General features: G+C 46.0%; 5 protein-coding genes across 25 annotated transcripts; 3 read left to right on the forward strand and 2 right to left on the reverse strand.

The window, feature by feature from the left end:
• Window positions 1-15215: 15215 nt before the first annotated feature.
• Window positions 15216-22397, forward strand: LOC103654458 (uncharacterized). Of its 2 annotated transcripts, none has more exons than XM_008681289.2 (4): window positions 15216-16128; window positions 18852-18996; window positions 19070-20707; window positions 20966-22397. In XM_008681289.2, exons 1-4 carry the CDS (start codon window positions 15434-15436, stop codon window positions 21854-21856), a joined length of 3369 nt encoding a protein of 1122 aa, XP_008679511.1. In that variant the 5' UTR covers window positions 15216-15433; the 3' UTR covers window positions 21857-22397. The 2 variants fall into 2 exon arrangements, with proteins under 2 accessions (XP_008679511.1, XP_020408390.1); XM_020552801.3 differs by having other exon boundaries at window positions 15218-16128; window positions 20996-22397.
• A 1913-nt stretch (window positions 22398-24310) lies between these two features.
• LOC100381708 (uncharacterized) lies at window positions 24311-33550 on the forward strand. The gene is made up of 17 exons (NM_001361524.1): window positions 24311-24759; window positions 25218-25271; window positions 25386-25539; window positions 26133-26207; window positions 26508-26785; window positions 26977-27207; window positions 27474-27572; window positions 27668-27817; window positions 28374-28520; window positions 29033-29083; window positions 29168-29340; window positions 29639-29771; window positions 30094-30191; window positions 30380-30617; window positions 32108-32311; window positions 32474-32554; window positions 33150-33550. Exons 1-17 carry the CDS (start codon window positions 24355-24357, stop codon window positions 33363-33365), a joined length of 2787 nt encoding a protein of 928 aa, NP_001348453.1. The 5' UTR covers window positions 24311-24354; the 3' UTR covers window positions 33366-33550.
• Window positions 33551-34347: 797 nt separating this feature from the next.
• On the reverse strand, window positions 34348-43267 carry LOC100272438 (uncharacterized). 20 transcript variants are annotated; one of them, XR_004857528.1, is made up of 9 exons: window positions 42507-43267; window positions 42317-42395; window positions 42160-42239; window positions 41995-42061; window positions 36128-36199; window positions 35449-35670; window positions 35205-35367; window positions 34991-35117; window positions 34348-34808 (listed from the first exon to the last, which is right to left on the reverse strand). XR_004857528.1 is itself a non-coding variant. In XM_035966733.1 (9 exons), exons 1-8 carry the CDS (start codon window positions 42580-42582, stop codon window positions 35032-35034), a joined length of 813 nt encoding a protein of 270 aa, XP_035822626.1. In that variant the 5' UTR covers window positions 42583-43267; the 3' UTR covers window positions 34348-34808; window positions 34991-35031. The 20 variants fall into 20 exon arrangements, 10 of the variants coding, with proteins under 10 accessions (XP_035822626.1, XP_035822628.1, XP_035822627.1 ...); XR_004857526.1 differs by having other exon boundaries at window positions 34348-34771; window positions 34991-35131; XR_004857527.1 differs by having other exon boundaries at window positions 34348-34771; window positions 35449-35676.
• Window positions 43268-44084: 817 nt separating this feature from the next.
• On the reverse strand, window positions 44085-45232 carry LOC103654460 (uncharacterized). The gene is made up of 2 exons (NM_001320939.1): window positions 45058-45232; window positions 44085-44951 (listed from the first exon to the last, which is right to left on the reverse strand). Exons 1-2 carry the CDS (start codon window positions 45188-45190, stop codon window positions 44272-44274), a joined length of 813 nt encoding a protein of 270 aa, NP_001307868.1. The 5' UTR covers window positions 45191-45232; the 3' UTR covers window positions 44085-44271.
• An 8710-nt stretch (window positions 45233-53942) lies between these two features.
• LOC100279423 (uncharacterized) lies at window positions 53943-54965 on the forward strand. Its single transcript, NM_001152433.1, is given in 1 exon segment — window positions 53943-54965. A coding segment is annotated over 1 exon segment (627 nt). The 5' UTR covers window positions 53943-54317; the 3' UTR covers window positions 54945-54965.
• The last annotated feature ends 15373 nt before the right edge of the window (window positions 54966-70338 follow it).

Raw genomic sequence — 70338 nt, forward strand, 5'->3', positions numbered from 1 at the left:
AGACTGTTTTGGTACCTAAGAACAAGGCCTAAACTTGTTTTGTAGGTTTATGCATCTGGGGGCTCAAGTTGGATCATTGATAGTGGATGCACAAACCACATGACAAGGGAGAAAAGGATGTTCTCCTCCTACGAGAAAAATGATGATCCCCAATGGGCTATCACATTCGGGGATGGAAATCAAGGTTTGGTCAAAAGACTTGGTAGAATTGCTATATCTCATGACCATTCCATTTCCAATGTTTTTCTTGTAGATTCTTTAGATTATAACTTGCTTTCAGTTTCTCAACTATGTAAAATGGGCTATAACTGTCTTTTCACGGATATAGGTGTTACTGTCTTTAGAAAAAATGATGATCCAGTAGCATTTAAGGGAGTATTAGAGGGTCAGTTATACTTAGTTGATTTTAATAGAGTTGAACTTGATACTTGCTTAATTGCTAAGACTAATATGGGTTGGCTCTGACATCGCCGACTAGCCCATGTTAGGATGAAGAATCTTCACAAGCTTCTAAAGGGAGAACACATTTTGGGACTAACCAATGTTCATTTTGAGAAAGACAGGGTTTGTAGCGCATGTCAAGCAGGGAAGCAAGTTGGTACCCATCATCCACACAAGAATATCATGACGACCAACAGGCCGCTTGAGCTACTCCACATGGATTTATTTGGCCCGATCGCTTACATAAGCATCAGCGGGAGTAAGTATTGTCTTGTAATTGTGGATGATTATTCTCGCTTCACTTGGGTATTATTTTTGCAGGAAAAATCTCAAACTGAGAGCACCTAGAGGGGGGGTGAATAGGTGATCCTGTAAAACTTAAACTTAAGGCCACAAAAACTTGATTAACGTTAGCACAATAATTGCCAAGTGGCTAGAGAGTAGTCTCAACAAAACACAATAACCACAAGATATCAATCACAGAGATGGCACAGTGGTTTATCCCGTGGTTCGGCCAAGACCAACGCTTGCCTACTCCACGTTGTGGCGTCCCAACGGACGAGGGTTGCAATCAACCCCTCTCAAGCGGTCCAAAGACCCACTTGAATATCACGGTGTTTTGCTTTGCTTTTCTTAATCCTAGAGAGTAGTCTCAACAAAACACAATAACCACAAGATATCAATCACAGAGATGGCACAGTGGTTTATCCCGTGGTTCGGCCAAGACCAACGCTTGCCTACTCCACGTTGTGGCGTCCCAACGGACGAGGGTTGCAATCAACCCCTCTCAAGCGGTCCAAAGACCCACTTGAATACCACAGTGTTTTGCTTTGCTTTTCTTAATCCCGTTTGCGAGGAATCTCCACAACTTGGAGTCTCTCGCCCTTACAAATATGTTCACCAAGAAGCACGGAGTAAGGGAGGGATTAGCAACTCACACAAGTCACAAAGATCACAACAAGTACGCACACACAAGACCCAGACTTAAGCTCAAAAGACTAGCACACTAGAACGGAGCTCAAATCACTAGAATGTCGAACAAGTGCGTAAGAATGAAGTGTGAGTGATCAAGAGTGCTCAAGGAATGCTTGGTATACTCCTCCATGCGCCTAGGGGTCCCTTTTATAGCCTCAAGGCAGCTAGGAGCCGTTGAGAGCAATCTGGGAAGGCAAATCTTGCCTTCTGTCGTCTGGCGCACCGGACAGTCCGGTGCACACCGGACACTGTCCGGTGCCCGATTTCTTTCCTTCTATGGCGAAGCCGACCGTTGGCAGCCTTGGAGCCGTTGGTGCACCGGACATGTCCGGTGCACACCGGACAGTCCGGTGCCTCCTTCTAGCCGTTGGCTCGGCCACGTGTCCCGCGCAGATCGCGCGGCCGACCGTTGGCTCACCGGACAGTCCGGTGCACACCGGACAGTCCGGTGAATTATAGCCGTACGTCGCCGGTGAATTCCCGAGAGCGGCCATTTCGCTCGAGCCAGCCTGGCGCACCGGACACTGTCCGGTGCTCGCAGACCGAGCAGAGTCTTGGCTGCTCGAGCCAAGACATTTTCAATTGGATTTTTCCTGTTTCCAGCACTTAGACACAATACATTAGTCCATAACACAATGTACTAAGTCTGAGAAACATACCTTTATCCTTGGTTTGTACTTTGTCCACCATTTTACACTTAGACTCTTGTATTGGACACTAAATCACCAAAATACTTAGAAATGGCCCAAGGGTACATTTCCCTTTCAATCTCCCCCTTTTTGGTGATTTATGCCAACACAATATAAAGCAAGTAGAACAAGTGCAAAATCAATTCAAATTAGAACTGAAATGTACTTTGGATCAAATTTGGCACATATGGATCATTCTTTGCCACCACCTGGTTTGTTTTTGCAAATCAAACTCAAATTTCTATCTCTAAGTCAAAACACACTTGTTAAAACATAAAGAGAGTCATTACAAGAGAAATTGATTCAAGATTTCAAAAACTCCCCCTTTTTCCCATAATCAACATTTCTCCCCACAAGAAACCAACTTTTGATACGAGAGACAATAAAAGAGTTTTGACAACCAAAAGCTCTATTCTACTATTTTCAAAATCTCTCAAGTGATAGCTGATCCATTTATCGCTTTGGCCTTTATTTTCTCCCCCTTTGGCATCAAGCACTAAAGCGGGATCAATCTTGGCCCTAGAATCTCATTGCCTCACCAAAATCTTCACTAAGAATACAAAGGCAATAAGAGTACATGAGATGAACTTGGAATAAGTTACCCTCTCATCGGAGTGCAGTGGAAGTCTTTCATGGTCCAAGTCCACCTTTTCCCTTTCAATCCTCCTTTGAGACTAAATCAAGCAAACTCAAGCACATGGTTAGTCTCAAAGGGTCAAGTTGTAACACATCTCCCCCTAAACATGTGCATCACTTTGCAACGGACTTGTGAGGTCCAGAGAGTGCTTGTACAACTTGAGCACCATTATTAAGCAACAAAATGCATAAGGAACATGATCAAGGGCATAAACACATGTATGCTATAAATCAATCCAAGTTCCGCGAATCTAAGACATTTAGCTCACTACGCAACCTGCAAAAGGTCTTCTCATCTAGAGGCTTGGTAAAGATATCGGCTAGCTGGTTCTCGGTGCTAACATGAAACACTTCGATATCTCCCTTTTGCTGGTGGTCTCTCAAAAAGTGATGCCGGAAGTCTATGTGCTTTGTTCGGCTGTGTTCAACAGGATTATCCGCCATGCGGATAGCACTCTCATTATCACATAGGAGTGGGACTTTGCTCAAATTGTAGCCAAAGTCCCAGAGGGTTTGCCTCATCCAAAGTAGTTGCGCGCAACACTGTCCTGCGGCAACATACTCGGCCTCAGCGGTGGATAGGGCAATAGAGGTTTGTTTCTTAGAATTCCATGACACCAGGGACCTTCCTAAGAATTGGCACGTCCCCGATGTACTCTTCCTATCGACCTTACATCGAGCATAGTCGAAATCTGAATATCCAATTAAGTCAAAGGTAGACCCTTTTGGATACCAGAGCCCGAAGCAAGGCGTAGCAACTAAATATCTAAGGATTCGCTTCACCGCCACTAAGTGACATTCTTTAGGATCGGATTGAAATCTAGCACACATGCAAACGCTAAGCATAATATCCGGTCTACTAGCACATAAATAAAGTAAAGACCCTATCATTGACCGGTATGCCTTTTGATCAACGGACTTACCTCCTTTGTTGAGGTCGGTGTGTCTGTCGGTCCCCATCGGAGTCTTTGCGGGTTTGGCGTCCTTCATCCCAAACCGCTTCAGCAAGTCTTGCGTGTACTTCGCTTGAGAGATGAAGGTGCCATCCTTGAGTTGCTTCACTTGGAACCCAAGGAAGTAGTTCAACTCGCCCATCATCGACATCTCGAATTTCCGCGTCATTACCCTGCTAAACTCTTCACAAGACTTCTTATTAGTAGAACCAAATATTATGTCATCGACATAAATTTGGCATACAAAAAGATCACCATCACAAGTCTTAGTAAAAAGAGTTGGATCGGCTTTCCCAACCTTGAAAGCATTAGCAATTAAAAAGTCTCTAAGGCATTCATACCATGCTCTTGGGGCTTGCTTAAGTCCATAGAGCGCCTTAGAGAGCTTACACACGTGGTCGGGGTACCGTTCATCCTCGAAGCCAGGGGGTTGCTCCACGTACACTTCCTCCTTGTTTGGCCCGTTGAGGAAAGCGCTCTTCACATCCATTTGGAACAACCTGAAAGAATGGTGAGCGGCATATGCTAGCAAGATACGAATGGACTCTAGCCTAGCCACAGGAGCAAAAGTCTCCTCAAAGTCCAAACCTGCGACTTGGGCATAACCTTTTGCCACAAGTCGAGCCTTGTTCCTTGTCACCACCTCGTGCTCGTCTTGTTTGTTGCGGAACACCCACTTGGTTCCCACAACATTTTGCTTAGGACGAGGCACCAGCGTCCAAACTTCATTCCTCTTGAAGTTGTTGAGCTCCTCTTGCATGGCCAACACCCAGTCCGGATCTAGCAAGGCCTCTTCTACCCTGAAAGGCTCAATAGAAGAGACAAAGGAGTAATGCTCACAAAAATTAACTAATCGAGATCGAGTAGTTACTCCCTTGCTAATATCACCCAGAATTTGGTCGACGGGATGATCCCTTTGAATCATCGCTCGAACTTGGGTTGGAGGTGCCGGTTGCGCTTCTTCCTCCATCACATGATCATCTTGTGCTCCCCCTTAATCACACGCCTCCTGTTGATGAACCTGTTCATCGTCTTGAGTTGGGGGATGCACCATAGTTGAGGAAGAAGGTTGATCTCGCTCATTTTGTTCCTGTGGCCGCACCTCTCCAATCGCCATGGTGCGTATTGCGGCCGTTGGAGCGTCTTCTTCATCTACATCATCAAAATCAACAACTTGCTCTCTTGGAGAGCCATTAGTCTCATCAAATACAACGTCGCTAGAGACTTCAACCAAACCCGATGATTTGTTGAAGACTCTATACGCCTTTGTATTTGAGTCATAACCTAACAAAAACCCTTCTATGGCTTTGGGAGCAAATTTGGAATTCCTACCCTTCTTCACTAGAATGTAGCATTTACTCCCAAATACACGAAAGTACGATACATTGGGTTTGTTACCGGTTAGCAGCTCATACGACGTCTTCCTGAGGAGGCGATGAAGGTAGACCCTGTTGATGGCGTGGCAAGCCGTGTTCACAGCTTCCGACCAAAAGCACTCGGGGGTCTTGAACTCTCCAAGCATCGTCCTCGCCATATCGATGAGCGTCCTGTTCTTCCTCTCTACCACACCATTTTGTTGTGGTGTGTAGGGAGCGAAGAACTCGTGCTTGATCCCTTCCTCCTCAAGGAACTCCTCCACTTGAAGGTTCTTGAACTCGGACCCGTTGTCGCTCCTTATCTTCTTCACCTTGAGCTCAAACTCATTTTGAGCTCTCCTTAGGAAGCGCTTGAGGGTCCCTTGGGTTTCAGACTTATCCTGCAAAAATAATACCCTAGTGAAGCGGGAAAAGTCATCAACAATAACTAGACCATACTTACTTCCTCCTATACTTAGATAGGCGACGGGTCCGAAGAGGTCCATATGTAGCAGCTCCAGGGGTCTTGATGTGGTCATCACATTCTTGTTGTGATGCGCTCCTCCCACTTGTTTACCTGCTTGACAAGCTGCACAAGGTCTATCTTTTTCGAAAGTAACATTGGTTAGACCTATCACGTGTTCTCCCTTTAGAAGCTTGTGAAGGTTCTTCATCCCTACATGTGCTAAGCGGCGATGCCACAGCCAGCCCAGGCTAGTCTTAGCTATTAAGCATGCATCTAGACCGGCCTCCTCTTTTGCAAAATCAACTAAATAAAGTTTGCCATCTAATACACCCTTAAAAGCTAATGAACCATCACTTCTTCTAAAGATAGACACATCTACATTAGTAAATAGACAATTATATCCTATATTACATAGTTGACTAACAGATAGCAAATTATATCCAAGGGACTCAACTAAAAACACATTAGAGATAGAGTGCTCATTTGAAATTGCAATCTTGCCTAAACCTTTCACCTTGCCTTGGTTCCCATCACCAAATATGATTGAATCTTGGGAATCCTTATTCTTGACGTAGGAGGTGAACATCTTCTTCTCCCCCGTCATATGGTTTGTGCATCCGCTGTCGATAATCCAGCTTGAACCCCCGGATGCATAAACCTGCAAGGCAAATTTAGGCTTGGGACTTAGGTACCCAACTCTTGTTGGGTCCTACAAGGTTAGTCACAATTGTCTTAGGGACCCAAATGCAAGTTTTATCACCCTTGCATTTTGCCCCTAATTTCCTAGCAACTATCTTCCTATCCTTTCTACAAATAGCAAAGGAAGCATTTAAAGCATGATATATTGTAGAAGGACCATCCATAACTTTTCTAGAAACATGAACAATATTCTTTCTAGGCACATGATGAACATAACTCCTAGACATATCTCTATCATGCATATAAGAAGAACTAGAAGCAAACATAGCATGTGAATCATAAGCATGTGAATCATAACTTCTATAGTCATTTCTAGCATGTCTCCTATTATGATACATAAAAGCATGGTTCTTTTTAGTACTACTTGCCATAGGAGCCTTCCCTTTCTCCTTGGCGGGGATGGGAACCTTATGGCTTGTTAAGTTCTTGGCTTCCCTCTTGAAGCCAAGTCCATCCTTGATTGAGGGGTGTCTACCAATCGTGTAGGCATCCCTCGCAAATTTTAGCTTATCAAATTCGCTCTTGCTAGTCTTAAGTTGAGCATTAAGACTAGCCAATTCATCATTAAGTTTGGAAATTGAAACTAGGTGTTTACTACAAGCATCAATGTCAAAATCTTTACACCTATTACAAGTTGCAACAATTTCTACACAAGATGTTGATTTACTAGCTATTTCTAACTTAGCATTCAAATCATCATTAATGCTCCTTAAGTTAGAAATTGTCTCATGGCAAGAAGATAATTCACAAGAAAGCATTTCATTTCTTTTAACTTCTAGAGCATGAGATTTTTGTGCTTCTACAAATTTGTCATGTTCTTCATACAACAAATCCTCTTGCTTTTCTAAAAGCCTATTCTTATCATTCAAGGCATCAATCAATTCATTAATTTTATCTACCTTGGTTCTATCTAGGCCCTTAAATAAACATGAATAATCTATTTCATCCTCATCACTAGATTCGTCCTCACTTGAAGAAGCATAAGTAGAGTTTCGAGTACATACCTTCTTCTCCCTTGCCATAAGGCATGTGTGACGCTCGTTGGGGAAGAGGGATGACTTGTTGAAGGCGGTGGCGGCGAGTCCTTCATTGTCGGAGTCGGAAGAGGAGCAATCCGAATCCCACTCCTTGCCTAGATGCGCCTCGCCCTTTGCCTTCTTATAGTTCTTCTTCTTCTCCCTCTTATTCCCTTGATCCTGATCACTATCATTGTCGGGATAGTTAGCAATAAAATGACCAAGCTTACCACATTTGAAGCATGAGCGCTTCCCCTTTGTCTTGGTCTTGCTTGGCTGCCCCTTGCGACCTTTTAGCGTCGTCTTGAATCTCTTGATGATGAGAGCCATCTCTTCATCATTAAGTCCGACCGCCTCAATTTGTGCCACCTTGCTAGGTAGCGTCTCCTTGCTTCTTGTTGCCTTAAGAGCAAGAGGTTGAGGCTCATTAATTGGATCATTCAATGCGTCGTCCACGTATCTTGCTTCCTTGATCATCATTCGCCCGCTCACGAACTTTCCAAGTATCTCCTCGGGCGTCATCTTGGTGTACCTAGGATTCTCACGAATATTGTTTACAAGATGAGGATCAAGGACAGTAAAAGACCTTAGCATTAGGCGAACGACGTCGTGGTCCGTCCATCGTGTGCTTCCATAGCTTCTTATCTTGTTGACAAGGGTCTTGAGCCGGTTGTACGTTTGGATTGGCTCTTCTCCCCTTATCATAGCGAATCTCCCGAGTTCGCCCTCCACCAACTCCATCTTGGTGAGCATTGTGACGTCATTCCCCTCATGAGAGATCTTGAGGGTGTCCCAAATTTGCTTGGCGTTATCCAAGCCGCTCACTTTGTGGTATTCATCCCTGCACAATGAAGCTAGAAGAACAGTAGTAGCTTGTGCATTTTTATGAATTTGCTCATTAATGAACATGGGACTATCCGTACTATCAAAGTGCATTCCACTCTCTACAATCTCCCATATACTAGGATGGAGAGAGAACAAGTGACTACGCATTTTGTGACTCCAAAATCCGTAGTCCTCTCCATCAAAATGAGGAGGTTTACCAAGTGGAATAGATAATAAATGAGCATTTGTACTTTGAGGAATACGAGAGTAATCAAAAGAAAAGTTCGAATTGACCGTTTTCTTTTTCTCGTAGTCGTCGTCGTCCTTTTGGGAAGAAGAAGATTCGTCGCTGTCGTAGTAGACTATCTCCTTGATGCGCCTTGTCTTCTTCTTCCTCCCATCTTTTCTTTTGTGGCCCGAGCCCGAGTCGGTGGGCTTGTCATCCTTCGATTCATTGAAGATAGACTCCTTCTCGTTGTTGACCACCATCCCCTTTCCCTTAGGATCCATCTCTTCGGGCTATTAGTCCCTTCTTGAAGAGAACGGCTCTGATACCAATTGAGAGCACCTAGAGGGGGGGTGAATAGGTGATCCTGTAAAACTTAAACTTAAGGCCACAAAAACTTGATTAACGTTAGCACAATAATTGCCAAGTGGCTAGAGAGTAGTCTCAACAAAACACAATAACCACAAGATATCAATCACAGAGATGGCACAGTGGTTTATCCCGTGGTTCGGCCAAGACCAACGCTTGCCTACTCCACGTTGTGGCGTCCCAACGGACGAGGGTTGCAATCAACCCCTCTCAAACGGTCCAAAGACCCACTTGAATACCACGGTGTTTTGCTTTGCTTTTCTTAATCCCGTTTGCGAGGAATCTCCACAACTTGGAGTCTCTCGCCCTTACAAATATGTTCACCAAGAAGCACAGAGTAAGGGAGGGATTAGCAACTCACACAAGTCACAAAGATCAGAGCAAATACGCACACACAAGAACCAGACTTAAGCTCAAAAGACTAGCACACTAGAACGGAGCTCAAATCACTAGAATGTCGAACAAGTGCGCAAGAATGAAGTGTGAGTGATCAAGAGGGCTCAAGGAATGCTTGGTATACTCCTCCATGCGCTTAGGGGTCCCTTTTATAGCCCCAAGGCAGCTAGGAGCCGTTGAGAGCAATCTGGGAAGGCAAATCTTGCCTTCTGTCGTCTGGCGCACCGGACAGTCCGGTGCACACCGGACACTGTCCGGTGCCCGATTTCTTTCCTTCTATGGCGAAGCCGACCGTTGGCAGCCTTGGAGCCGTTGGTGCACCGGACATGTCCGGTGCACACCGGACATGTCCGGTGCACACCGGACAGTCCGGTGCCTCCTTCTAGCCGTTGGCTCGGCCACGTGTCCCGCACAGATCGCGCGGCCGACCGTTGGCTCACCGGACAGTCCGGTGAATTATAGCCGTACGTCGCCGGTGAATTCCCGAGAGCGGCCATTTCGCTCGAGCCAGCCTGGCGCACCGGACACTGTCCGGTGCACCACCGGACAGTCCGGTGCTCGCAGACCGAGCAGAGTCTTGGCTGCTCGAGCCAAGACATTTCCAATTGGATTTTTCCTGTTTCCAGCACTTAGACACAATACATTAGTCCATAACACAATGTACTAAGTCTGAGAAACATACCTTTATCCTTGGTTTGTACTTTGTCCACCATTTTACACTTAGACTCTTGTATTAGACACTAAATCACCAAAATACTTAGAAATGGCCCAAGGGCACATTTCCCTTTCACAAACCCAAGAGACTTTAAAGGGATTCTTGAGACGGGCTCAAAATGAGTTCAGATTGAGAATAAAAAAGATAAGAAGCGACAACGGGACGGAGTTCAAAAACTATCAAATTGAAGGCTTTCTTGAGGACGAGGGCATCAAGCATGAGTTCTCTTCTCCCTACACACCACAACAAAATGGTGTAGTGGAGAGAAAAAATAGAACTCTACTTGACATGGCGAGGACCATGCCTGATGAGTACAAGACTCCGGACCGGTTTTGGGCGTAAGCAATCAACACTTCTTGCTACTCCATCAACCGGTTCTACCTTCACCGAATCCTCAAGAAGACATCATATGAACTCCTCACCGGTAAAAAGCTCAATGTTTCATATTTTAGAGTCTTTGGTAGCAAATGATTTATTCTTGTTAAAAGAGGTAGAAAATCTAAATTTGCTCCTAAGGTTGTAGAAGGCTTTTTACTTGGCTATGACTCAAACACAAGGGCATATAGAGTCTTCAACAAATCCATGGATTAGTTGAGGTTTCTTGTGACATTGTGTTTGCTGAGGCTAATGGCTCTCAAGTAGAGCAAGTTAATCTTGATGAACTAGATGATGAAGAGGCTCCATGCGTCACGCTAAGGAACATGTCCATTGGGGATGTGTGTCCTAAGGAATCCGAAGAGCCTTCACAAGCATAGGATCAACCATCATCTTCAAATCAAGCATCTCCACCAACTCAAGATGAGATCAGGCTCAAGACAATGGAGAAGAAGATCAAGATGATAAGCCACCTCAAGAGGAAAGCAATGATCAAGGGGGAGATGACCATGACAAAGATAAGGAAGATGATCAAGAAGAACAAGGTCAAAGACCACCACACCCAAGAGTCCACCAAGTGATACAACAAGATCACCCCGTGAACTCAATCCTCGACGATATTCATAAGGGGTAACCACTCGATCTTGTGTCGCACATTTTTTGTGAACATTACTCTTTTGTGTCTTCTATTGAGCCATACAGGGTGGAAGATGCATTAAGAGATTCGGGTTGAGTGTTGTCAATGCAAGAGGAGCTCAACAACTTCACGAGGAATGAGGTATGGCATCTTGTTCCACGTCCTAACCAAAATGTTGTAGGAACCAAGTGGGTATTCCGCAACAAGCAAGATGAGCATGGTGTGGTGACAAGGAACAAAGCCCGACTTGTAGTCATGGGATACTCACAAGTCGAAGGTTTGGATTTCGGTGAAACCTATGCACCCGTAGCTAGGCTTGAGTCAATTCGTATATTACTTGTGTGGGGGACATATATCCCCCGGGTCCATTGGAAGGATAAAAGACCTCACGAAAGGCCCAAGGGCCCAATAAATCGTAAGGTCATCCCTTCGTGGGCCTGGGGAGGAACGACCAGTGAAGCAGATTGACATAAGGCCGGATCGGTGCAAGCCCAGACGACCCAATGACTTCGAGCAAGTAATCACAACAGTAACCCGACCTTCCCGTGCTAGAACCTCGTACAACGGAACCAAGCGAGGATGGGTCGGCGGAACTACAGGAAGATAGACTCAATTGGTTCACTATCATTTAGGCGCATACTGTTATCATATCTGCATGTAATGCCCCACGGTCGAGTATATAAGGCCTAGGGGGCACCCCTTCAGAACAATCGAACTCACTACTCAGCCATCCACCTCAACTCTCTACGCTTCCCGCACTAGAGAGCTCCCTTGTAACCAGTCACATAAAGCATTCTCGCCAGGACGTATGGTATTACGCATTTCAAAGCGGCCCGAACCTGTAAACCATTTTCTTCTGTTTCTCGTGCATCCGGCACGAACCATTGAGCTACAGTCGGTAACACCGTCCTACTCCTAAAAAACACCTTGAGGGGCAACCCCGGGTGTGCGGTCGGACCTAAAACACCGACAGCTGGCGCGCCAGGTAGGGGGTGTGTCGCCAATCTAAGCTAGCTCAATGGCCGTCACCTTCCAGCACAAGATCATCCTCTGCCCCGGATCCGTGTTCTGCTTCGGAACTATCTCATCTGTAGAGGATGAGGAAGGAACTCTACATCGCATCGCAGATCCGCCAAGGAGGAAGTCTCCTCCAACAACCTCCGAAAATATCGGGGTGAAGCAGGGAAAAGCGCAACCTCTAGCGCTCCGAAAAAGATTGCCTTCATCAAGCCAGGAGCCGAGGGCCCGCTGACCCGGAGAACTCCACTGTCTACCTCTCCGACGAAAGAATGGACACAAATCGCAAGGAAGAAAGAAACAAATAAAACTGGGAGGAAGCAAGTTGTTCTTTCTGTGCCTCTGCCCTCAAAGGAGAACAGAAAGAAGATCGCCACGATAGCTGCACCATTCTACCCCGACGTCCTCTTCATCGGGAGAGTGGAGTCGCCCCCCCGTCTCCGACGACGAGCCAACTGCACCCGGAGAGGAACCTCCTCAGCGAGAATCCCGCCGACGAAGGAACCGACGCTGAAATATCCGGCGACATCACGAGGCCGGAGAGCGGGACCCGGAGCAGCATGTATCGCGAGATGAGGTCTCAGAGATAGGAGAAACTTCGGAGGAACGTGTCTTCAGAGAACGAAGGAATTCCCGACGGCGTGATCGCCGACGGGCTCAGGAACAAGCCGAGCAGGAGGCAACGCAACGTCGGGAAAATCCACTCTTCGGGCGCAACCTGAACCCCGACTTCGCCCAAGCCATGAACACGCCGAGTGAAGTCGGAGGGGTGCTAGCTCGGATAGCTGATGGGCTCCCTCGGACTCCCGACGCCGAGGGCTATCGACGGCTGTTCACTCAGGCAGCCAATCACCTTCTACCTCTCGCTCACCCACCGAACGATCTACGACACGCCATCAACAGTCGCCGGGACACGCGGAGCTCCATCAATGCCTCGCGTGAACGATGACACGAGAACGAGATCCGCCCCCGGGAAGAGTACGACAGGGACCACGACATCCCAGCCTGGAGTCAGGTCACCAGGACTGAGTCGGCAACGGCTTCGACTGGCGGTACCACTCGGGGACGGTCGAGGCACCACGACAACCACTCCCCTCCCCGGGACAGACATCATCCCCGACGACAAGAGGACACATGTGGAGTATCTGCACTTACTCCACGCCTCAGGGCCATTCAATGGCCTCCTAACTTCAAGGTATCCAATGTCGACAAATATGAACCTAAGCAGGATCCAGGAGGCTGGCTGGCCGTCTACACCACCGCTGCTCGAGCTGCTGGGGCGACCGAGGACGTAATGACCGCATACTTACCCATTGTCCTCGGGCAAGACGCGCTGCAATGGCTGCGACATCTACCCTGACACTGCATCGACGACTGGAGCGACTTCAGTCGGCGCTTCACCGCCAACTTCCAGTCCCTCTCTGACAAACTGGCGCAACCATGGGACCTCAAATCCATCAAGCGTCGGGGGACGAAACTCTCCGGTCGTACCTCAAAAGGTTCCAGACCATGAGAAATCGTATCACCGAGGTTGCGGAGGCGGCAGTGATCGAGGACTTCTACAGAGGATCCAACGACTCGGCCTTCGTTCGCACCATATTACAGAAGGCACCGACTACCTCCGAACAACTGTTCCGGGAAGCCGACCTCTACATCACCGCCGACGAGCGAGCTCAGGACCTCATCGGAGGAGCGAAGCCTGCACCAGCAGCACCACGACGCGATACGAACCAGCAGCCCGACAAACGCTGGGAGAAGAGGCCTCGCGAAGAAGTTCACGCCGCCGGACCACCCGCCTCTCGCGCTCAGGGAGGACCTCGAGGAGGCGAACGCACGCTGGACGACATCCTCGACGCTCAGTGCCCGTACCACAAAGACATGTGCCACACCCTTCGGAACTGCAGAGACTTCAAGCACTCCGTCGGGCACGACCGACCCTTCCAACCTCTACCTCCTCCTCCGTCGCGGGGAGGACCAGGAGAACCGCGACAACCCCAGCAACAGGAGGAGGGAGGAGGTGGAGCCTTCCCGCGCGTCGACAGAGAGGTCAACGTCATCTTCGGCGGACACAGATCGCAGGAGAACAAAAGACAACAAAAGCTCAACGATCGCCAAATACTGGTGGCGACCACCGGTCCTCCCGCTCCGTACCGATGGTCGGAGCACCCGATCACCTTCACTCGGGTAGATCAGTGGCTCAACTTCGACCACCCAGGCAAATACCCGCTCCTCGTCGATCCGGTGATCCGAGAGAGCAGGGTGAAGAAGGTATTAGTGGACGAGGGGAGCAACATCAATGTCACCTTCCCCCGGACACTCCAAGGCTTGGGAGTTCACCTCAAAGAGCTCAACGAGTCAGATACTCCTTTCTTCGGCATCGTGCCGACTGAAGGAGAATACCCGTTGGGCCACATCTACATGCCGGTCACCTTCAGAACTCCGGAGAACTACAGAACCGAGTTCCTAAGGTTCGAAGTGGCAAACTTCGACTGTGGGTACAACGCCATCATCGGGAGGCCTGGATTGGCGAAATTCATGGCCATTCCACATTACACATACATGATATTGAAGATGCCAGGGCCGCAAGGGATCATAACTGTGCACACTGACTTCCAAGGCGCCGCAGAATGCTTCCGAGTGGCCATCCAGGCGGCCCTCACCACCAAACCATCGGTGACTTCTTCTGTGCAGGCAAACTCTAAGCCTGAGGAAGACCTCGCAGTGCCTGCGAATGAAGCTCAAGCCGCGACCTCTATGCGGCCGACTGAAGAAACTAAAAGGATCAACCTCGGGTTCGCTGATGAACGCAAGACCGCCATCATCAGCTCCAGCCTGGACGACAAATAGGAAAGCGCGCTCGTCCAGTTTCTGCAAGATAACCGAGACGTATTCGCATGACAACCTGCGGATATGCCGGGAGTCCCGAGAGATCTGGCCGAGCACAAACTAAAGGTCTACCCCCAGGCGAGGCCTATTCGGCAAAAGTTACGTCGTTTCACGTCCGACAAAAGAGAGGCCATTCGCGCTGAGCTGGCTCGCTTGATCGCGGCTAGATTTATTAGAGAGGTGTTACATCTCGAGTGGTTAGTCAATCCTGTTCTTGTACTCAAAAAGAATAAAGTGGATTGGCGCATGTGTGTCGACTATACGGATCTCAACAAACACTGTCTAAAGGATCCTTTCGGGCTCCCTAGGATAGATCAGGTGGTAAATTCCACCGCTGGATGTTCTGTGCTGTCCTTCTTGGATTGATACTCTGGGTATTACCAGATTAGCCTGGCGAAAGAAGACGAGGAAAAAACCGCGTTCATCACTCCATTCGGTGCTTTCTGCTATATTTGCATGCCGTTCGGCCTCAAAAACGCTGAAGCGACTTATCAGAGAGCTATTCAAATATGCTTAGCCGATCACTGAACAAGCGTGTGAAAGCTTATGAGACGATGTGGTAATCAAAACGAAAAAATTCGGAACTGGAACCACATCCCCCGTGAAGGCGAGGAGGGGCCAGCAGCAGTAGGGTAGGGTGGAACTGGAACTCAAAGCTGATACTTCTTCCCTAGTCTCCTCGGCGGGCGACACGCTCGGATCGATCCCCGCCGCCGCAGCCTCCCTCACCCTCTCCAATCCAATCCGCAGCTACCCAATGGCGACGGAGCTGCTCCCCGTGGTGGACCTGCGCGTGCTCTCACAGCCCGACCTGGACGCGCTCGCCGCCGCCTCCGCGCACGCCCTGGCGCCGCGGACCTGCCCCGACGCCGACCCGCTCCCGCCTCTCAAGATCGACCGCGCCGTCTTCAACGAGAGCGCCGGTTCCCGGAAGCAGACCTTCTCCCGCCGCCGCCTCGCCGCCTCGCCCTCGTCCGCCCGTCACTCCTCCTCCGCGCAGACGTCCACCGGGCGGAAGAACGACCCCGAGGGCGACCTCGTCGCGTACCACCTCCGCCGTCTCTTCGTCCCCGATGACCCCTCGCTCCCGCCCCCTCCAGAACCGCAAACCCTAGCCCTACTACAAGAGCCCTCCCCCCCTCCGCCGCCGGCCCCCGACCCCGACCGGGAGACCACCAACGCCAAGGGGGTCTCCGTTGACCTTCTCGGGCTTGCGGCGATGCCGGAGCCCTACGATGCCGAGCTGCACAGGCGGACGGCCGGTATGGCCTCCGGTACCGACCTGCAGGGTTTCATCGACAGCCTCGCAGGGGAGTGGGTAAGCCAGAAGAAGCGGAGGAAGAATGTGGACGCGTCCTTCTTCGGGGATCACCTCCCTCGCGGGTGGAAGCTGCAGCTCGGGCTCAAGCGAAACAGTGGATCCATCTGGGTGCGCTGCTTCAGCTACGTGAGGTTTGCCTCTTTTGCCCTGCCCTGCCATTCTTTCTTCATAAACGATTATATGCTAGTGGTAGTATCTGGAATGGAACTATGCTGTGATACCTTACCTGATGCGATGTATACTTGTTCAGAGATGCTCTGGTAGTGTGCCTGGTAGGGTATATCCACACTATAAGTGGTGGATTGGGTTTAAGGATACATGTTGATAGTGATACCTCTGGCAGTATATCTGCTTTGGAAATCATCTGGTGTGGATGTTTTTGTTTGAGCGAATGGATGCATTTTTTAGATGTTAATTAATAATGTCATTACATCACTAGGGTGAGATGTTTGCTAAGTATAACATTGGGTTTTCTGGGTTTGCAAATACAGTCTTGGTGTTCGCCATGGTGTAGCTGCATTTGATGCTGTTATTTAAGTATCTATCAACAGTGTTTATGCCTTTTAGATAGTTTGTTTCCATGTACCCTTCAATGCATGCATAGTATAGCCAGCACTACCTGGCCATGTGTCCATGGCTGTATGATTCTTATTAGAAATTTATTTTATTTTCCTTATTATTGTTGGTGGCTTATGTTAGGTTTCATGTATAGCTTACCCAAAATTTGATTGGGACTAAAAGGCTTTGACGTCATTGTTGTTGAATGGTGATAGTTGTGTATCATGTTGAAATATTTGAACTTACTAATTCTTAAAACTTAATGGATCTATCTGAGCCACGGATTTTGTTAGAATACTTAGAATCGTTGTCTTGACCTCGTCTCCCACCGCATACTCATCTCTCGTCACGTTGTCTTCGACGAAGATGTGTTTCCTCTTGCTGGCTCCTCCTCACCCACCGATCTCGACTCTCTCCTTGAGCCTGATCCGGTTCCCCCTCCACCTCGGTCGCTCCCGCCTGCTTTTCCCCTGACTCAGACGCCATCGTGCCTCTCCCCGCACCACGTGCGGCCTAGACGCCCCGCCTTGCGCCGTTACCCGTGCCATGCGCAGCTCCGACGCCTCTGCTCGCGCCTCTACCCGCGACACGCGTGGCCTCGTCGATGAGCGCGACCCGCTTCGTCGACCCCGCCCTCGTCTACCACCGCCACGGGTGGGCCACTCAATCGGCTCTCGTCGAACCGACCCCGTCGACTACCCCGCCCTCCTCTACCACCGTCGCGAGCGGGCCACTCCCTCAGCTCCCGACGACCCGCTGACGTTCGTAATTTCAAACAATATCATGAAGTTAAATATTGAGACAAAGAGGTTAGCGACTTACTAAAATTTCACCCATGAGTTGGATTGGACCCGAAAAGTAACTAATAGACTGGGCCCAAAACTAACTAATGATCTAAAATTCATAAAACTTTGTGTTTTACAATTTAGAACGCCAAAACGCTAAAACATGGTCTCAACCTCTAATTAGGGTTTTGACGTTTAAACGTAGTTTAAACATCGTTTTAAACTTAGTTTTAATAACACTGGTCCTACTGGAGCCTGACTGGCGCTCTCTAGTACCCTGACCTTCTCTAGGCCCGACATTGCCTACGTCGTCCAGTAGGTGTGCCTGCACATGCACACCCCGCAGGAGACCCATCTCATCGCTCTCAAACGGATCTTGCACTACCTCCGCGTCTCCCTCGACTACGGCCTTCTACTCCGACCCTCCCCGACGTCAGAGCTCGTGATCTACACCGACGTTGACTGGGTTGGCTGTCCCGACTCGTGCCGGTCCACTTCAGGTTACGTCGTGTTCTTGGGCGCCAACCTCGTCTCCTGGGCCGCCAAGCGGCAGCCCGTCATCTCCCGCTCCAGCGCAGAGACCGAGTATCGCGCTGTGGGCAATGACATGGCTGAGGCCTCTTGGCCGCGCCAGCTCCTCCAGGAGCTCCACAGCCCCCTTCAGCGTGCCATCCTCGTCTACTGCAACGTCAGCGCGGTCTATCTCTTCACCAATCCCGTGCAACATCAGCGCACGAAGCACACGGAGATCGACCTGCACTTCGTCCGTGAGCGTGTCGTTGCCGGTGACGTTCGGGTTCTCAGCGTCCCCACTACGCTGCAGTTCGCCGACATCTTCACCAAGGGGCTACCGTCGAGTGTATTCGCCGATTTTTGATCCAGTCTCAACATCTGTATAGGATAGAGTTGAGACTACAGGGGGTGTTAGAAAACTTAGGATACCCGTTTAGGGTTTTGGGGTTAGCCCATTGTAATTACCGTCATACCCCTGTTTGTGTAATGGGCCAGGCCCAATAACCTTGGTTTATTAATACACTCCCAACCCTGAGTTAGGGTTTCCCATTCCAACTGATTTATTTCACTGACATGCAATCCAGTCCCCCATCTGTTAGTGAGAGGGAATCTGAAAGATAATCCTATCATCTTAATTGTTCCTAATATATCCAATCATATGTACTTAGATTTACCACTTGCATTTTTCAATCTACCTTTTTGTTGTATAACAGCAGTAGAGATTATTTCCCCTCATTTGGACGTAAGCTTATATATTACTATACTTCATATAATGTGTGCTGCTTGGGGTACTATACTTCGTGTGATGTGTGCTGCTGGGATATTCGAGTTGAGAGTTTGAGTATTTCGATGTATTTTCACAATCACAATATATATTATTTTTGTGCTTCTCGGTTGATACATTCTGAAAATTCATGCCCATTTTGACTTGAGTGTTTTGCATGTCTCTTTTCTATATGACTCTTCATCTAGCTAAATATGCACGCCATACTTTCCAGCCCCAAGGGACGTCACTTTTCTACTTGCAAAGAGGTTTCTGCATACCTCATGTCACTTCTTGGGTATCCAGAGCTCAAACCAGCCGCTAATCAGTATGAAAGCACAGGACAACATTACTCGAGTGCCAACAATGGTGATGGTAGTGTAAGTTTGAAGTGTACAAAACTAAATTTTATTTATTTAAATTCGCCTGTCTTAATTAATATGTACGTAACAGGTTTTAGGTTTCAAAGATCAAATTGGTTTAATTACGGACAAGACAAATGTACAGCACCACTTGTCATGTCATGAAAAGAGGGCTAAAAGGCGCAGAACTAGCAAGTTTGGTGAGCCAGTAGTGGGAAAAGATGGTAAATTTGAATGTCCTATTTGTTTTAAGACCTTCGAGGAGGAATCCCGGTACTTTGGCCATGTTGGAGCTCATGCAAGGTATGAAGGGTTGACTCCTGAAGCATTTGTGGATAAGACTACTTATAGAAGGGCAACTAATAATCACTTGGCAGAAATTTCATTTGGTCTTCAAGAGTTACCTGAATCACATGGACAAAACAATAAGGTTTCTTATGGTGAAACAGTCTTTCGGCACCATAATCATTCAAATGAACATGTTGACAATAACTCTACGGCCACTGAGCTTTTTAGTACAAATTATCCAGATAATTTCATTAGACCAAATAAAACCTGGGGTAGGTCTGAAGAAGGTCCTTCCTTCAATGATGCTTCAAGTGTATGTAGATACACAAATTTTACGGGCCATGCCGATTTGACAGTTCCAGAAAGAGCATCAATCTCTAATAATCAAAGTGTTAGCAACATTAATGGTTTTTTGGGAGTGTCTATGTTTAGTGATCAGCCAGGAAGTAACCATGTTATCAGACCTACTGTCTTTGGAACAAATAATACGGTGGAAGGAAGAGATGTCAACCTCAATTCATGTGTAAATACAATATCTTTTCCTATTGCTAATGCAAATAATGAAACATCAGCTGGCCTGAATGAAGCTAATCGGTTATCTACTACTGCAAAATGTTTTAGTGGCAGTTCTAATAACAATGATGGTGCATCTAGTGCATCTTCCCATTGCGGATCGACCAATAAAATCTATAGTTCGTATGGCACAACAAGCAAAACCCAAGCTGTTGGCTCCAGATGCATCAGTGGAAGCTATGAGCCTTATGGTGAAGATTGTGGTGCTCTTAAAGTTAACCCTTTTGCCAGCAAGAACAATACTGCTGTGTATCAGTCTAAATTGGGCACACAACCTGTCTATGTTGTGGCAACTAGGGCAAATTGTTTTGCTTCTGGTTCGATGCAGACAAATAACAGTGATAAAGAACTTGCATCCAGTGCCATGGAACGGATTGATAGCGTGAAGAACAGAACAAGTAAAGAAACAGGATTTGTCACTGAAGCTTATAACAATGATGCCTTTAGTGGTGGTATTACTGAAAAGGGTTTTGCGCAGTTCAGTAACAGTTCTACTCACATAAAGCCCAATGCTTCTGGCCATTGTTCACTACCTGAATCAAAAACTCCAACAAATGGAAGTGATATCAACTGCATCAAGGGCTCTTCGGTTAATAGAGGTGATGTTAGCTTCACAAATGGCTCGTTTGTCAATAGGCCCATCAACAACAATGAACCAAATGTAGCTAGGCTTGAGGTGATGGAGAAGTTGAATAATGTGATGCAAAACCGTTATAATGATCACGCTCCTGGTTTTGATCCTCATGCTGCAGCTAGTGCTAGCCGGAATGCCAATGGTCTTATGCCTATGCATGCCAATTTTGGTTGCATGTCCTCTACAGTTCAATCTGTTGCTAATGTTTCAACGACCAGCACATCTCAAGATCAGGTAAACATACCAGAATTTGTAGGATAAGAATACTGTTAGACATCTAATGGATCGTGATGATGTTATACCCTGATAACCACTTTAATTAGTACTTCCCTTACCTTGTTAGTTGTTTTATTTTGTTTCCCCTTACCTTGTTAGTTGTTTATTTTGTTTCTCATGATGTTGTTAGCATGTATCAAGTGATTTATGCCACATGAATATCCATGACCTTTAATGCTGGGTAACCATGTGATACTTTGCTATTTTTCTAAACAGTGTGATTTGCAACTTGGATTTGGTGTACAGAAGCAGCATATATTTTCTAGGCATGGAGAGCTTAGAACGGCTACAGCTCGATCCCCTCTGCCTGGGAGCATTGCCAAAAGAAATTCTGTACCCACTGAATCCTCACAGTTTGAGAGCATGGATGGGCCTAAATCTTTCCCCAATGGAACATCGCAGTTCGGAGGCTTTGCAAGGCCTACCTTTGTGCCTGCTGCACCTTCTCAGTTTGGGAGCATGGCTCAACCTAATTATGTGCATTCTTCTCAATCCTCTCAATTCACAAGCTTGGTTCAACCGAATTCTGTACCTCCTGCTGAGTCCTCGCAGTTTGGAAGCAAAGCCCAATCTAGTTCTGCACCCCTTGCTAAAACCTCTCAGTTCAAGGGCATGGCTGGACCAAATTCTGTACCTCCTGCTGAGCCCTCTCAGTTTGGGAGCATGATTAGACCTAATTTGGTACCTCCCGCATCTTCTCAGTTTTTGGGGAGCATGGTTCGACCAAATTCTGTAACTCCAGAATCCTCACAGTTTGGAAGCATGACCAGACCAAACTCTGTACCTCCTGTATCGTCACAGTTTGTTAACATGCCCAGTCAAAATTTTGTGAGCGCATCCGAGCCAACTCTAGTTTTGGGGTACGCACCGCAGATTGGAAGTGACCCTCCACATCAAGTCCAGTTAGGATGGGATTTGTCCTTGCCAAGGATGGTTACTGGCGGCAGCATGGTCACTTGTTTATGTATATGGTGCAACAGTCAGTTCCATCATTTTGGCCCTGTTGATGGACAGCAGGCTAGTTCTTTTGGCTTCATTTGCCCCACCTGTAAAGATAGGATGTCTGGTCATCACAGTATGCCCAGCAATGGTTCATGGCAGCCTTGAGGTGCAGTGCTGTTTGTTAATCATCTGCATTTCTGCATCTGAGGGATCTCGTGGTTTTCTGTACACCATGTCTGGCGACTGTTGAGGACAGAAAATTGTCCGCACAAGCAGAAGTGGTCCCGCCTCCAAGTTCAGTGGACTGTCAAGGGTAGCTGGGAGCTGGAATGTATTTAGTTGGTACTAGGGTATGCAATGAGAGAAGTTGGGTTTCTCTACTACTTGTCAAAGATAGCAATGGGAGACCATGATGAATTCAGGCCATCTTTTTTTTTCTTGAATCCACCAGTTAAGCTGGCATGTTTGTCGGAGCTATATCTCAGGTTATTTTGAGCTCTAGCTTCGATGGGGAGTTGACTTCATTATTGGTACTGAACTTAAAATGACTCCAGTCCAGTGTCTTGTTGGTTGTGTAAATTATTTGTTAGCTCAGGTGGATTAGGCGCCTAGCTCTTGCTGTAATATTTCCCTAACACTGGGCAGCCTTTGTCTATCCTTTCCTGATGAGGTTCTGTTAGTCAAGCTGAAGTACATTTCTAGGTAAGCGTGGCTCTTGATTCTTGGACGTAAAATGCCAAGAGGCTATACGTTCGTTTCCGCCTGTTTCAACCTTACAAGGTAAGAAGAAAGGAAATCCAAACAGAGGCCAAGAGAGCCTGGCAGTTACAACCAGGCTGAGCTGGGATAGGCCAAATGCATATACAGGACTGAGCAGAGCACAAGTTTGGTTGCATGTATGAGCTAGAAAAAATGGAACCCCCTAAACCCTCTGTTTCTGATAAATGGAACTGTTTGGTTTAGGGAATGAAAACGAACGGGAACAGTAGAAAAAAACTCCCTCTTTCATTTCGGTTACCATATTTTCTTAGAACCAGCCGGCCGGTCTTCTCAGCCCTCAGCTGTAAACTGTCGTGGGCGATGGTGGGCCTAGGAGCTCGCAGGAGGTTCTTTTGAGTTGAATTTCTCCATCAATATGTGCTAAATTATCTTTCATATATCAAGTGATGAAGCTACAATATATTCTCCTGACTACGGGATATAAACGGGATTATCTCGATCAAATATGGTCAAATATGGTTGGAAAATACCCTCAGGCCCTGTTCGGTTGTTCCGGATTGGAGCACCGGATTAATTTCTAGTCAGATTACTTCTCTAATTTATATAAATTTTGATGAGCTGGAATGAATCCTGGCTTATTCCAGTATAACCGAACGGGCTCTCAACTGTTTCCGCTTCCGCTCCTGACTCATACCACAGCTAGTCTCATACTCTCATGGGCTCAATATTATAGCAAAGAATTACACAAAGCTTGTGCAATAAAATTAAGATAATAACGATGATCTGAACAATGATAATGATATCCTTGGTTGTGCAATAAACTTGATGTACTTGCAGTGAACAGGGCATTCTTCCTCTGTCTTGTAACCTTAATACCAGGCTCCTTTGACTTGCGCATGCCATTCTTTCACACCAGTTTGGCGAACATATCGATATTGCTTATTCTAACCACAAATTCTTTTTCAAATCAACATGTTGAGATCGGATGCCCGCGTGCGTGTAAGCATTATCGATACAATTTTTTGGTGGTGGTAGCAGTACATTTTATTATTTAAATCGAAATTTTAAATAAATGGTTTGAAATAAGACACGTTCAGTGGCACTTAGCGCTACGACTAGGGCTGGGAATTGGGCTGGGCTAGTCCGGTCCAAGCCCATCGTGCTTCGTGCCAAACGGGTTTGGGCCAGAAAAGTCCAAAAAACTTTTGGGTCGTGTCGTGCCAGCCCGAAGTGTAAAAAAAGTGGTCCAGCCCGTCCTAAACCACGTCGTGCCTTCATCGTGCCGGTGCCGACCCAAGCCCGACCCGTATATTTGACCACATAAAATCAGAATATTACAGCCATGTAAAGTTATAACTTACTAAATTAAAGATATTAAACAATTCTAGCATCATTTAACCACACAAACTCCAAATATAACAATAATATAAAGTCGATACCTTACTAAATTAAAAAAATTAAACATATTAGGCTTAATTGGGCCGTGTCAGACTAAGCTCGACCCATCTATGCGGGTCGTGCCGGGGTCTCGACGGGCTGAAATTTGAGGTCTGGCTCAGACCCGGCTTCGGATCATGCTAGTTCAAACCATATTATTTCATATCGGGTCATATTTTAGGCTCTTATTTTCGAGTCATGCTCGTGCTAGATCGAAAAGTCTTTCCCATGTTCCCAGCACTGGCTACGACAGCTGACGTTCCCGTTGGGCAGCAGAACTGCAGTGCACGCACCAACCCAATCCACCCCCCCTCGGCCCACGGCGGCACCACTACACCAGTCAGTCACCAGACCACTCTGCCGTCGCCGCCTACCTCGGCAACAGTCAGGACTTAGGACGCAACTCATCCCCGCCGCGAGCAACGCCAATGCTCCGACCGCTACACGCTACAGCCGCCGCCACCGCTAGCTAGGCCCAGCCGCCTCCTCCCTTCCCCTCCACGACGATGGACCCGACCACGCCCGTCCTTGCGCTCTCCAAGGCCTTCGCCTCCTCCCGCACCAAGCCCTTCCTCCTCCTCGCCCCGCACCGCCGCCGCTCCCTCTTCGCCGCCCGCGCGTCTGCCCCCTCCTCGTCCTCCGTGCCGGGCGACCTCCTCATCTCGCTCGCGCGGCTCGCGCTCCGCGGCCCCGGACCCCCCGCGGCGCCTCGGCGGTGGTTCGCGAGTGTCTCTTCTGCCTCGCCTCTCGCCTCGGGTGGTCCGCCCCGCGGCGGAGGCGGTCGGGGGAACGGTGATGGTGACGGCGGTGGTGGTGGCGACGGCTGGAAGCGCCCGCGCGCTTCCCAGGGAGCGGGTGTGGTGGAGGAAGCGGCAGCGCAGGGAGCCGATGTCATCGTCCTTGACGTTGGGGTATGGCTATTCCTGTAGCTGTAGTACGACGAGTAGACACTGACCACCTTCCGCTCTTAAACAAAATACCATATCATGTGTGGCATAGAAGGATCTTTTTACAACTTTTTGAATACTTGGCTACACGGATTGTTACTTTACCCACTTGTAACAGTTTTTTCATATTTAGAATTCGGATTGCCATAACATAACAAACATTCTCATACAATCATGAATCAGCAAACAAACCACTAATGCTACTGGTGGTAGAACCTGCTGGATTATCTCTTGTGTCAACAACCCATCTAAACAGCATCGTTTCTGGGACAATCACTAGAACCTCCAACCAACTAGTGTTTGTTCTGGGAAAAAAAACCCTATAAGTTATCATTTGCATGCATGTTTGTCCTTACATGCTACAGTTTCTGACCACCTTGTAATCTGTAGCTGTATTAGCCACTTGATTAGCTTCGTTGCAGGGAATGTCGTGTGGTGGATGCGCAGCAAGCGTGAAACGTATTCTGGAGAGTGAGGTAAGCTAAGTTAGATCAGCATGCCTTAGATGTAGAGCTTTTGGCCAAAGTGCTTGTTAGCTCTCTACTGTTTCTAGTAGTGTTTGTAACTCTGTATGTGCTTGGATTTTTCAGCCCCAGGTACGGTCAGCAACTGTTAACCTTGCCACTGAGATGGCAGTCGTCTGGGCAGTGCCCGAGGATAGTGTTGTTCAGGATTGGAAGGAGCAGCTGGGTGAGAAGCTTGCCAATCAGTTGACGACATGTGGCTATAAATCCAATCTTCGAGGTAAACGCTGCAATAATTGCTCAAGTACTGTCAAAGGGCTAAACTTGCACATTTTAGTTGGGAGTGATGGGGCAGTTGAATAATGGATACATTGTTAGTTTGGAACTTCGAATAAAGAGCTAAAATAATGGATGTTTTTTTAACACTGCTCCCTCGTGTCCCTGGGTGCACTGTAATTTTTAACCTGTACTTACGCTCTTTTCCTATCTTAATTGAAAGGCAGAGCTCCATTTTGTTTCAAAAAAAATAAAGAACTAAAATAATACCTTTTCTTTTCAATAGAAAATGTCGACGACCATAACTCAAATAGTTAAATCTCTTAACCAACTGGATGTTCTTCTGGATATTTTAAATGGAAAGATGAAGCAGTGCTTTAGAATTCATGTTGCTTATCAGTCAATCTTGTCTTGAGAGTTGAGATAAATGAATGCAAAGTCTTCTTTGCTCACATGGTACACTTGAGCACAGACAACATGTTGCAAATATATAATATCCACTTTCCCCTTCTGTCAAATATGAAACCCCCTCCAAAATTTTGCTGCTGCTTGTATGTTCAGTCCTCATGCTCATGCAAATGTCTATTTGATCTGCAGATTCTTCAAAGGTTGGTTCACAAACAGTTTTCGAAAGAAAGATGCAAGACAAACTTGAACAGCTGAAACAAAGTGGTAATTTTTTTTTTGTTGACACAAGTAACCATCAGCTTACAAGCTTCTCCCAATCCATGATGTTTTTAAAAGGAAAATTTGCAAACATGCCACTGTTCACTAGTCGTTACCCCTGTTTGCTATTTTACCATGGCATGTCTCAATGACAAGCGGGCCCTGGTGCCAGCTGCCATTGAGACATCCAGCAGTGCAAAAACAGAAAACTGGGGTTTGGCCCATTGGTATGTTTGCAAACTCCCATTTTTTATTATACAGAGTGTTAACTTAATTGCTGACATGATGCCCTGATTATTCTTCTAGGTAGAGAACTTGCTGTATCATGGGCATTATGTGCGGTTTGCCTTGTGGGACACATTTCTCACCTTTTTGGAGTTAATATGCCACTGATGCACGTCATTCATTCCACTGGATTTCATTTGTCTCTGTCAATATTTACATTTGTCGGTCCTGGTCGAAGACTAATACTTGATGGCCTAAAGAGTCTGTTGAAGGGGTCTCCGAACATGAATACGCTGGTTGGTTTAGGTGCTTTGTCATCCTTTGCAGTCAGCTCAATTGCAGCCTTCATTCCGAAGCTGGTAGCTCCTACTCTATTTTTCCAAAAGATTTTTTTTGGTTTGTTGCATGCTTTGCAGATATTGTTGGCCAGTTTCATCGTTTAAACTCCTTTAGTTACCCTCTAGCTCTATAATATGTTCCGTTAATTTGCATCATGGCATATCGCCTTAATATGTCAGTAGCTTGCTTATATCGTTCCATTTACCTGCAGGGGTGGAAGACATTTTTTGAGGAACCAGTTATGTTGATAGCTTTTGTTCTTCTAGGGAAGAATCTGGAGCAGAGGGCAAAACTTAAAGCTACCAGTGATATGACTGGACTGCTTAGTATTCTTCCATCTAAAGCACGCCTAATGGTGGATAATGATGCTGAGAAATCATCATTGATTGAAGTCCCATGTGATACTCTAGCTGTTGGGGACTATGTTGTTGTGCTACCTGGGGTGAGTACAGGCTGTGAAGCTTGCACAAAGATGGGTGATCGTTTCTTTTTCCATGCTGCATATGGTTTTCTAGTTTCTTTTTCTTGGTGCATATTGCTTTCACTACTTTTACTTGCATACTAAACAGTGCGTGCGTACTGTGGTAGCAGTTACATATTCACATATAAAAATTCGCTCATATGATAAAATGTTGTATGAATGGTATGATGCTTATGCTGGCCTTATTGATATGATCTTTTTGTTGCTTATTTTAATTCACCATACAGGATCACATCCCAGCAGACGGTATTGTGAAAGCTGGAAGGAGTACAGTTGATGAATCAAGTTTGACAGGTGAACCTATGCCTGTAACAAAGATAACAGGGGTACGAACAAATGTTATCTGGCTTGCTGAATTCAATTAATATCCCAGTCTAGCATCGCATTGTGCTAAATGTTGATGATTCCCCTCCTTCGTTAGGCAGAAGTATCAGCAGGAAGTATTAACTTGAATGGTAAACTCACTGTTGAAGTTAGAAGACCTGGTGGTGAGACTGTCATGTCTGACATACTTCACTTAGTTGAAGAAGCCCAGACAAGGGCGGCCCCTGTTCAACGATTGGCTGACAAGGTATAATATGTGAACTGATTCCTACTCTTATGAAAGTTTAGAGGTATGATGTTCAAATCATTACACCTTTATCCTGCAACCATCTCAACCATCTCCGTGGGATTGGAATAGTACATTTATCATGGTCAACATCAATCCATGGGTTCTGCAGAGCTTTTTTACTTCTGTAGAGATTTTTGATAGACCAAGTGAATATGGGTGATTGGTTACTTCATCTAATTGTTTTTTACCCTTTGGTATGGTTAATATTTAAAATCTTCTTCCTCTCTTCAAGCACTCAGTGCATTCCATGTTATGTTAATTTCCCGTTAGTGGAAATATTGGTTCTGTTATTGTTTTAGTACTACTTCCATATGTTGGTGCTTGTGGAATTTATTTGATTATGTACTGTTTTTTGGGCATCACCGATGGTCGATGGATCATGGCTGCTTTGGTGGTGTTTCTGGATGGGTTTAGTAACAGTCTTAGAGATCCTTTCTTTGTCACATCATTGTTGTGGCCTAAATTAGTAATAGTTTTACTCTATGTTTCAGTGTCAATTTTATTGTTAACACAGGTTGCAGGGAACTTTACATATGGAGTCATGGCACTTTCTGCTGCTACTTACATGTTCTGGAGTATTTTGGGTTCTCAACTTGTACCTGCTGCTATCCAACATGGAGGTGCAATGTCTTTGGCATTACAACTTTCTTGCAGTGTTCTGGTATGATACAAGGAAGATATGTATTAGTACCTTTGCTCTGGCTATTTTACTTTGAATGAATGAAATTTCTAGTTTCTAAAACTAGGCGGCTAGTATATGAAAATGTGCAATCTTTCTGAAAACGAGGTTTGGTTGACCAGAAGTATGTTCTCATTTCAACTGCAGCTATTGCTCTGAAACTAATAACTTGCATGATTCATTTCAGCTTTCAAAATTAGAAATGTTTCTTATATTATTAAAAACATAAGTGTATGGTTTGATGAAACATGCTTTGACATTCATGTTTGTCAACAATATTTAGTTGCATGGGTGTTGCTTTGAGGAGCCACACATAAATATGCAAAATTCCCAGTGTTGATATTTGTTTATGTTAAATTGATTTATGTTGGACTTCAGTGCCCATTTTCTCTGTAGAAAGAAAAATGACATCCCTGTGTTATTCATTCTGGTATCTAAATCTGTGCCGTGACTATGCCTTCTCAAAGGCTAGTAATATTGATCTGCATTTGCAGGTAATTGCTTGTCCTTGTGCTCTTGGGCTTGCCACTCCCACTGCTGTACTGGTAGGAAACAAATGATATTAGAAATTCAATTTTTCTATTGAAATATACATCACATCAATATTTATTTAGGTGTCATTTTGTCAGGTTGGCACTTCATTAGGTGCAACAAGAGGACTTCTTTTACGTGGTGGGGATGTTTTGGAGAAGTTCTCTGATGTTGATGCCGTTGTGTTTGACAAGACTGGAACTTTAACAATTGGTAGACCTGTGATAACTAAAGTAATACCTTCTAGAGGCATGGGCGATGCGAATACAAAGTTGAGTCTCTTATGTACTCCGGTTTTATATGTTGTACTGTATTACACTAGGTTTGAATTCTGATATACCTACTTTGGACTTCACATCTGATTGAACATCTTTGTGGACAACTTGCCTGTGAATAGATGTCAAAGTGAAAATGTTCTACTTTGGACTGGATGCAGTTTCCAATGTATTTCCATTGAAAATGTTCTATATTTATCATGGATTATTCTCTGTTAACCTAAGGTTAATAGATGTCAAAGTGAAAATTATTTCTAAGACTTTCTTGTTGACAAACCATATTTCCGTCATCAGGGATTTGGGGGCCAACCAGTGGGCAGAGGCTGACATTCTGAGTTTTGCTGCTGGAGTGGAATCAAATACAAACCACCCGCTTGGAAAAGCCATCATGGAAGCTGCAGGGGCTGCCAACTGCGTCATTATGAAGGTAATCATAGCAGAAGTGTGCAATAAATGTGAGCTTAGAATGACCTTAGTATGAAGTAAGTGGGTATTCTGCAAGTTACAAAAAACTGTTTTAAGATAAATGTTTTCTTCACTTGAGTTCTAATCATGTCTGCTGAACCGCAATCTTATAATCAATAATAAAATGTTTCTCATACTTGCTCCAGACTTATTTCAAACTTTTTTGGCACCTTATTATGGAATGGGATGACATATTTTACAATTTTATCTTTTCACACTATTTCACTTGTTACAAATCTTACCTTTCTGGTTGTTTGCCTTTTACTTATTGTGTGTTGTCACAGGCAAATGATGGATCCTTCATGGAAGAACCAGGATCTGGTGCTGTGGCTACCATTGGTGAGAAGCAGGTTTCTGTTGGAACATTAGATTGGATTAGAAGGTACATATGAGTTTTTTGTTCTACAGCTATGCCCTATGCTAAATTCACTAACAACATGAGACACTTCTAATCGTCTCTTGTTCCTGGTATACCTTATGTAAATGCTATCTGTTTTAAAGTTTTCTCCCTGCACTGTCTTGTAAAAGTGTATGTTGAGCCTGTTTGCTAGTAAAATTATAATATTTCAGGCATGGGGTCATTCACAACCCCTTCCCAGAAGCAGAGCATTTTGGCCAGTCTGTTGCATATGTAGCAGTGAATGGTGCTCTGGCTGGTCTTATTTGTTTTGAGGATAAGCTCAGGGGAGATTCTCGTCAAGTTATCGAGACACTATCTAAACAAGGAATTAGTGTATATATGTTATCTGGGGACAAGGAAAGTGCTGCTATGAATGTGGCTTCAGTTGTCGGTATCCAGGCAGACAAGGTAATATCAACCGAATCTTGTTGTGTTTTGTTCTTGAATCTTTCCCAGTTTTCTATAGTAAATTGACTTAGTTCTCTAGTGTTTGGTGTGGGAAACCCTAATCCTAACTCAGGGTTGGGTGTTGTATTAATAGACCAAGTTAGTTGGGCCTAGCCCATTACATAGGGGTGAGACTGTAATTACAAGGGGCTAACCCCAAAATCCTAACAGGTACTCTAACATTTGGCACTAAAGTAGCCAGAATGAACATGTTATGGGTTGATTGCTGTCTCTGTTGCTGTTAGCTGCACCAATTACATGACGTGTAGTGATCTTGGAGATGCACCGCAGATAATGGTTCTATTAGTTTCAGAAACACTGCAGAAATTTCTGTGGCTATTGTTTTGAATTACCAGAAAATCATGAAGTCATTTGTCATCAAGTTGCCATGTCATGTATTCCCTCCCTTTATTTTTATAGGGCGTGCATGCACTCCAAGCTTCAAATTCTTTAAATGACCAAGAATTTGTCTAAGAATTGTAGGTTGTAGAAGATCATAACATGAGTGGTTTTGGATATTTGGATTCCTTTTCTATATACCCACTCATGTCTCGTGGTACTTCCTACGATTAATCTTATCATATAAGATACATCTGTAATCTGTTTAGAGATTGACATATACATCTAGAGCCATGTGCTTTGGAAGCAGATCATACATTTTGGGAAAAAGGTTCGTATATAAAAGTACATTCTTATGATGTCAATTTCATGATCCGAACAATTTAGTGCTGAAGGCTGTACCAGGTTAAACCGTGCCCTACTCTTTGCTAAGAAGGGGGTGACTTAGGAAGACAAATTTGGCAAAGGAAAGGATAAATATGTGAAATCATTTAAATGCTATTGTAAGTCATCATCATCATCCACTTGAAAAATGTTCTGTTTGTGAAGTGCATTCGTTTATAAAAAAAGAAAGTAGGTGGTAGCAGGTTCATAAACTAACAAACAAAATATCTATCAGATGATCAGATTAGAACCAACTGAAGCACAAAAGGCAGCACAAGGAAAAACTGTTTCGGTTTCTTTCATTTAGATTGACTTTGTGAGCATGACTTTTTATTGCCATTTCTTCTTCTAAATATAAGCGAAAGGGCCTCTAGCCGAGTTGGTAGATGGTTTGAGTAGCACTCCTCAGGTCCTGGGTTCGACTCCCTGTGGGAGCGAATTTTCAGGTTGTGGTTAAAAAAAATCACCTCGTTTGTCCCACGCCAAATCACAGTTCTAAGACTCGGCCCCGGTCGCGGTCGTTCTCATCTCACATGGTGCTACAATGCCGCTGTGTATGGGTGGGGCAGGGGTTCTTAACATAATACCGTGGGGGCGGTCCGCAGGTCGACTTTTTTTTCCTTCTAAATATAATGATACGCAGCTCAACTGTGTATTCAAGAAAAAATATTGCCATTTCAGTATGGTCCGCTAATCCGCTTATCTATGAATGTGGGAAAATGTCTTAGGTTCTTGCTGAAGTTAAACCACATGAGAAAAAGAAGTTCATATCTGAACTCCAGAAAGAGCACAAGGTAGTCGCCATGGTTGGTGACGGCATTAATGATGCCGCAGCACTAGCTTCAGCTGATGTTGGAATCGCAATGGGTGGAGGTGTTGGGGCAGCTAGTGATGTATCTTCAGTTGTACTTATGGGCAACAGGTTATCCCAGGTAATTTCTTTCACTGCAGTTTGGAATTTTTTTGTATCAATCAAGTGTAAAACATTGCGGTCATTTCTTTACATACCTGACGTTGCTGTATAACTCAATAGATTCCCTTTCCCCCTAGTCCCCTACCACTATGATTCTTAAAAATATGTCCCTTCGATGCAGCTTATCGATGCTTTAGAGTTGAGTAAAGAGACCATGAAGACGGTGAAGCAAAATCTTTGGTGGGCTTTCCTGTATAACATTGTATGGTTCTATCTTTTCTCTTTGGCATGGTTTCTTTTTTAATCCAACAGATTATATTTTAAATGGTAATTTGTTGTACTTGCTGAGCAAAGCATTTTGGAGGTATTACTGTACTCCCTCCATTCCATAAAAAGTTTGACTGGGTTTGTAGAAGATATTACCAATATTTGTATCTCCAAATAAGTTTATTATAAAAATATATTTAACGATCTATCTAATGGTAATAATTATGTGTCATAAATATTAAAATTTTCTTATATATGTATGGTTGAAGTAAACATGTTTTGAGTTCACGGGAAGCGAGAATGGTAGTGTTTTATGGGACAGATGGAGTAAATATTATGAAGCGTCTTAAAAAAGAGAGCCGATGGATTATGTAAAAATTGTGCAATGTTTGCTGTATATTGATTGTGGACTTGTGGTATAGGCTGTTAACCATGTCATCAGTTCATGACCAAAATGCTCTTAGATTTGAATTTCATGTTTATTCTGACATGTACATGTACTTCTTATTTATCAACTGAGGTTTAGAAGTATATACTGCCTGCTCTGACCTCCGCCCTGCACGTTCTCATATACTCAAGTTACTCTGCAGGTTGGACTACCCATTGCTGCTGGAGCATTGCTTCCAGCTACGGGGACGATACTGACACCATCAATAGCTGGAGCTCTGATGGGTTTTAGTTCGGTCGGTGTGATGGCCAACTCGTTGCTTTTGAGGGTGAGGCTGAGCTCAAGGCGGAAGCGAGAACCACTGAAAGCCATCTCTGATGAGGTTGAGAAAAATTACTCATCGAAATGGAGTACCTGAGTAGTTCGGATCTTAGACCATGTTCACGTTCACTCATTCATATGATTTGGACACACGCATCAAAGGCAGTTGTCAGTTGAACAAATGAAACAGATGTAGTATGCAATTGCTGAGGTCAGTCAGTTCCTGTGGTTTGGTAGATCTTCATGGTGTGCTATAATATAATACCCCCTCTATTCCAATTTATAAATTTTTTGACTTTTTTTTACCAAGTTTGATTAGCTTGTCTTATTTATTTTTTTTCGAAAAAATAGAAATTTCACTTAAAATATATTATACGCTAGCTAATACATCTCCGTTCTTTTTTTTTTGTCATATTTTAGTTTCAAAAATTAACTAGCGAACGATAAATGCATAAATATTCGAGAACGGAGATAATACCACAGTAAAAATTGATAATAATTGTAAAACTTTTTTAATAAGACGAGCCAATCAATCGAATTATAAATTAGAACAGAAGTAGCATGTAACAATTATGTCTAGCTCTTTGTAGCTTGTTTTGTTCGTCCTTTTTTGCTCAACCATACTTACACTGTAGTTTTAGTTCAAAAATTAACTAAGGGGCATAATTGATAATAATTGTAAAACTTTTTGAATAAGATGAGTCATTCAAACTTAATCAAACAAATTATAAATTGGAAGGGAGGGAGCATGTAACAATTATGCCTAGCTCTTTGTAGCTTGCTTTGTTCTTTGTTTTTTTCGCTCAACCCTCCTATATTGTAGTTACGATTGTTCTCAGCTGAGTCAGCGTGACTGCTGTTTTTTGCGTTCTCTTTACTCATTGGTGGAGCTGAGTCAGCGTGACTGCTGTTTTTTGCGTTCTCTTTACTCATTGGTGGCACGCCCAGTCCATGAAACGTTTGCAAGGTTTGTTTGCTAAACTCTCGTGTGCCACCAAAAAGTAAACAACTTCAGTGGAAACAGTCTCTTGGAGTTCAAGCGACATTCAATTCAATCGATTGTTTCAAAAAACTATCAATTCAATCACCAAAAAGTCAATACATTGCTACATGCTTACGACTACAACGTCACCTGTATATAGCGTTTCGGCTAACAAATTAATAATTGAGTTCATGGATTTTATTAATGGTTGCTTCAAATAATGAATAAAGCTAGGGCCACAGATAGCAAAAGGAGTCACTCAACACCACCACATGATAAACAGGACCCATGCCCGTCATAATTAACCCCTCAACACCATGTTCCAACTAGCACTGATGCAAAAGCATCTGCGAGAAGGGGGGATAAGAACCAACATAACTTGTAAGGGATCATTGTGCAAACAAGATGGTCACTGTCAGCAGCATCGGCATCTGCATCGTCACATCAGCTGCACCATTGCCATATCAACACCAATGACAGCAAGACATCATCCACCATAGTTGGTCCCGTGCAATACCGTTCTACCAGTAAACAGCAACCCATCTCACGAACAGATAACTAGAATATGCACAAATGTTTTAACAAATTAATATGATGGTTTCGAGAAACTGATGCATATATAAAGTAGATGATGCAGTGCAAGGGTATAAAAACACAGTATATGCCAAAAATACAAACCAGCAGCATATTTTTGACAACTGGAAAACACAATTCTATAAGCCATTAAAAGAACTAGCAACCTTGGATCGCGGTTGATTGCAGACTGCTACTTCCATTGTGCTCAATCAACCTTCTCAAGGTTCTGCAATCCCGTGACTCCGTGAGAAGGCTGTTTTCTAGGCATCACCAAATCAGCAAGCTTTACTCCTGACGTGAATTGCCTTCAAGAGTAAGCTACATAAACAAATGCATGGGCAACAAACTACATAGCAAGCAGTTAGACATCAATCTAACCTTGCCATCACTGCCTGGGCTGCGGGAGGTTGCACGCTTCGGTAATGGAGAAACACAGCGTGACAGAGGTGCTACTTTTCCATTGGCATGCTTTGCAGGAGTGGGGCTCCTCTGTGGCGGTGGGCTCTTGCGAGGGCTAGCACTGTGCCGGGCAGGTGAAGCACTGTTGGAAGAAATCAAATTAGAATTTCGGAACATGTAAAGAGTAACCAAATGGTGGAACTGCATATTGGTATTGAGGCACCTATAGTATGAGCGGCTTCTACTTGTGCTCCTGCTCCTGCTCCTGCTCTTACTCATGCTCTTGCGCTTATCATCATCTCTTGCTCTATGATGACTTCTGTTGTCAGGGCTTGAACTAAGACTTCGGCTTCTACTTCTGCTCCGACGACGATAGCCCCTGTCTCTATCACGGACATGCCTTTCTCTGCTCCTGCTGCGACTTTGGCTTCTATGATCTCTATCTCTGTGCCTAGTTAAAACAATGCACACACTATAAGTTGCCTAGACTGCTGATCTATTAAATCAAAACGAAGGCGGTTAAGGATCAACTAAATTGATATAGGAGATTAGGAGTGCATGGGAAACAGCTATTCATGTGCCTGAACCATGACTTGTGGATTCTATTGGGTTTTTAACTCTAGACTACCCCAACTTGCTTGGGATAAAAAGCTTTGTTGTTTTTGTTGTATATTAAAAACAATGCTTCTCTGCAAATAAGGTGAAAACAATGTTAATACCGACATTTTGCTTCTCTGTAACAAAGCAAAGTCAGTATCCATATAAGTACTTAGTTCCAGAGAAAGACGTGAATTACTACAACGGAGGCCTGAAGGGAGGGATAATTACCCAAGCAGGGGGAGGACACCATATAACACATTTAGTAATTCTGGAGATAATGTAAAAGGAACTAAAGTCTTCACCTTGGCCTTGGACTGCGGCTTCTTGATCTGTCTTGTGATTTCTCAACCCCCTCTTTAACCCTTCCTTTGCGGCTACAGAAAGGAAACAACAGCAAAGCAGGAGATAAATAAATACAAGGAGAAAAAAAACACATTCTGTAACAGAGCCTAGTACATGAGTTTGAGTAAAAATGTTGTCTTCTGAGTTGTATACGTTTAACTCAACAAACTGTTTTACAGAAGCTACCTCCTCAATGCATACGGCAGACTAGTTGTACACAATGAGTATTGTATGGGTACTGGAACTTTACCATAAGAAAAATAAGGTATATATCTTAAAGCTAGAAAAATACAAAGCTCAGCTGTTCATACATATTATTAGACTCTCAACCTATTTCCTGTATCAGTATCCAAAAAATATACAGAGAATGACAAGAGCTTTGTTGATTTTGTTTCTAGACTCTAGAGTCTCATTTTAGGAACTAGGAACAAAGAAACTCCAAAATGTTCATTCACATTATCAGATCTCCCCCTAAGGCCTGTTTCAACTGATCTTGATCTCCTTGATCCCAATTCTGCTTCTCATATCTTCCAACTTGGTCTTGCCCAAAGCTTTGGTCAGTATATCAGCAAGCTGATCTGCAGTGGGAATAAATTCTGTTTTGATGCTACCTTCTTCCACACAGTCCCTGATGAAGTGATGCTTGATTCTAATATGTTTGCTCCTGTCATGGAAAACAGGATTCTTTGCCAAAGCTAGAGCAGATTTATTGTCTACTCTAAGTTCCACCACCTCAACTTCTCTTCCCAGTAATTCTGCAAACAACCTTGACAACCACAAGGCTTGGGTTGCAGCTGTTGTCATTGCCACATATTCAGCCTCACAGCTTGACAATGCAACAACTCTCTGCTTGATAGATTGCCAGCTGACCAGACTGTTTCCAAGGAAAAACAAACATCCAGTAGTGCTTCTACTTGTATCAATATCTCCAGCCAAGTCTGAGTCACTATAACCCACAAATCTTGCCTTGCCTGTCATTCTAGTATAGCATAGCCCATGATCTAGAGTACCAGTCACATATCTCAAGATCCTTTTTACAGCCTGAAGATGTTCAGCTGTTGGCTTCTCCAGAAATCTGCTAACATACCCTACAGCAAAAGCCAAATCTGGCCTTGTGTGCACTAGATATCTCAGACTACCAACTAGTCTTCTATACTGAGTTGGATTTACCTCCTTTTCTGTACTTTCCTTGCTCAGTTTCAACCTTTCTTCCATGGGGGTGGTAGCTGGATTACAGTCTGCCATACCACCGAGCTCAAGTATCTTCTTAGCATAATGAGTCTGTTTCAGAGTAATGCTTCCCTCTGATTGTCTTACCTCAACCCCAAGATAGAAAGACAACAGACCCAAATCACTCATTTCGAATGTCTGCTTCATTTTTGCCTTGAAAGTTTCAATCTTCTGCTGATTGACTCCAGTGATGATCAAATCATCAACATAGACTCCAATTATCAGCAAAGAATCACCTGAACCTTTCCTGTACATGGCAGCCTCATATACATTCTGCTCAAAACCCATCTGTTTGAGAGTCAAATCAAGTTTGGCATTCCACGCCCGAGGAGCCTGTCTTAGGCCATACAATGCCTTGTGTAACCTGTACACTTTCTTCTCTTCTCCTGATACTTCAAAACCTGGTGGCTGAGTAACATAAACCTCTTCCTTGAGTTCTCCATTCAGAAATGCAGACTTCACATCCATGTGATGTACTGTCCAACCTTCTTGTGCTGCTAGAGCAAGTAAAACACGTACTGATTCCATTCTTGCAACTGGTGCAAAGGCATCTTCATAGTCAATCCCTTCCTTCTGAACAAAGCCACGGGCCACAAGTCTTGCCTTGTGCCTGATCACAGCACCATGTTCATCCTTCTTCAGTTTAAACACCCACTTCAATGAAATTGGGCGATGACCTGGACTAGGAGTAACAAGTTCCCAAGTCCCATTCCGCTCAACTGAGCTCAGCTCTTCCTTCATTGCTGCCTGCCAATCTGGATCATCTTTTGCCTCTTCATAGCTTGTGGGCTCACCGGCATGAGTGAGGTTTAGTTCTGCAAACAACCTCTGTGCCGGCAAAGGGGTTGGCTGATTACCAATAATATCATGGACCTTCCTATAACGAAGCTCTTCACCATCATGACAAGCATCCACCCTTTCACTATCATTCTCCAGAGGAGTCACATGCTCTATCTGCGGGCTTGTTGGAGCTGGTGTAGGTGTTCTAGGTGACACAGGCACCTCTGTCTCCACTGCGGATTCCTCTGTTTCTGCTGCAGACTCTCCTGCACTCACCAAAGGGAGACTAGGTGATGTAGGATGTGGCTGAAGAGAGGGTAACACTGAACTTTCTGCTTCAGGAAACTCTTCTGCCCATGGAAACTCAACAACAAAATCGCTGCATGCTGCCTCTGAAGTACCTGCTGCCGCTGATGCCCAGTCCCAGCCACGTCCTTCATCAAATACCACATCACGGCTGACTCGCACGCGCTGGGACACTGGATCAAATACACGATATGCCTTGGCCCCTTCTGCATAGCCAATGAATACTCCAGCCTTACCGCGATCATCAAGTTTCTGGAGCTGAGTAAGCTGCCGGGTATAAGCCACGCAACCAAATACCTTGAAATGGCCAACTGTTGGTGCGCGGCCATGCCATGCCTCATACGGAGTTACATTCTTCAGTGCCTTTGTTGGAGATCGATTCAGAATATGCACAGCCGTCATCACAGCCTCCCCCCAAAACCGAGAAGGCATCTGGCGTTGCTTGAGCAGAGCTCGTGCCATGGCCACCACAGTTTGATTCCTGCGCTCAACCACACCATTCTGTTGCGGTGAATAAGGGGCACTGAAATGCCTTTTAATACCTTCATTGGCGCAGTATGTGGCGAACTCCGCTGCGGTGAATTCCCCGCCATTGTCGGTGCGCAGGACCTTCAACTTGCGCCCACTTTCCACCTCTGCTGCCGCCTTGATCTTCTTGATTGCTTCTGCCGCTGCGTCCTTGGATGGCAGCAACACAACCCACATAAAACGGGTGGCATCATCGACGAGCAGCAGGATGTAGCGGTTGCCCATCGGTGTTGCTGGCGTGACTGGGCCGCACAGATCACCGTGCACCAATTCGAGTTGATTCTGGGCACGATATGCTGCTGCGGCCGGAAAAGAGCGCCGCCTCTGCTTTGTGGTAACGCAGGTGTCACACACCTGCTCAACATGGTCGACCACCGGCATCCCGCGCGCCATCTCTTCCTTGCTGAGTCGTCGGATTGCGTCGAAGTGCAGATGGCCAAAACGCTCATGCCATCGCCACGCCTCAACATCCTTGCGCGCCGCAAGACAGATAGGTTGTGCAGCCTCAAGATGCAGAATATATAATCTGTTCTTCCCTCTATGTACCTTGGCGAGCAGACGCCGGTTCTTGTCCCAAATGCGAAGCACGCCATGGTCAATCACAACCTTGGACCCTCCTTCATCAAGCTGTCCCAGACTTAGGATAGAGTTCTTCAGCGCCGGAATGTAGTAGACGCCATGAAGAACCCTCTGTTCACCGGTCTTGGCTTGGAAGATGATAGACCCAACGCCCTTGATCTCTACCTTCGACGCGTCCCCGAAACGGACCGTTCCTCGAACGCCAGTGTTCAGATCAGCAAAGAACTCTTGACGCCCGGTCATGTGATGTGTTGTGCCAGAGTCTAGGTACCAACCGCTGTCCATATCTTCTTCATCCACGCCAAGGTAGGCACAGGCACGTGGCTCAGAGAGCTCGACGTGCTGCGCCGTGTAGCTGTGCGCCGGCGTGCTCTGCTCTAGGCTGATAAAGCCCTGTGCCAGAAACAGAGCACCATCTTCTTCACATTCGGCGTACTGGACGCGCGCCTCATGCCTTCCTTGGTTCCCGCCACGCTGTCCAGCCTGATTTCCACCGCCGCGACCTCCACCACGGTTGCCACCGCCGCGGCCAGCACGGTTTCCACCGCCACCGCCGCGCTCTGCATCCTCACGGCGCGGCTGCGGACACTCACGTGCCCAGTGGCCTTCCTGGTTGCAGTTGAGGCAGGTGTTGGGGCCGACATGGCCAGCAACATTGCCGTCTCCTCGTCCGCCACCACGTCCACCTACTCTGCCTCGTCCTCGTCCACCACCGCGGTTGCGTCCACCGCCACCACGCTGGTTCCTGAAACCAGAGCCACATGCATCGTCTCCCTTCTTTTCCTTTCTGCATCGCGCTTTCCACTGCTCCTCAGTGTACAACAGCTTGCCATTGATGGCCACCGGCTCGGTCAGTATTTGTTCTTCGCGATTGTCCACTGCCTTAAGCCTTCCAGTCACCTCCTCAAGAGTCAGTGCCTCAAAATCAAGGAACTGCTCAATGGCGACGACGATCTGCGAGTACTTGGCCGGCACCGTGCGCAGGAATTTCTCCACCACGCGCTCCTCGGTGATGTCCCTATCGCCATGGATGACAAGCTGCTGGTGCAGAGTTGACAACCGCACAGCAAAGTCATCCACTTGCTCACCAGGATTGACGCTGATGTTCTCCCAATCACGGCGTAGGCGCTGCAGTGTTGCTCGACGGACCCTGTCCACGCCGATGCGGGTCGCAGCGATGGCGTCCCACGCCTCCTTCGCCGTAGCCTTGTCGAGCAGTGGGAGACCCATCTCCTTGGGTACAGCCCCGACGATCACCTCCAGTGCGCGTCTGTCATCGCGAAACTGGACAGGACCGCCTTCAATGGCGTCCCAGAGATCGCGCGCCTGCATCCTCAGCTTCATGGTCTGGCTCCACTCGTAGTAGTTCGTCTTGTCCAGCATTGGCCACGACGTGCCGCTGCCGGAGTCGCGGTACACCACCCTTCCTTGCGGCGACTCGTAGCGAGCGCCGCCACGGCAGCGCCTTCGGTCCCGCAGTGGTGACTGCGAGCGCCTCCTATCTCGCGGTGGAGTCCTCATCCGTCTGTTCTTCTCTGTTTCCTCTTCCTCCTCCCAGTCCTCCTCATCTTCTCCCTTCTCGGCGGCGATTTCGGCCCGCAGCTCCTGCGCCGTCCTTGCCGCTGCCTCTGCTGCAGCCGCTGCCTGCTTCGCTGCCTGGACTGCCAGCGCCGCTGCTTCCTCTGCAGCCTTCAGGCGTGCAGCCCGGCTGGGGAAGTCGCCCAGCTCTCCTTCGCTGGTTCCCTTGGCCTTGAGCCTGGCAGCGCGCTCAGCAGAGGTCGACATGTGTAGGGAAGAGAGGAGTCGGCCTTGAGTCTCTCAGGTGTCTAACCTAAGCTCTGATACCAAATGTTAGAGGTAAACAGAGTAGTTTTGCCGCAGGTGCTAACCTCAGCCATCATTGCTTGATTATATAGAAAGATGAGATGAGTCACATTGATTACATAACAGCTCATTAGAGCTTAGCTAATCAGATAGGAGCCTTGGCAGCCGCACACACCTGTTGAGCTGCTCAAGGTCTTTAATGACTATAATTAACTAGCACAAGTAACTAGGAGAGTGCTTAGGAAACAGGACTTAATAACAACAATTATCAGATACTAAATGAATTAAGGATTAACTAGTAAATTGGTATGCTCATGTGAGAAGATTAACCTCAAACAGTATTTGGGCAACATAAAGCAGATAACCAGTCATCAAACATCAACAAGAGCACAGACAAAAAAAATTACCAAGACATATCAAACTAACCATTCCCTATTGTTAGCAAATAATTATTGCTGCATCAAATCAAGAGTGGTTTAGAATAAATGAGACAAGCAACATGTTACATATGTTGTTATGTTAACCGCATAAACACCACAAGTAACATAACATGAGAGTAGAAGAGGCGGTGCCTACTCACATTGGCTCAGCATTGGGGCCGTACTTTGCAAACTGCACCATGATGTTTCTCCCATCCACATCACGGCCTGCCAAAAAACAAACGAAATTCAGGTGCAGTTATGAATAGAAGCACAAAATCCCCACAGGGGAAAGACGGTTACAAAAAAAATAAGGCGAAGCCCACCATCGAGCCGATCTATAGCCTTCTGCGCCTCGTCGGCGTACTTGTACCGCACGAACGCGAAACCCCTCGAGTCCCCGGTCCTGCGAGCCACCGACGAACAAAACCTGAGGAAACAGCCATCGAACCACCGGCCCGGAAATTGAAACGGACGCCTGACCTCCGGTCCCTCGGGATGAAGACGTCGACGACCTTGCCGTAGCGCTCGAAGAGCGGGAAGAGGTCGTCGGCCGTGGTGCCTGTGAAGCGGGGGGGAGACGGATACGAGAAGGAAGCGATTAGGGAGAGAGGGAGAGAGAGAGTAGGGAGGGTGGGTGGGGCTGGAGGGGCTAGGGTTAGATCTCCCTCACGGAAGCTGATGTTGAGGACGAGGAGCGAGAAGGTGTCGCGGATGTCCGGCGGGCCTGACCTCCCGAAGTGCGACATCGCGGGTCCTCCTGCGACGACGGCGAAGACTAGGGTTTATCGCTCCCCCGCGCGCGGGGTTGTGGGGAGAGCAACAGCCGGCTCAGCGAGAGGGAGAGCTTAGCTTATCCACTAGCCGCTGGCGCTTTCATTTCTCCGCCGCGTGTGCAAGTGCAGTCGCGCGGGAAGGGCCGTTGCGCCGAGGCCTTTTTCTGCCTATTGAGGCCCAGCCCATCTGAGAAGAACGCAAATCTTTTGCCGCGCGAGGAAAGGGACACGGACACATTTAAAAAAAACAAAAAAAGGCACTTAAAACAGTTGATAAAATCAGTCACCGTCGATATACAACTTGAAAAATAAACTACATGTACAAAAAATTACAATAAATTGAAGGCTTTAAAGATTGCAATAACCACTCTTGGCTAGTGGTGAGATCATTAAAACAAAATCGACTCGGGATTCATCCCAAGCTAACTAATGAACACCAAACCTCTATGTTAATAAAATCAATATTTAGGTAATTTCTCATGATAAGGGCTTCAAACAAAGCCAAATATCATCTTGCTTAAAAGGAGATTCGAACGTTGAATAAGCAGAAGGATGCACGATGCTGAACGAGGAAATCTTTGAAAAAAAGAACAGGCTGGTGCAACAAAAGCCGATCGGCCCTGACAACCGACTACTACTCGAAAAGAGGGAAGGATCGCTCATGCAAATCACTCATATTAGCATGTGGATCAGAGATATGCGCTTTAGGAGGTGGCTCAGGTGTCATACTCGTGACCGGGGGTATGCGAGTGGGTATAGACATACCCAAATGCAGACTCCCAGTAATGCTTGTCATCGTGGTGCCCAATGGCGCTATCATTGTCGATGCCGGTATGCGGGGAAGCCGAGGTCGACGAGGGTTTGGAGAAGATGCTCGCCGCCGCTGGGTGGGAGAAATTCGTCCATCGACGACTATCATTGACGACTTGCGAAGCACACTGACCTCCTGGCGAAGTTCGTCCATCGACGCCTCGACACGGGGTTGCATTGCCACTCTCCAAATGCCGTTGCCTTCGACTCCTAGAAAACAGGATCTACGACCTCTGATACCAATTTGTTAACAACAATAGTGGGAAAGAGGGAAGGACATGAAGAACAACAAGATCAAGAGTGAGAGGACGATAGGTAGTTTCAGGTATAAGTGTTTACAGCCTTACAGGTTTTATCATAAACCCTCCTTTACAGCATACAATCTATATGTATTCTTCTTCGACCACAGCTAAACCCATTTGAGTCCTATCACTCGCGGGTTGGGCTTCTTCTGGCGAATGGGCCTGGCGTACTGGGCCGGTAGCGAGTTGCTGTCTTGAACTGGTAGCATGTGGTTGACAAATTTCCAACTGTTCTAGTTAATATCATGCTAATAATTAGTCCTAAAGCTCAACAAAATAAAGGAGCAAGGCATGGATTTAAATCTGGAAAATGCAGAGAAAGATCAATTTTGTATTTTTTTTTGTTTCATATCATCAGTATCAGCAATACAACACGCGTATTATTCTATTTCATGAACGACTCACTTGCCACTCATCTCTGAGCTAGCATATATTCAGAAATTTCAGTGTGTACTATATATTCTATTCTCATGTTTGAATGTGCATGACACGCTATATATATACGCAATTTAAGCTTACAAGTATACAAGTACATTATGATGATATGATGTCATAGGAAATCAGTGATGAATGGATCATCGTTGGGGAAGAACTCCGGCCAAGGGAGCGGGCTGCAGCTGAAGCCGGACGACGACGCAGTGGCGCTGCCGCTGCGCATGCTGGCGGCCGCGTCGGAGAGGTCGGTCAGGGGCGGCAGCGAGCTGCCACCACCGTGGCACGCGAACACGTCAGCATCATCACCGGCGGCGCGGCCGCCGTCATAGCTGATGAGGCCTGTTTGCTGTTGCTGGTTGGCAGCTTCTTGACCGTCACTACTGACGGGGAACGTGCACGGTAGGTACGACGACTGGCGGTCGCCGTCGTCCGCGGACGGGGCAGTCGTAGCAGCAGTCAGTTGCGGCGAGCAGAGGGCGGACAGCTGCTCGCGGAGGGCTGCGAGCGCGATGAGCTGCGGCAGCGCGGCGAACAAGTCGGTGCGCGGGCGGTGCGTCATGGGGTCGAAGCCCATCTGGATGAGGCGCTTCTTGAGGTGCGTGTTCCAGAAGTTCTTGATCTCGTTGTCGGTGCGGCCGGGGAGGTGCGTGGCGATGGCGGACCACTTGTTGCCGAGGACGGAGTGGAGGTGGAGGATGGTCTGCTCCTCCTCCTGCGAGAACTTGCCCCGCTTGATGTCGGGCCGCAGGTAGTTGGTCCAGCGCAGCCGGCAGCTCTTGCCGCATCGGTTCAGACCTGCATGCATGCCAATACATTCATCAGTCATCTCATCCGCCGTGCTATATATATCTAGACGATGGAGGAGCTAGGAGAAGGGAGTTCGATTATATATATATTGTACCGGCCAGCCTCGGCAGGGTCCTCCAGCTACCATGTCCGTTCTTCTGGATGTAGTGCAGCAGCTTCTCGTCTTCCTCCTGAGTCCAGGGGCCCTTCTTCAGGCCATTCTCGTCGCAGCAAGGAGACCTCCCCATGGACGACCGGAGTCGTACGACACCGGCCAGCACCAAACCCGGAATGGTGGCTACTACGTACGGGGCAGCCCCTGCTGCTTATATATATACTGCTAGCGCCTGCATGGTGCGACCTTTGTTCTGTTCCCTAGCTAGCTCTATCTCTACCTCTCCTACCTGTGTCGTGCTCGTGCGTGCTGAGGTTTGTGGATGCATGGGCATGGGCTCCCTTCTCTTCTACGCATACCCTCCCTTATGCTATAGAGCCCCTTTTGACGGCCGTAGCTCGAGCTTATCGTAAATCTTTACCAAACGGTCATTAAAAAAATAGTGTTTTATTGCTAAGAGCCAGAGCACCAAAATATGGTTTCTACCGACTCTTACGTTTTTCACGTATATCATTTGAAAAAACACACAAGAGAAGCTATTTTACCAAACGAATTGCAAAATGGTTTCGTCTCCTCCGGAGAAGCCAAGAAGTCTGCGCCGAAACTTTTTTCAGAAGAGCTAGAGCACTGGAGCCCTGCCAAAGGGAGCCACAGTATACCTATACAACTATACATACACAACTTTGCATGCATGTATGGTTAGGTGGCGCTAGTAGAAGTAGACGACAAATTCTTATTCTACATGCACAGACGCATATACAATTAATTATATATCACTATCGAAAACGATTCATTTGCCGAGTACTTTTGTCTAACACTCGGCAAAGAAAAGTCGTCGTTATAGTGCTAAGTGACGGCGACGGAGCCTGTGTCAAATGTCCACCGAATGACACTCAACAAAGACTCATTCTTTACCGAATGTTTACTGTACTGACACTCGGCAAAGGTTCACTCTTTGCCGAGAGCTCGCTGGAGTAGCTCCAATATATAGTGTATAAGCTAGTATGTGTGTGTATATATATATATATGATTGGCTGAGTTCATATGCGGACTTCTTGTCACGTAGCGGCTTGGACTTTGCGCTGTGTGGGATGCTGCTTGGCTTTGAGTCAAGGTGAAGCAAGCAGCAAGGCGTCTTCGTCTTGATTGTTAGTAGGAGAGAGATGTGCATGCATGCGTGGAGATCGATGGAGAGGTGGACCGGGCGCCCGATACATGCATGCACTCTACTGACTACTCGAATCCAAGGTCAGCAGCCAGCCAGCAGCTCCCATCAAATCCAAACTAAAGATTTTCTCCCTCTAGTCTCCATGCATATGAAATGCTTTAGTTTGGTTGGACATCCCCATGCTTTTGTACTTAAAAAACACAATTAAGATAGTTTTCTTCGGATCACCTGCCCTACCCAACCCAACCCAACCCCTAAAGCTAGCTAGCATAGACTGCCCTAGCTCAGCTGACTTTTCCCTTTAGCTTTGCATCTTTTGATCTTCTCGCATGCACAATGAAGTACTCCGTCTCTGCATATAGTTAGACCATACAGTTAGACACTCTTTAGGCTCTGTTTAGAAATAAAGTATTTAAAAACTACAGTTTTAAAATACTATAAATTTTAAAATATCAAGACATACTCATAGTTTTTTACCACAATATTGAAATCGTTGGTCCGGAGCTAAGTTTCCAAAACCGTGAAAGTAATGCAGTATAGCAAAAACTGCAGTTTTGAAAACGGAGTTTTTGAGAAGTCTAGCAAACACTATATTTTAAAAAATACCACAATATTTCAAATACTACATTATTCTCTAAAAACAGAGAAAATACTCCACTTCCAAACAAGCTCTTGAACTTTAGTGACTAAAGGGTCCGTCACTTTTAGTCCCTAAACTACTAAACAAGGTGACTAAAGAAGGCCTAAAAAACTTTAATCCTTTAGTCACGTCTAAATTTACACTTTTATAGGGTCTGTCCCTCGGCTTGTCCCCCTAGAAACGGGAAACATAGAACTTGGTCACGTTCCTCATTCTAGAAACGTTCGTCCCGTTCTGAAAACATGGGAACAATCTTGTTACCGTAGTGTTAAAACTTTGTTTTAGTAGCGTACGTTCTCATTCCTCAATCCCATAGATTCGGGGACCTGGTTCCTTAGACCCTCCTATGTATCTCTCTTACAGCTGGATTACCTATATTGATTAGAGATAATCTTTTTCTTATATACAATATTTAGTCAATTTCAGTTTTAGTCTATAGAATTAAACATGTTTTTTAAGATGATGACTAAAGAAACCAAAGATGACGTGTGCCCCTCGTTATTCCAACACAGGATTAATCAACCATGTGTTTCCTAGAATAAATGCCTGCACTCCTAGCATGCCGTAGGTGTAGCATGCAGGCCAGACTATCACTACCGGAATTCGGCTCTTTGCCGAGTGCCGGCGGCTTTGCCGAGTACTTTTTATCGGGCACTCGGCAAAGTCGACTTTGCCGAGGGCCGCTCTCGGCAGAGTCCTGCGCTCGGTAAAGATCTTGTTTACCGAGTGCAGGGCACTCGGCACAGCCAAGCACTCGGCAAAGACTGTTTTGCCGAGCGTCAAGCACTCGGCAAACATGGCTCTCGGCAAAGGGCCGTTAGCGGCCGTCTACAACTGACGGCCGTCAGCCTTTGCCGAGTGTCAAATATCTGGCACTCGGCAAAGAGAGTCTTTGCCGAGTGTCCTATGTAGACACTCGGCAAAGCATATTTTTATTTTTTTATTTTGGTCACCAAACTTTTTGTGGTATGTTCCTACACTATGTAGACCTACATGTACCATTGTGGGACGATTATAACAGTGTTTTCTATAGCTAGTACATTTAGTTTGTTTATTTGAATTTCTTCGGAAAATTCAGATTTGAACTGCAGGTCACTCGAAACTTGGAAAACCGTGCATGCAAAAATGATATCCATACTACTTAGCACAAGTTACGACCGATTTCAGGAGCGGACCAGAAACTTCGAGCAACATGCTCACTCAACATGACCGTAAACTTTCCATCTAGGTGTTTAAAAAATTGTATAAAACAGAAACAAAGTCAGAAAATCATGAAACCTGTCCACGTGTCATGATATCATATGTAGAGGCTGTGATAAAAATTTGAAAAAGTTTCGAGAAAGCTGTAACGCACTATGTGTACAAACCTAAGAGATCCACATTGAAACTCTATGATTTCATGTGTGGTTCTCTTAGGTTTCTACACATAATGTCTCACAACTTTCTCCAAACATTCTAAATTTTTTATCACATACTCTACATATGATATTATGACATGTGGACAAGTTTCATGATTTTCTAAGTTTGTTTGCGTTTTATAAATTTTTTAAACAGCTGTGTGGCAAGTTCACGGCCATGTTGAGTTAGCATGGTGCTCGAAGTTTCCGGTCCGATCCTGAAATCGGTCGTAACTTGTGCTAAGTAGAATGGATATTATTTTTGCATGCATAGTTTTCCATGTTTCGAGAGACCTGCAGTTCAAATTTGAGTTTTCCGAAGAAATTCAAATAAAAAAACTAAATGTATTAGCTATAGAAAACACTGTTCTAATTATCTCAAAATGGTACATGTAGGTCTATATAGTGTAGGAACATACCACAAAAAATTTGGTAGGGAAAATAAAAAAAATTAAAAAGTGTTTTGCCGAGTGTCCACAAATGACACTCGGCAAAGCATGCTTTGCCGAGTGCCAGCGGGGCGACACTCGGCAAAGGTTTGTAAAAGATTCTTTGCCGAGTGTCATCCAGCTGGCACTCGGCAAAGAACACTTTGCCGAGTGCCAGCGATCTGGCACTCGGCAAAGAATATTTTAATATTTTTAAAAAATCTTTGCCGAGTGCCAGATCGCGGGCACTCGGCAAAGTCAGGAAATAAACAACCGACCGTTCTTCTTTCTCCTTTCTCTTCTCTCACGCTCTCTTCTTTCTCTTTTTTCCCCGCCGCCACGCCGTCTCCCGCCGCCACGCCCTCTGCCCGCCGCCGCGCCGTCTCCCGCCGCCGCCCCGTCACGCCGCTCGCCGCGCCGGGCCCTCCCCACTCGCCGCGCTGGGCCCTCCCGCCGCCGCGCCGGCTGCCCCTCCCCACGCCGGCACGCCGCCGCCCCCCGCCCCACTCAGGCGCCCGCCCGCCTGCTCGCCGCGGCGGCCACTCGCCGCGTCGGGCCCCCTCCCCACGGCCGTGCCCACCACGCCCGCCGCACACGCCCGCCGCACCGTCGCGAGCACCGTCGTTAGCATTTTTGTTAGGTATGTTAGTTTTGTTGCTATAATTAGTTGTTTGTTAGTTTTGTTAGCATTTTTGGTAGGTATGAATATCGTGAATATGAATGTGATAAAAGTGAATTTGATCGGATGTGATGAATGTGAGTTGAATATGCAGGTTTTAGTATCGTCCCCGTGCAGGGGAGGTGCTGTCAAAATTTATACTTAGTTATTTAGTAGTTAGTGGGTAGTATTAGGTGGTTAGTATTTAGTCGATTGTGGTTATACTTATAGTTATCTATCTAGTTATTAGTGGGTTGTGGTTAAGCAATAACCATCCATAGTGGAAGTATAGATGCTTAGTTGCTCAACTAATGACTATGATTAATAGCTAGCTAGCATAATAATGTCAATGCATACCAAAAGGGCACAACTAGCTAGCACATATGAAAGACGACCCTATACCATACAGCTTGTCCGTACCGAGGGCTCCATCCCTAAGTTGACAAGATAATTAACAAAAACAATAATTTAAGGGGTGTTTGATTGCACCAAACTAAAGTTTAGTCCCCGTCACATCGAATGTTTGAATGACAATTAAAATTTTGAAATATAGTCTAATTATAGAATTAATTACATAGATAAAGAATAAGCGGTGAGACAAATTTATTAAGTCTAATTAAACCTATATTTAATACTCATAGTAATCGATGTTCAAATATCTGCTGTGACAGTCATGAAACCAAACGCCTCCTAAGGAAATAGAAGCTAACATCGAGCATTATATTAACCAAATGAAATTTGTACATCTGATTGCCTGCCTAGCTCTGATGGGTCACTCCCATCTATCGAACTATAACTTTAAATAACGTGTGACTACTTGTTCAAGACGATACTTATATCGTTAGTTTTTTATAATGAAAATATAAGTTCTGGCTTTAGCAAGGTAATGCATGCAACCAATACAAATCAATTATTACAGCCGAGAAATGTTGCTTGAATAAAGAAACTAACTCAAAGAAGCAAAATGACAAGACTGTGTATAACACTAGCCATACTCAATCCTAGCATTTGAGCGTCATCCATGATTTGCAAAGGTTTCCATCGCCACCACTTCTAAAGCTTGACAAACATCGGTGATTTGTTGTTGTGATTCCTCCTTCTGTAGAAGTCTCAAGAATCTGAACCAGTGAATACCTCTGAGAATGACCTGCACAATTGATGGTATTGGTCTATGATTAAAAGCCACCTTATTTCGGCTGAACCAAATAGACCAAAATAAAGCTGATACTCCAGAAAGTAATAAATTTTTGTGTCCTGGACCCCTATTGCTTTCCCAAGTCCCAATAATATGATTAATGCTAACTGACATGTCTATTTTTAAGGCAAAGTAAATAATTCTCTATATGTTTTTGGCCATATAGCGGTCAAAAAAGAGATATTAAATACTCTCATTACGGTTGCAAAAGCTACAAGTCAAGCAACCTTTCCAAGGCCTTTTGGCTAAATTATCTTTAGTGAGGATCGCTCTCCGACATAAATTCCACAAAAAACCTTTATTTTTAAGGGAAGCTTAAGTTTCCAGAGCTTCTTATTCCGATCGTTGTTGGGATTATTCATCAAACAATGATATACAGATTGGGCAGAAAAAGTACCATTCTTATGACCATCCCAAACAAATATGTCTCTGAACAAGTTCAAAGTAACCATAGATAGAAAGGTTAACATGTTATGTCATTCCATTAATTTGATCCCCTAATTGTGCGGCAAAAAGATAAATTAAGATTCGTAACTGAAAAACATCTGCCACCAGGGATGATTTGTTCCGCACAATATTAAAGAGATTCGAAAATTGCTTACTAAGAGGATGACTGGTTGACCATTTATCCTTCTAGAATCTGGTCGTTTGACCATTCCTCACTTTGAATTGCTTTCATCTAAGAAATTGATCCTTAATGTTCATTAGGCCCGACCAGAATTGAGAATTGTCCGGTCTTCTAGTTATCTGAGTGAGGGGTTTATGACCTAGGTATTTATTTTTAAGTAATTGTTGCCATGTCCCCTACTCATTGAGTAATTTGAATAGCCATTTGTTGAGTAAGCTTATGTTTCTTATACCCAGATTAGAGACACCTAAACCACCTACCGCTTTTGGTTGACAAACAATACACCATCTGGCCAGCCTATACTTCCTTTTACCTTCTTCTCCCTGCCAAAAGAATTTGGAACGAATAGCGTCCAATTTCTTCAAGACGTCTGCCGGAATCTCGAAGACAGACATCATAAAGATAGGCAAATTACTTAGCACAACTAGCAGGTTAATTAATTAATCTACACGCACATACTATGGCGTGTTAATAAAAGTACTATAGTAATCGAGCTCACCTCAACTGCCATGGCATCCTTATAGGGTTGGTTTTGGTTTCCCGTCATGCTGCAACTGCAGCCACTGGAAAAGGATCGCCACTGGTTGTTTTGTGCTTGTCTGCAAAAGAGAGATTTGAACTGCTAAGGAATGAAGATAAACCTTTACTCCCTCCACATTTAATCATGTGTACTCAAGGTAAGATAAACAATGGATAACTACTGACACACACTGAGGGCTAGTTTGGGAACACTAATTTCCCATGGATTTTCATTTTCCCAAGGGAAATTAGTTCATTTTCCCTTGGGAAAATGAAAATCCCATGGGAAATTAGTGTTCCCAAGGGAAATTAGTTCATTTTCCCTTGGGAAAATGAAAATCCCATGGGAAATTAGTGTTCCCAAACTAGCCCTGAAGGCTGATTTGGTGGGAGGGAAATTGAAGATGATCCATGGTGAAGAAATTCTCTTGCTATTCAATTTAATTTCTTTCCATAAATCCTCTCCAATTTCTCTTCCACCAAACGAGCCGTGAGTAGAGTCTGGTTTGATTACAAAGAGAGACATAATTTGGCGGACATACAAATGAAATGGTCCTGAGTAATTAACAACGGTATGCTTGGATTGCGTCAAGGATACAATCAAAAACAAAAACAGAAGCTAAATCTCCTTGTCATGTTGTTATGGGCCGGATTTGGACAGTTCAGAAGGTGGATCGCGGTGGTTTGACTTGTGCTGCTGCTGCAGCTGCCACATTGTTGGATCGCAATCTTCTTGTGACATTGGCAGTGTTTTGCACATCTTTTTTTTTGGTTTACTGTTATGAGGAGAAGTAAAAGTGTGAGTTGTGACACATCCATGCCATGCCAAATTAAAACGACAGTGATGGCTTGGAGCAGGTTGCGGTAATCCACTCGCTGGTTGGGTTGGGTGACAGACAAGCAGCTTCAGTGAAGTCTACTACTGGATGGATGATGGATCCCATTCCCATCATCCCAGCTATCACCAAATCACGGCACGGCGACATGTGCTGATGTGCATGGGTTTAGGAGATCATTGGCTCATTGCCATTGCGTCGGTATACAGGTACGCCACGCCCCGGCACCTCCTGCTAGCATGCAGTAGCAGCAGACGGCGCATGTGGGTGTGGGCAGTGTCCCCACGCTAGCTCCTCCGGCACGGCGGGCGAGGCCCCTCCCCTCCCCTCCCCTCTCCCTCAGTCCAGTCCAGTCCCATTCGGCATTCGCCGGTCTCCGATCCGCCCGCCGTGACGCCATGCATGCATGTGATCCTCTGCACTGTAAAGCTCCTCCGGCTGTCCGCATGCGCGCCAGCCGTGTCAGACAGCTAGTGCAGCGCAGACGCATGGCAGACGGCACTCCGGCGTGGTTGGCCTCCGTCCCGCGATCTCCGGACGGACTGGACTGGTGCTGACGGACGCTGATGGACGCCAGCCCACGCGAAGCACAGCCCCTCTACTACCTGGCTGGCCTCAAGCGTCGTCAGTCACTGCTTGCTATGCTTTGCTGGATAGTAGAGTGGATGCTGCCGCGGCCACGGTCTCCGTTGCTCAGCTCACTGGCGGCGTTCGTCACTGTACGTGGCTGCCACGCACGCATCACTTCAATTCCGAAAGATCGGAGGACGGACCCATGGATGGATGAGCTGTTTCGTTTTCTTTCTTCATTCAAGCGTCCATGTCGACGGACGAACAGAGGCAGGAGACACTGGACGCCCCACATGGGCAGGGCAACGGAAGCCTAGTGCCTGCACAGAGAGAGGAGCCATAGATGGGCTGTTGCTCTGCTCTCTGGGCTTGGTGACAAGACACAGAACAAAATGAAAGACAGTTGGGACGGGAAGGGATAGCCTGCCTGTCTGTGTGTCTGTCTGTCTTCCCCATTTAAGGACACTGTGCTGTGCCTGCAGTGCCGCCCACTCTCCACCTCTTCCTCTGTCTCCCCAACGCCAGCGATACTGTAGCTGTAGCCTGCCTGCCTCATCATGCCCTACCCGCTCCTCCGTCTCGTCTCCTCTCGTGAAGACTGAACAAGCAAGGCCAACAGCAGGACATAGATGGTGGCCGGGTGTCAGAGACTCAGAGCCTGCAATGTTCCATTCAGCAGCTCGTGGCCGGGTGTCCAGCTCCAGGAAGCACCGCAGCAATGGCTTCTTCATGGGGCGCCTAGACGGACCAAGCATAATAAATACTACCACACCACCACTCTACCAGACACAAGACAAGACAGCTCTATATTCCATCATCCACCTAGCTGCTGCTGGCTGCTCATTCCCACGTTCCCTCTCTGCTCCAGCCTGGTTCCGTTTTCCAACACATAATCCTATTATCATCCCTTGGTGTTCTGTTTTGCATTTTGATCTATCGGTCATCGCATTCCATTCCATTCCATCCCATCCCATCCCGCCATCCATCCATCCATGGAGTCCTTCTCCCACATCACCGGAGGGGACGACGACGCCGGCGGCGAGGGCTGCAACAGCTGCGAGTCGGGCTGGACAATGTACCTTGCCTCGCCCATGCATATGCATGGCCACGACGATGACGACGACGCTGGCGGTAGCGCCAACCAAGGGAGCAGCGTCGACGATGGCTACGGTTACATGATCAACGGGGGCGGCAATAAGAAGCAGGATTACGACGACGACGATGGCGACGGCGACTCCCTCGCTTCCGATGCCTCCACCGGCCCAGCTAAAGCCGCCAACAAGTCGCCGTCGCCCCCGCCGGAACACAAACACGGCAAAGAAGACGACGATAGAGGGCATCGTGGTGGTGGTGGCGGCGGCAAGGAGGAGACAAAGCTCGCCACCAGCTCACGCAAGAAAGCTGCTGCTGGCAATGGCAAGCTCATGGACAAAGCAGCAGCAGCAGCAGCAGGAGGAGGCGAGGGCAACTCGTCAAGGCGAGGCCACGGCAAGGGAGGCGGCGGCGGCTCTTCAAGGAGAAGCTTCTTCCTCTGGTAGAATTAACAAACATATATGGACGACACCATTGCTGGCGTGGCGGTCGATCGAGCTCGAAACCTCTTGTTTGTTAGAAGAAGAAGAAGAAGAAGCAACAACAAGCATGCATTCATTCGTGGAGATGGAGATCATCAATGGGAAGGCTATTTTTTTTTGGCCCTTGATTTTGCCTTCTCCATGCATACGTACGGCCATCTCCTCCTCGTGGAAATCCACTGTTGTTCTTCAGTGTCCTGACTTTGTTTTTGTTTTTTTTAACAAAAAAAAACAAATGTTGCTTGCAATCTCATTCTGTGTTTTTAGATATTAAAGAACACGCTGCTCTTTACCTATATACTGACCAGATGGATACATTTCAGGGCTCCCTCTATCCCAAAAATAAATCGAAGAAACGTATTATCTCAGGAATGTGTGTGCAGCAGTGCATATTCGATCTATTACCACAATACAATATCTATTAATTAATTTGTTAAAGTCTAGTTTGGGATTGGGAACCCTGTTTTCCCAAAGTATTTTCATTTTCCCAAGGGATATTAGTTAATTTTCCCTTAGAAAAATAGGAATCTCTTGGGAAAATGGTGTTCCCAAATTAACCCTAATTAAGAGGGAAAAAAAGAGTAGTGCACATGCTCACATGCTATCAAAATAATCTGCAACCATCTCAGCAAAAGAATCATATCCAGCAATCATCAGCACCTAATTAAGTAGAGCTTGCCAACTCACATTCAGAATGGAGGAGGAATATTTGTCTAACCACACCACTCATGCATGCAGCATCAATTGCTGCACATGCTGTGGACACAATGATTTGCCCATCACTACTTATAATGCCTACAATTAATGATGTAAGCTGGTTTAATTAATTAGTAGTAGTAGGTCGCTAAAACAAAACATCCCCCCTATCCATCCATCCATCCATCCCTGTGTATATATGTACAGCTAATGCACCTCTTTTCTGCACCAATATATATAATCCCCTTGCATGCATAGTACGTGGTGTGCAATGAGCTAGCTAGCTGCTAGACTTAACAAGAATTAAACAAGGTGATGTGTGTGGTGGCAGCAACATGCTGCAATTAAGCCTCGCGCACCAGTAAATAATTCTCCACGGACGAACTCGATCGATAATAGAAAACGTATGATGCGGCCGGGTCCAATAAAGCATATGCATGCACACAAGAAGAAGAAGATGCACAATCCCTATATATCACCTGCTATTCCATGTATAGTCTGATTCTTTCTCAACCCAGAGCAGCAACCCCTTTGGAGTCTCAACTCTGAAAACCAAGGTGCCTGCCATCCTCGTGATCCCGAACCATTCCACAGCTTGGCAGCCTTTCTTCAGGAATACGATAAAACTGGAAAGTGGCAACTAGTCTAACATTAGACCTTTACCCATGTCTTGCGAAGATCTCCATTGCCAACATTTCTAAGGATTAACATATCGCAAGAACCTCGTTGTGAGATTCTTCTTTCCGTAACAATCTTCAAAATCTGAACCAATATGCTCCTCTAAAAAGAACCTACAAAATTGATGGTATTAGTTTAAAATTAAAGGCCACCTCATTGCGATTGCGACAAAACCAAATAGACCAAAACATTGTCACCACTCCAATTAGGAGTGTTTTCCCTATGTGTTGTTCCCTTGGTAGCAGCCTAATTCGTAATTATATGGTTAATACTGTTGGGTCTCCCTATACGTAAAACAAAGTAAATAATTCTCCAAATATTTCTAGTAATGTAGCAATCAAAAAAATATGTGCTGAATAGTCTCATTTTGATTACAAAAACTACATTTCATACTACCTCTCACAGCATTTCCATGCATTACAAAAATTATACCACTCGACCAGTTTTATCCCTACAATAGCTTTGCGAAAAGATAGATTGTGTACATTTCCATACATAACATCTTTGACTAAAGCATTCTTTTTACGCATGATATTAAAAAAGTTTGGAAAATAGACCTTTAGCGTTCCTCCAAGATCGATCTATCATCCTAGAACCTGGTCGCTTGATCATCGCCTATTCGGAACCTCCCCATCTCAAAAAACCTTCTTTAATATTCATGAGGCCAACCCAGAAATGTTAGTCTCCTAATTTTCTCACGATTTGGATAAGCGATTTGGACCCTAAGTATTTATTTTTAGAATTTGTTGTCATATATATAGTCTTCATTCAATAGCTTAAAGAGTCAGTTGTTGAATAAACAAATGTTCTTAATGGCTAAATTAGCTATCCCCAATCCACCCACCTCCTTTGGTTGACAAATAATATTTCATTTTGTTGGTATGCATTTCTTTTTTAAAATGACCAGTTTACCAAGAAAAACATGAGCAGTTAGCATCTAGTATTTTTAAAACCCCATCGGGCACCTCAAGCACCTAAAAAAGGACATCATGAAAATGGGGTTCCATTTTATTAGAAGATGGAAAAGGAAGACAAAGATCCATCACAACTATAATGCTCATATATAATTATATACTGTGTGATTGGATCCCTGCTTGCATGCAGCAAGGCTCGTGTGAGCCTGGCCGCTCGGATCCGTAAGTTATCTGGGTATCTACAGGTGTAGGTAAATAACACTAGGTTGTACCAGTGTATGTGTGCTCAGTTTTCAGGATGCAGCGTACCAAACACGAGTCGAGTTATGGTCAATGCATATGTGTCGGCGTTTCGACCCCGGGGGTCCCTGGACCGACGAGTAAATTGTCGCCGCGTGTCCCAGCCCAGATGGGTCGGCGCGAGACGGAGCACGAAGGGGGGAAAAGGAGACAGGCGTAAAGGGGAAACCCGCGGCCTTCGTGTTGTCATGCGCCCAGGTCGGGTCCGCTTGCAGTAGGGGGTTACAAGCGTCCGCGTGGGAGGGGGCGAGAGGCTTGCACGCGCCGTCCCGTCCTCTCCGCGCGGCCAACCTCCTGTATGAGAGCCCTGGACCTTCCTTTTATAGGCGTAAGGAGAGGGCCCAGGTGTACATTAGTAGATGTAGCAGTATGTGTGATACCCAACTTGTAAATTGTGGTGGATAACCTAAGAGGAGAAAATTATACCCCTTAGTATACATGAGAGTGTCATCTCTACCTACTAGTCCATGTGAACACATTACTCACACAAACAAACCATTAACAAGAGACACCCAAATAAATTGTGCATCATGCTGGAATTTTTTTTTGTTGTGAGTGCATTACTTGTGACAACATAAAAGTAATGTGACAAGAAATATATTAAAGCCCAAAGTGGAATTTAAGAGTTAAAAGAAATTTTAGAATTTAAGAAAAAGAGAAGAAGGAAACAATACTATGTGAGTGAAATGAGTAATAAAAAAATATATGTAATAAAATATATTACTTCTATAATGGGATTTGAGTTTGTAAATTCTACCCAAAGGTGAAACTCCTAAAAGGATTCAAAATTCAGAATTTGAAATTAGAAACAAAACTGAAATAAAACAGAAAATAAAAGAAAAAGAGAAAACAACCTTACCTGGGCCGACTGTACCCATTCTGGCCCACCTCCTCTTTCTCCCCCGTGCAGCCCAACTCCTGGAGATATGGCGCCGACACCCTGGACCCGGCTGCCAGTCTCTCGCGCGGGCGAGTCGTCGCTGGCAAATGGACCCGAGTCCGCGACCCCTCCAGCCGTAGCTCACCATCACTGCTTTGTGGGCCCCTTTGGCCAGGACCGCCAGCCTCGCCACGACCACGCGGACCGAGTCCGTCGCCGGTGATGGCGGGCTCCCTCAACCACCTCGCCCACGGACTTTGCGCGGACTCACCGGATTATAAGGCATGGACACAAGACCCCCCCCTTTACCCCTGCGTTCGTACTTCACCACTCCGCAAAAGCTTTGCGCCACCATTACCACCGCGAGGGAGTCGTTCGCGCCGCCACCATCGATTGCGCCCATACACCATCGGAAGGTCCGTGGGCCGTGTCTGGGAGCTTCCTTGGGTCTCCGTGGGGGTTCTCGTCTAGCATCTCGGGCGTGTGCGACGATCGGCGAGCCGCAATTTCTCGCCGTAGTCGGATCTTCCCCGTGGAACCGCATCGTCGCGTGGCCAGCGTCGTCGGAATCTCGATTGCCGGTACGTATCCGTCCCTCGTGATCGTATTGACTTCCGCATAAGTAAATCTCGATTCAATTTGAGGCTTAGCACCCGGGGAACACCGATTCCACCTCACCGGAGCTCGACTGGCTGGAAATCGGGGTGTCGCCGCCGTCTCGGTTGGTCGGAGGAAGCAGATAGGCATGATCCGTTGATTTAGCAGGCAACGGCTGCGATTAAGAAGATCATACCCCTTCGTTTGAATAACTCGCGCGGCCGTAGATCTTTGATCCGTCGGCTCAGATCGCGTCCTGCTTCATTAAATCGCGACCGTCGATCGTTGATCGAGTGGACGCGCTCGTGTAACCGTTTACCGCGGCCGGGATCTAATCCTCACCGTCCGTTTTGAATCGTGCGGCCGAGATTGCAAGATACCTCTTCGGCCTGTCAATTTAACAATTAAGCCCCTGTAAAAAGTATAAATAAACCCGCCGTCCATTAGTCACTATGCGCTGGGTCTCTGTAGTTTTACTCCGAGGCCCCTGCCTTCTATATAAATTGAGGCGCAGTCCAGGAATTAAATAAAACTAGAAAAATAGATTTAGAAATTGATTTTGAGTATAAAAATAATTGTAAAAATTGGGTAATTCATAGAAAATTCATATTAAGCCCAAATTAATTCATTCCAATTCCTATAATTTTGTAATATTATTGTCTATCATCTTGTACTACTGTTTTGACATGAAAGTCACATCAAAATTTATATCCCATTTAATCTTGTACAAAACACATAGAATCTTCATAAAATCATAACTCCTCCGTTTTAACTCCGATTTGATCCGTTCAAGTTGCGTTAGTCTCGTAGCAACGCATAGATCATCGTTACGCAGTATATTCTTATGTTTGGTATGATGTTAATTTTGTTTATACACTGTTTGTTTGTATTGCTACGTCTAGCGCGAAGGCACGTGTCATCTGAAAAGCAAGTTGGTTCCTGGAATCTCAAGTGCCAGGCAAGTTGTGCCCTTGATCACTTCTTTTTACCCAGCCATGTTCTGATTAATCATAATGATCTGCATAGGTTAATTTTGATGGGACCCAATAGGTTACCCTAGTTTGATTATCTTTATACCTTGTTACCACTGAACTTTTTGGGTAGTACTTGCTAGTGCTTTATGTGGTTTTGGGTATGAAGATACATTACTCATGATTATACTTTTGTTATCCGTTGTTATTTATCGTTCATGATAAGATCATTATGTTAATTGGAACATGGAGCGACCACCCGGGAAAACAGTGCTACCACAAGGGTATAATGGGACGCCCTTGGCTGATTAATTAGGAAAGCTAGTGGAGGACTACCTTACCCGAAAGGGGCAAGGGCAGTAGGGGAGTGGTCAGTGTAGGGAGACCCTCGGGAGGATTTTGCTGCGATGGCGGTCCTGCAAGGGAATTCCTGCATTGGAGCTTCCTATAAACTGTAGCGGGTTTTCTGAAGCTAGTGGAACTTTGTAAAGGCCTCGTAGTGTTACCCTGCCTCGCCTCCTCGGTAGAGGTGTACGGGAAGTCGCGATCCCTTGGCAGATGGGTAACATGACTTGTGGGTAAAGATGCGCCACCTCTGCAGAGTGTAAAACTGGTATACTAGCCGTGCTCACGGTCATGAGCAGCTCGGACCCTCACATGATTAATTTATGGAACTAAATTCAATTTGTCATATGCATTGCATCGCAGGTGATGTTGTTACTTCTGTTCTACTATTTAATTGGGTTGGTATTTACTTATACTTAGTAATTGCTAATAAAATTTTGACCAACTTTAAAAGCAATGCTCAGCTCTAACCATCCTCTTTGGTAAGCCTTACACTTCACGTGAGCTCCCACCTTTGGCGAGTTCATGCACATTATTCCCCACAACTTGTTGAGCGATGAACGTATGTGAGCTCACTCTTGTTGTCTCACACCCCCCACAGGTCAAGAACAGGTACCGCAGGATGAGGCGCATGGAGGATGCTGTGATGAGTTCGTGAGAGGTCTAGGCCGTCGTCTCCCAGTCAACTTTGGGTTGCTGGACCGTTGTCTCCTTATAATGTAATTATTTACTTATTTTGTATAGAACTCCTGTTATGTAGTAAAGATGTGACATTCGATCCTGTGCCATGATTCATCATATGTGTGAGACTTGGTCCCAGCACACCTGGTGATTATGTTCGCGCCCGGGTTTTGGACCCCTAAAATCCGGGTGTGACAGAAGTGGTATCAGAGCAATGTTGACTGTAGGACGAAACCTAGATAGAACTGGACAACCATTATCTACTTACCTTTGCTACTCTGATTCTTTTCTAAACTTATCTTAATCTTTTCTCATCTGTTTCCGCTTTACTCTGATTATTCTTACCTTTTCTTTTCTAAAGACAAATGTGGATTTCACACTTTGAAATCCTGTGCCTAAAGTGACTTTAGGAATAGGAGACCTACTCTTAGGAACAAAAACAAAACTATTTTTATAGGTATTTGTATGCTTGAATGTTTGTTCTTATGATACTTGTTTGATTTGGATCTTTGATTGAGTGTGATTAGTTGTGTTGTAATGTCCACAATTACATCTGCATATATAGACATAAATATAATTAAATTCATAAAATAACTAGACAAACTAGATTATCCCTTATTAAAGTATCTAGCCTAACAATATCTATCTCATCTTAAAAGATTCTATCCTACACTCATAGATCCATCTTATCTTAAAAGGTACTCTATCTTGAAAAGATGTTATCTTATCCTAATAGATCTAACTGACCTCATATCATAACCGATCTAATCTAGATCCCATCTAATATAATATTATCTAATCTAAAGTGAGTTATTAACAGGTTAGTAAATATGGTGATATGGGTTAGACACTACTTCTACAAACATAACTTAACCTAAATTAATGTATTATACCAACTTGTCCGTGAACTACAACATAACCTACACCATAGCCTGACTAGTCCATTTGTCCCAAAAGCAAAGTAAAAGTCTGTTCAAACCTACCTACCCCGTGTACCCCAGCTATCTTAACTATATGTCCTTAGCCATATGTCCTTAACTCGGATGGCAACTCCAAGATTAAAGGCCAAAGAAGACCAACCACGTCAAAGGAGGATAAGCATCAACTCAAGTCTTCAAAGATCAAGTTGGATCGCTAGATGAAACAAGATCCACTGTACATGATGGAGTCTTTCATTACCATAATCCTGGTTATCCCAACCTATCCATTGATTATCTCACATAATTAGTGGCTAGATATCTATACTCTCATGATCACCCATTAAGGATTATTATAAAAAAAATGGACTCTTAATTTTGAACTAATGGGAAACTAAAAGCTAAATTACATACAGATCTCTTTACATCCCTTTTTTTTACTAATCTCGAGGACGAGATTCTTTTTAAGGGGGGTAGGATTTGTAATACCCAACTTGTAAATTGTGGTGGATAACCTAAGAGGAGAAAATTATACCCCTTAGTATACATGAGAGTGTCATCTCTACCTACTAGTCCATGTGAACACATTACTCACACAAACAAACCATTAACAAGAGACACCCAAATAAATTGTGCATCATGCTGGAAATTTTTTTTTGTTGTGAGTGCATTACTTGTGACAACATAAAAGTAATGTGACAAGAAATATATTAAAGCCCAAAGTGGAATTTAAGAGTTAAAAGAAATTTTAGAATTTAAGAAAAAGAGAAGAAGGAAACAATACTATGTGAGTGAAATGAGTAATAAAAAAATATATGTAATAAAATATATTACTTCTATAATGGGATTTGAGTTTGTAAATTCTACCCAAAGGTGAAACTCCTAAAAGGATTCAAAATTCAGAATTTGAAATTAGAAACAAAACTGAAATAAAACAGAAAATAAAAGAAAAAGAGAAAACAACCTTACCTGGGCCGACTGTACCCATTCTGGCCCACCTCCTCTTTCTCCCCCGTGCAGCCCAACTCCTGGAGATATGGCGCCGACACCCTGGACCCGGCTGCCAGTCTCTCGCGCGGGCGAGTCGTCGCTGGCAAATGGACCCGAGTCCGCGACCCCTCCAGCCGTAGCTCACCATCACTGCTTTGTGGGCCCCTTTGGCCAGGACCGCCAGCCTCGCCACGACCACGCGGACCGAGTCCGTCGCCGGTGATGGCGGGCTCCCTCAACCACCTCGCCCACGGACTTTGCGCGGACTCACCGGATTATAAGGCATGGACACAAGACCCCCCCTTTACCCCTGCGTTCGTACTTCACCACTCCGCAAAAGCTTTGCGCCGCCATTACCACCGCGAGGGAGTCGTTCGCGCCGCCACCATCGATTGCGCCCATACACCATCGGAAGGTCCGTGGGCCGTGTCTGGGAGCTTCCTTGGGTCTCTGTGGGGGTTCTCGTCTAGCATCTCGGGCGTGTGCGACGATCGGCGAGCCGCAATTTCTCGCCGTAGTCGGATCTTCCCCGTGGAACCGCATCGTCGCGTGGCCAGCGTCGTCGGAATCTCGATTGCCGGTACGTATCCGTCCCTCGTGATCGTATTGACTTCCGCATAAGTAAATCTCGATTCAATTTGAGGCTTAGCACCCGGGGAACACCGATTCCACCTCACCGGAGCTCGACTGGCTGGAAATCGGGGTGTCGCCGCCGTCTCGGTTGGTCGGAGGAAGCAGATAGGCATGATCCGTTGATTTAGCAGGCAACGGCTGCGATTAAGAAGATCATACCCCTTCGTTTGAATAACTCGCGCGGCCGTAGATCTTTGATCCGTCGGCTCAGATCGCGTCCTGCTTCATTAAATCGCGACCGTCGATCGTTGATCGAGTGGACGCGCTCGTGTAACCGTTTACCGCGGCCGGGATCTAATCCTCACCGTCCGTTTTGAATCGTGCGGCCGAGATTGCAAGATACCTCTTCGGCCTGTCAATTTAACAATTAAGCCCCTGTAAAAAGTATAAATAAACCCGCCGTCCATTAGTCACTATGCGCTGGGTCTTTGTAGTTTTACTCCGAGGCCCCTGCCTTCTATATAAATTGAGGCGCAGTCCAGGAATTAAATAAAACTAGAAAAATAGATTTAGAAATTGATTTTGAGTATAAAAATAATTGTAAAAATTGGGTAATTCATAGAAAATTCATATTAAGCCCAAATTAATTCATTCCAATTCCTATAATTTTGTAATATTATTGTCTATCATCTTGTACTACTGTTTTGACATGAAAGTCACATCAAAATTTATATCCCATTTAATCTTGTACAAAACACATAGAATCTTCATAAAATCATAACTCCTCCGTTTTAACTCCGATTTGATCCGTTCAAGTTGCGTTAGTCTCGTAGCAACGCATAGATCATCGTTACGCAGTATATTCTTATGTTTGGTATGATGTTAATTTTGTTTATACACTGTTTGTTTGTATTGCTACGTCTAGCGCGAAGGCACGTGTCATCTGAAAAGCAAGTTGGTTCCTGGAATCTCAAGTGCCAGGCAAGTTGTGCCCTTGATCACTTCTTTTTACCCAGCCATGTTCTGATTAATCATAATGATCTGCATAGGTTAATTTTGATGGGACCCAATAGGTTACCCTAGTTTGATTATCTTTATACCTTGTTACCACTGAACTTTTTGGGTAGTACTTGCTAGTGCTTTATGTGGTTTTGGGTATGAAGATACATTACTCATGATTATACTTTTGTTATCCGTTGTTATTTATCGTTCATGATAAGATCATTATGTTAATTGGAACATGGAGCGACCACCCGGGAAAACAGTGCTACCACAAGGGTATAATGGGACGCCCTTGGCTGATTAATTAGGAAAGCTAGTGGAGGACTACCTTACCCGAAAGGGGCAAGGGCAGTAGGGGAGTGGTCAGTGTAGGGAGACCCTCGGGAGGATTTTGCTGCGATGGCGGTCCTGCAAGGGAATTCCTGCATTGGAGCTTCCTATAAACTGTAGCGGGTTTTCTGAAGCTAGTGGAACTTTGTAAAGGCCTCGTAGTGTTACCCTGCCTCGCCTCCTCGGTAGAGGTGTACGGGAAGTCGCGATCCCTTGGCAGATGGGTAACATGACTTGTGGGTAAAGATGCGCCACCTCTGCAGAGTGTAAAACTGGTATACTAGCCGTGCTCACGGTCATGAGCAGCTCGGACCCTCACATGATTAATTTATGGAACTAAATTCAATTTGTCATATGCATTGCATCGCAGGTGATGTTGTTACTTCTGTTCTACTATTTAATTGGGTTGGTATTTACTTATACTTAGTAATTGCTAATAAAATTTTGACCAACTTTAAAAGCAATGCTCAGCTCTAACCATCCTCTTTGGTAAGCCTTACACTTCACGTGAGCTCCCACCTTTGGCGAGTTCATGCACATTATTCCCCACAACTTGTTGAGCGATGAACGTATGTGAGCTCACTCTTGCTGTCTCACACCCCCCCCCACAGGTCAAGAACAGGTACCGCAGGATGAGGCGCATGGAGGATGCTGTGATGAGTTCGTGAGAGGTCTAGGCCGTCGTCTCCCAGTCAACTTTGGGTTGCTGGACCGTTGTCTCCTTATAATGTAATTATTTACTTATTTTGTATAGAACTCCTGTTATGTAGTAAAGATGTGACATTCGATCCTGTGCCATGATTCATCATATGTGTGAGACTTGGTCCCAGCACACCTGGTGATTATGTTCGCGCCCGGGTTTTGGACCCCTAAAATCCGGGTGTGACAGTATGCTAACGTGTCTAGCAGAGAGGATCTAGTGCCCTAAGTACATGCCGTCGTGGCAGCCAGGGAGGTTTTGGCACCCTGTTCATGTGATGTCGTGGCCGTCGGAGGAGCGCCGGAGCCTTGCGGAAGGACAGCTGTCGGGGCTGTCGAGTCCTTGCTGACGTCTCCTTGCTTCCGTAAGGGGCTGAGAGCCGCCGTCGTCATGGAGCACGTGGGGCGCCATCATTATTTATTTACCAGGGCGAGCCAGATGGGACGCCGGTCTTGCCCCCCGTAGCCTGAGCTAGCTAGGGGTAGGGTAATGATGGCCCCCCCTGTGACGTGGTCGGTCCGAGCCCTGGGTCGGGCGAGGCGGTGGCTCCTCCGAGGTCGAGGTCGAGTCTGTCTTCCGAGGTCGAGGTTGAGTCCGAGCCCCGGGTCGGGCGAGGCGGAGACCATTGTATGAGGCCAAGGCTGAGTCCGAGCCCTGGGGTCGGGCGAGGCGGAGTTCGTCGTCTTTCGGAGCCGAGGCCGAGTCTGAGCCCTGGGTCGGGCGAGGCGAAGTTCGTCGTCTTCCAGAGCCGAGGCCGAGTCCGAGCCCTGGGTCGGGCGAGGCGGAGTTCGTCGTCCGAGGCTGAGACGGGGGCCGAGCCCTGGGGTCGGGCGAGGCGGAGCTTCCTATGGCGCCCGAAGCCGGACTTGGCTGCTGTCAGCCTCACTCTGTCGAGCGGCACAGCAGTCGGAGCGACGAAGGCGGCGCTGTCCTCTTGTCAGGCCGGTCAGTGGAGCGGCGAAGTGACTGCGGTCACTTCGGCTCTGTCGACTGAAGGGCGCGCGTCAGGATAAGGTGTCAGGCCATCCTTGCATTAAATGCTTCTGCAATACGGTCGGTCGGTGTGGCGATCTGGCCAAGGTTGCTTCTTGGCGAAGACTGGGCCTCGGGCAAGCCGAAGGTGTGTCCGTTGCTTGAGGGGGCCCTCGGGCGAGACGTGAATCCTTTGGGGTCGGCTGCCCTTGTCCGAGGCTGGGCTCGGGCGAGGCGAAATCGTGTCCCTTGAGTGGACCGAGCCTTGACTTAATCGCACCCATCAGGCCTTTGCAGCTTTGTGCTGATGGGGGTTACCAGCTGAGATTAGGAGTCTTGGGGGTACCCCTAATTATGGTCCCCGACAGTAGCCCCCGAGCCTCGAAGGGAGTGTTAATACTCGCTTGGAGGCTTTTGTCGCACTTTTTTGCAAGGGGACCGGCCTTTCTCGGTTGCATTTCGTTCCGGTGGGTGCGCGCGAGCACACCCGCCGGGTGTAGCCCCCGAGGCCTCGGAGGAGTGGTTTGACTCCTTCGAGGTCTTAGCGCATTTCGTAATGCCTCGGCCGGTCTGGTTGTTCCCTCATGCGAGCTGGCCGTAGCCCGGGTGCACAGTCGGGTCCCAAGCTCTCGGGCTGGTATGTTGACGCTGTCAACGGTTTGGCCGGAGCCGGGTTTGCGAGAGCAGCCCCCGAGCCTCCGCACAGAGCGAGAGGACGGTCAAGGACAGACTTGACTTTTTTACATACGCCCCTGCGTCGCCTTTCCGCAAGGAGGAGGGGGAAAGCGCCATGCTGCCCTCGGAGGGCGCCGAACATGGTGTCTCCAGTGAGTTGCTAACGGGTAATCCGAGTGGACGCCCGTGCCCCATTCGTTAGGGGTCGGCTAGTGGCCCGGAGGCGCGCTCCAAAAGTACCTGCGGGTGATTTGCCGGACCCGGTCCCCTTTTGACGGGCTCCGAGGGCTCGATGCCTCCCTCTGGTGGGATTCCGTTACAAAATCGTTCCCGTCGGTCTCGGAAATGTCCTAGGGTACCTCGGGAGCGTAGCCCGAGCCTTGGTTATGTATCGAACGTACCCAGGGTCATCCCTCGCTCTGCGTCTGAGGCGGCTGTCGAACCCTTCGGGGGCCAGCCTTCAAACCCCTGATCAGTAGTGGGCGCGGAGCCCGAGTGGCCTGAGGCGGCCGTTGAACCCTTCCGAGGGGCCAGCCTTCGAACCTCTGACCAGTAGTGGGTGCGGAGCCCGAGTGCTCTGAGGCGGCTGTTGAACCCTTCCGAGGGGCCAGCCTTCGAACCTCTGATTAGTAGGGGGGCTCGGGGCCCGCTTCCTTCGCGGAGAAGGATCCCTTTCGGAATATCCCCTTTCCCGGTCCCTGTTGTAAGAGAGAGAAAGAGGAAGAGGAAAAGGACACGAAATCGAACGACGTGGCTATAGGAAACGGGTGACGCCTAAGAGGGGGGGGGTGAATTAGGATTTCTAAAACTTTCGCTAAACTAGGCCACAATTAAATCCCTAGAGCAAAACCTATGCAAATAGTCAAACTAGAATGTGCAAACTAGGTTTTGTCTAAGTGTTGCTATCTCTACCGCAAAGGCTAAGTTTCAATCTACACTAGATATGTATGAATACAAGATTGAAACTTAAATGCTTAATATAAATGCGGAAACTTAAAGAGCAAAGTAGAGAAGCAAACTCTCGTGGATGACGCCGGTATTTTTACCGAGGTATCCGGAACCGTGCAAGGTCCCGACTAATCCTCGTTGGTGCCCCTACGCGAAGGGAAGCCCACGCGAGGGCCAAGCACCTCGGTCGAGTAACTCCGTAGAGAGCCGCGGGCCTTCTCCACACGCAAGTGGTGCTCCGCTTCCGGCTCCTCTCGGACGCTCCCCGCCGTCTCCACTATCGAGCTTCCGACCGAAACGCCGCGGGCCTCGTTCCCTCCGGTACACGGTGGCGGCCGTGACACAAACGCAGTTGTCACGGTCTCGCAAGACTCTCGCCCCACTCGGTACAATTACAATGGCTCACGCAAGAGCCGAGGGGTTGTGAGGTTTATCTAAACTCACTCAACAATCTAGGGTTCACCTAGAGCAAGCGCTAAAGCGGTCTAACTAACCTAAGCACTTCGCAAAGCACCTACGCTAATCACCGAGTGATTCTATTAAGCACTTGGGTGTTTGAGCACTTGGAAATGTCTACAATATGCCTTGGTATGTTGCTTGGGCTCCCACACCTCCAAATGACCGGTTGGGTGAAGTATATATAGGCCCCAACTCAAATATAGCCGTTGGAAAGCAGTTCTGCATCTTTCTGCGGCGCACCGGACAGGTGCACCGGACTGTCCGGTGGTGCACCGGACATGCCACGTGTACTAGCCGTTAAAAGTAGCCGTTTGAGCTTCCGAAGATGGCGCACCGGACATGGCGCACCGGACAACCCATGTCCGCTTGTCGTATTTTGGCCGTAACTTTTAGCTCTGAACTCCGATTTCGATGATCTTGTACTTTTTGGAAAGCTTATGAAATTCTCTACATCCCAGAGTTGAAGCCATACCAGTTTGAGCAAATTTGGCACACCGGACAGTCCGGTGTGCACCGGACATCCCATATGCTGCTCTTGTTTTTTCAGCAATTCCGACTTCATATTGTGGCCATAACTTTTAGCTCCGAACTCCGATTTTGATGATCTTGGACTTTTTGGAAAGATTATAAAATTATCTACATCTCAGAGTTGAAGCCATGTCAGTTTGAGTAGATTTGATTTTGTGAAACACTTCCAATTCAGTCAGCCCTTCCTCTCAACTTTGTCAAGTTCACTTTTGTTTTGCATCTTTGTATCTCACTTCTACTTCTTGATGTGTTGGACTCTTAGCATATATAAATTGTCTTCAATATGACTTTGTAATGTCTTATATGGGTATTATAATGTCTTATTTGAGGTGTTGCATCCTCAGAGCCTCAGTCCAATCCACTTTGCATCCTGTGGACTACAACACACAAACACTTGGAAAATACATTAGTTCACAGGTTGTGTTAATCATCAAACACCAAAATCTATTAAGCCAAATGGCCCGGGGTCCATTTTCCTTACAATCTCCCCCTTTTTGGTGATTGATGACAACACAACCAAAGCAAGCAAATATTACAAACATTTGAATATAAATATACAATCTACTTGCTAGGATGCATGTCTGTCCCCGTAATGTGAGATTATGGACTTAAGCCTCCCCCTAACTCCATAATTCACTTACTTCCTATTTTAGACCAAAATGCAAAAACCACTTGAAAGATCAAAATTTTAATTTGGTGGTGTTTGGTGTTTGATAACATTTTCATTGCTTTGGTCCCTACAACTTCTCCCCCTTTGGCATCAACCACCGAAAAGGAAGACATTAAAAGCATATAGGAAGCAAATAAGACTTGCCCTCAAAAAGGATTTGTAAAATAATACCAATTGAAACACCAAATTGATACTCCCCCTAAATGAGTGTTCTCCTTTAGAAAGAATTTTCTCCCCCTGTAGAGACGAAGAAATACTCCCCCTGACAGAGATCTTCTACTTAGGAAAAAGCATGTGAGAAATGGAGGTGCAAGTCATGATTTGAATAGACTAACTTCCCTTATGCATAGGTAACAAAATATGAGTTAACAATATATGCATTTATAGCAACATGGGAAGTATAAGATATGAAATATAGTCTAATCAAATAATGGAGAAGACATGTAAATGTTACTAAGTGTAGTCTCAAAGATACCAATTGAAAGTCAATTGCGGACCAATTGAATACCAATGGCAGGCTTGCAGACATAAGAATTCTTGTAGATTTGCAGTGGAAGCTTGTTGTCTTTCTCCGGGGACTTCATTTTCCTTACAATGAGACTACTACATGAAATAGACTTGAAAACAGGTATTAGTCTCAAAGACTTAGATTATAGAGTAACCTCCCCCTGGATTTGTGCATACAAGTTTTGAATACTTGTAGGAGACATGCACTTTGATTTGATATCAAGAGGGGAAAATTATCTATAATCCGAACTTTGGCACATATAAGTTAAATGATACAACTTGTAGATTATGAGTGTTTTACCTGTAGCATTTAAAATTATTAATTGATGTATCAT

Source organism: Zea mays, chromosome 4 (genome assembly GCF_902167145.1).
Source record: "Zea mays cultivar B73 chromosome 4, Zm-B73-REFERENCE-NAM-5.0, whole genome shotgun sequence".
In the NCBI taxonomy this organism is placed as follows: domain Eukaryota; kingdom Viridiplantae; phylum Streptophyta; class Magnoliopsida; order Poales; family Poaceae; genus Zea; species Zea mays.

What these genes read in the sequence shown, in the direction of transcription:
- LOC103654458 (XM_008681289.2), top strand. Translation starts at nt 15,434, where the DNA reads ATGGCGACGGAGCTGCTCCCCGTGGTGGACCTGCGCGTGCTCTCACAG. An exon ending in CGCTGCTTCAGCTACGTGAG is followed by an intron (nt 16,129 to 18,851) that starts GTTTGCCTCTTT and finishes CATACTTTCCAG; the next exon opens with CCCCAAGGGACGTCACTTTT. An exon ending in CCAGCACATCTCAAGATCAG is followed by an intron (nt 20,708 to 20,965) that starts GTAAACATACCA and finishes TTTTCTAAACAG; the next exon opens with TGTGATTTGCAACTTGGATT.
- LOC100381708 (NM_001361524.1), top strand. Translation starts at nt 24,355, where the DNA reads ATGGACCCGACCACGCCCGTCCTTGCGCTCTCCAAGGCCTTCGCCTCC. An exon ending in CCAACTGCGTCATTATGAAG is followed by an intron (nt 29,772 to 30,093) that starts GTAATCATAGCA and finishes GTGTTGTCACAG; the next exon opens with GCAAATGATGGATCCTTCAT. An exon ending in TGGGCAACAGGTTATCCCAG is followed by an intron (nt 32,312 to 32,473) that starts GTAATTTCTTTC and finishes CCTTCGATGCAG; the next exon opens with CTTATCGATGCTTTAGAGTT.
- LOC100272438 (XM_008678512.4), bottom strand. Translation starts at nt 42,582, where the DNA reads ATGTCGCACTTCGGGAGGTCAGGCCCGCCGGACATCCGCGACACCTTC. An exon ending in GGCTATAGATCGGCTCGATG is followed by an intron (nt 42,062 to 42,159) that starts GTGGGCTTCGCC and finishes GTTTTTTGGCAG; the next exon opens with GCCGTGATGTGGATGGGAGA. An exon ending in GGCCCCAATGCTGAGCCAAT is followed by an intron (nt 36,200 to 41,994) that starts GTGAGTAGGCAC and finishes TCCTTTCTGTAG; the next exon opens with CCGCAAAGGAAGGGTTAAAG.
- LOC103654460 (NM_001320939.1), bottom strand. Translation starts at nt 45,190, where the DNA reads ATGGGGAGGTCTCCTTGCTGCGACGAGAATGGCCTGAAGAAGGGCCCC. An exon ending in GACCCTGCCGAGGCTGGCCG is followed by an intron (nt 44,952 to 45,057) that starts GTACAATATATA and finishes GCATGCATGCAG; the next exon opens with GTCTGAACCGATGCGGCAAG.